Here is a 72,089-nt window from a genome sequence, read left to right on the forward strand (position 1 = left end):
TTTGATGATTTTAGCGACATTATTCATCGAAATTGGTTCAAATTTGCTATTTGAAGTTCGTAATGGATACTACAGCCTACGACAGAAAATTATCAGTGCCCGTCCACGTCTTCGTATAGGCCCCGTATATCAGTACCTCCTAATATGCGGTATTTGGATGATTTTAGTGACATTATTCACCGGAGTACTTTCAAATTTCGTATTTGGAGTTCGAAATGGGAACTACAGCCTGTGACAGAAAATTGTCTGTGCAGGTCCACGTCGTTGTATAGCCCCCATATAACGTTACCTCCCGATATTCAGTATTTTGATGATTTTAGTGACATTATTCACCGGAATTGTTTCAAATTCGGTATTTGAAGTTAGCAATAGATACTACTGCCTATGAAAGAAAATTGTCTGTGCAAGTCCAAGTCTTCGTATAGCTCCCATATAACAGTACCTCCCGATATTCGGTATTTTGATGATTTTAGCTACATTATTCACCGATTTTTTTTTCAAGTTTCGTATTTATATATTGAATTGGCTTATGACAAAAGTTGCCTATGTAGGTTCTTGTCTTCGTGTGTACCTGATGCAATAGTCCGATCTCTATCATATTTGTTACGGATCTTGTGGAAATATTGAGATGTGCCATGTGTAATTGAATTCGAATGTTACTTTCGCTTTTTATGAGCTTTATGGATATTCAAAATTTTGAGCCTTTGTGGGGGAGGTACCAGAAGGAGTGGTCTGAAAAAAATCTATTGTTATATCAGACCTTGGGTTAATAAAAATATTGTGATGTGTGTAATTTGAAGATCATCGGACTCTTATTTTATATTCTATAACAGTTAAAATTATTCAAAATGTTGTGGGAGGTACTTGATAGCGTGGACCGATGTTGTCCATTTTCACAACTGACCTAGCACAGATACAAACATAAGGATTTGCAAAGTTAGAACAAAATCGGATTATCCTTTGTCTCTCTGTGAAGTAAAATATTTTTTTTTTTTGGAAAATTATTTTGTATTTAATTAGGGACCTATAATACAATTTATATGCACTTTTTTAAAGGTTGACATTTTTTTTTAAAATTTATGGGACTCGGGGAAAAATTGTTATGAAAATTGTCTATAACATCTGACATTTACTTCCGGGGCTGGGAAATTTCTTTAGAACGTTACAGGTACCATCGGTTTCTGAAAAAAATTTAAAAACCGTAGTTAAGTATCTTAAGCTCAAATTCTTACAAATTCACCCAGGCCGAATTGGGGGTTTTCTTTATGTATTTTCTATGTATCGTCGAGTTACTTATTATATCTATCGTGTCATTCAATATTAGCCCCCAATTTAAGACTCACGTTTCTCCACGGCATATCCTCCCAGATATACATTCTCACCCACACATTCACAGCCATACCAATCTTGTTTTTTTTTGTTACCACAACTGTGATTTATTAATGTTCTCCAACTGAATTTGCATATTTTATCCTCAACTTGAGCATGTAAAACATATTCAAAATTTATAAATTTTTATATATGAAAAATTGTTTGTCGTGCATCGAAAAAAAAAACAAAATTTTCATTTTTGTGGGTTGTTGTTGGTGGTGGTGTTAGGAGATACTCTGTTGTACTACTGGTGGCGTTGCTGCTGCTGATTTTGCTGGGAAATCCCCTTGGTAACGTTAATTTGTCAACAATTTTCCAGTTTTTGACTACGTGTTGTCGTTGGAACGTGCTTCAAATTTTTTATCGATGATTTTTGGAAAAGAATAACAGAAAAAAAATATATCCAATACACAGCAACAATGGCAACAACACCAACAACTGCGACAATATAACCAAAATAAAATTCATAGAAAATCCCAATAACGTGGCTAAATGCCAAAAATTTTGTTATGATCACACACACACACACACACACAGAGAGACAAACACATACACACCCACACTCGCATTGGAAAATATTCCAAAATATGTATATTTTTTTGGGTGGGGTGGAGAGATGTGGGACTTTGAGGGCTTTGCTGGCAAAAATGCAAAATACCTGTGATCAGGCATGCAGCTCAAAGGTGCGAATCTAATTTTTGGCGTTTCCGGCATGCATTTATGATAAATTGTGGTGATATATATTTTTATTGTGGTTGTTGTTGCGATTTGAATGTGGGGCATTAGTCGATGTTTGAAGTGGCAATGTATGGAAAATTGTGGGGGAAAATAGGTTAAACTCAACTCTACTGAAATGGGGAATTTTCAATTTTAGACAGTTGAAATATGTTTCAATTGAGATATCTTCAATTCAGACTGGGCGGATAAGGGTTTCAATGAAGATCTTCTATTCAGGCTGGAGAAAAGGGTTTCCTTTTGGAAAAAATTAAATTTTATAGAAAGATTTGGATATTCCGCCGAGCCTATATCATTTTTTTATAGGCCTCAAGTTGCCTCAGGAGAAGTCTCTTTCATTAAAGGACCTCAGGAGTGGTCTCCTTCTTCTTCTTTAGAAGACCTCAAGAGAGGTCTCCATTAATGGAAAATCTCAAGTGAGCTCTTCTTCAATGAAAGACCTCAACAGAGATTTTCTTCTTCAAAGTACAGTGGTTTTAAATAAACTAGGAAAAGTATATTTGAAAATACTGGGCCTCTGAAGGGGCCTGGAAAATTTCTTAATATTTAAGGAGCTTTACAAAAAATATTGCTTAAAATACTGGGTTCCAGTAAAGTTTCCTGGCAAAATATTTTTTAAAATACTAGGGTCTTATGGTACTTGACAAATTATTTTTCAAAATATTGGGGTCTTAAAGTAGCTGGGAAAACTGTTTTTCAAAATAATAGGGACTGGAAGGTTCCTGGAAAAATAAGGGGATCTTATTGTAGCTTGCAAGAGCAGCCTTGGATTTTTTTTAAGTATTTTCTTCAAAATACTTAGGTATTTAAGGTACGGAAATTAATTCTTCAAAATATTGGACTATAAATGGTGTAAGAGTATTTTTCAAAATACTGGGGTCTGAAAAGTGTTTGGAACTACATTCATTTAAATACATGGTAAATATTGTTAAAAAATACTGGGATCTTTAAGGAGCTTGGATAAATAAAAGTCAAATTAGTGGGCTCTAATAGGGACTTGGATAATTATTTAGCAAAATATTGAGATCATAAAGGAGCTTAGAAAAATATTCTTTAAAATACTGGGGCGCTCAAAGGGAATTGGAGAATTATTCATTATTTATTAATTGAAATACCGGTATCCTAAAATGTTCTTCAAAATACAGAAGTCCTAAAGGAACCTAGAAAGTAATTCCTCTAAAAATACAGGGGTCCTGAAGTAGCTTCAAACAATATTCCTTAAAATACTGGGATCTTAAGGGAGCTTGAAAAAAATTCTTCAAAATACTGGGTTGAATATAATTAAATATATGAAGTCTTACAAGGACTTATTCAGCAAAGTACGGGGGTCCCAAAGATGATCGGGAAAAAAATCTTCAATATTTTGGTGTCTTCAATGTTTTTGAAAATATTTTTTTTTAAAATATAGGGGTCTAATGGGAGAAGGAAAATTATTTTTCCAAAACTGGGACCTTAAAGGCTCTCGAAAAAATATTTCTTAAAATCCTGGGCTTTTGAAGATCATGGAAAAGTATTCATAAAAATTCTGGGGCCTGAAATGTGCTTCAATAGGATTTTTTCGAAAATACTGGGACCATAAAGCAGCTTGCAAAAACATTCCTAAAAATATTAGGGTCTTCAAGCGGCTCGGAAAAATATCGTGTAAAATATTGGGATCTTAAAGATGTTTAATAAAATATTCTTCGAAATATAGGGGCATTAAAGGTGCTTTGATATTTTTTTCGTTAAAATACTTGGGTTTTGAGGTCTGTGGAAAAAAATCTTTAAAATACTGGGATCTTAAGTGGGACTTAAAATACTGGGATCTTAAAGATGTTTAATAAAATATTCTTCGAAATATAGGGGCATTAAAGGTGCTTTGATATTTTTTTCGTTAAAATACTTGGGTTTTGAGGTCTGTGAAAAAAAATCTTTAAAATACTGGGAACTTAAGTGGGCTGAAAAGTTTTTTATTTTAAATATTGCTGCCATAAAGCAGCATGCACAATCATTCCTTAAAATACAGGGGTCTTAAAGGAGCTTGGAAAAATATCCTGCAAAATACTGGGTTCTTAAAGATGTTTGAAGATATATTCCTTAAAATACTGCTGTCTTAAAGAGACTTAGAAAAATATCCTGCAAAATACTAATAAGAATAAAAGAATAAAATTGTCTTCAAAATACTTTTTTTTTGAAGAGGTTTGGAAAAATATCCTAGGAAATAATTAGGCCTTAAAAGAGATTTAACAAAATATTCTGCAAAATACTGGGATCTCTGAGAATAAATATACTTCAAAATATTGGACTAAAAGCTGCTTTGAAAAAAGATTCACCAAAATACTGATGGTTATAAAGGTGCTTGGAAAAATACAGGGGCCTTTAAGGCGCTCGGATAAATATTCTTTAAAATACTGGGGGCTTAAAGGTGCCTGGAAAAATATTCTGCAAAATACTGGAAAATTTGAAGAAATATACCTTAAAATAGTTGGCCTTAAAGAGGCTTGGAAAAATATTCCACAAAATACTAAGATCTTAAATGAATACAATTTTCTTCAAAATGTTGGGTTAGGAGGGATTTGGAAACATATCCTACGAAATACTGGGATCTTAAAAAATGTTTAACAAAGTAATCTTTCTTAAAATTCTGGGACCTAAAGTGTGTTTGAGATTTTTTTTTTCAAAATACTGGGGACATGAAACAGCTTGCAAAAACTTTCCTTAAAATACTGGGGTCTTAAAGAGACTTGGAAAAGTAGCCTGTAAAATACTGGGATTAGTCAGATGTTTGATGAAATATTCATTAAATTAACGGGGTTCTTAAAGAGGCTTAGCAAAATAGTCTGCAAAAAATCTGGATCTTAAAAGGAGAAATATTCTTCAAAATAATGGGGTTTAAAGGCGTTTGGAAAAATATTCTATGAAATACTGGGATCTTAAAAAATGTTTAACAAAGTAATCTTCCTTTAACTTCTGGGACCTAAAGTGTGTTTGAGATTTTTTTTTCAAAATACTGGGGACATGAAATAGCTTGCAAAAATTTTCCTTAAATACTGGGTCTTAAAGAGACTTGGAAAATTAGTCAGCAAAATACTGGGATAAGCAAGATGTTTGAAGAAATATTCATTAAAATAACGTGGTTCTTAAAGATACTTGAAAAAATAGTCTGAAAAAATTCCGGATCTTAAAAAAATATTCTTAAAATACTGGGGTCTTTAGGAAGCAGAATTGTTCAAAATACTGGGTATTAAAGGGGTAGGGAAAAATATACTTCGAAATACTAGGGTCTTAGAAGAGGTTTAACAACATTTTCTATTCTCTACAAAAATTCTTTAAAATACTGAGTCTTACCGGGTATGAAAAATATCCTACGAAATACTGGGGTCTTAGAAGATGTTTGTCAAAAATTATTCTTTAAAATACTGGGATCTCATAGTTAGATAAATGCTTGGATAAATATACTTCAAGATAAATCCGCTAGGAAAAATATTCGCAAAAATACTGGGGTTGTAAAGAGGCTTGAAAAAATTCGAGGGTCTTAAAGCTGCTTGCAAAGATATTCCTCGAAATTTCTGGGATCTAAGGTCGTGTTCCTTGAAAGGTTTCCAAAGAGGGTTTCTGTTCTATTTCGGATATATTTATGATAATTGTGGGGAATGCAGATCTCTTTGGATTCGATTCATTTCGAATCAATATTTCTCTGTCCTCTTTCCCATTTTTAAATTTTTTTAAATCACAATTTCCCTAGAAACTCTATATCTTCAAATTAATAATTTTGCCATGAAAACTTTATTCTCATCTCCAAAAAAAAAACTCTTTTTAAGGGTCTCACTAAAAGTTCTTTTTCATATTTCCAGTATTTGCTTGCCTTGTTATTTCTCGCATATCTCCACTTGCACAAAGACGAATATGACTTTTGCAAAAGTTAACCCCACCCTTGCCACCTGTCATGACGAACGATTTAAAAGAAAAAGTATCCGGAAATAGCAAAAACCCAGCCAGCTCATATGCTATTCGCCTACATCCATTTAAAGGCAAAATTTTTCCTTTTGACTTATTTCGGCAAAAGTTAAGACAGCTGGAAGTTCTTAGAGCTTTACTTTGGGTAAGTATGGTCGAGCGAAGAGAAGTCGCAGAGGCAGAGAAGAAGGGAATTGAAAACGTAAAATAAGTCAACGGAAATACAAATGAATGCCAAATAAGCAGCAGCAGCCGGGAGAGGAGGCAGCAAAGGCAACAAAGAAGGAGGCATGACAAAATGTTACCAGGACATTATGTACTTTCATTATTTCAATTAAAAGGATTTCTCCTTCAAGATGTTGGAACGCAAGCAACACACACCAACAATGAATGAACTAACATTTCGTTTGGCATTAAAGTTGAAAACTTTGCAGCAATCACACGCACGCACACACACACACGCTCTCACACACATACATACGTATGCCCACATTAAGCAAGGAAATACAAATGACAGTCATCGGGACTGGCAAACAGATAATATATCGTGACAAACCTAGAAAAGGCTTTTATCAGTTCGCCGAATGCTCAGGCGAAACGTAGTGATCTGAACTGAACTGAACTGTAACCGAGCTGAAGGAGAGACAAGAAACAGCTATGACAGCTAAGGGCGTCGGAGCGTATAAGTAACATTTAATTTCTACAAATAATTAAATATTACACATACGCTACAGTGCACACGACACGACATGCCATGCAACAACAATAATACCAAAAATGTAACAAATACACACACACACACACAGAGATAGATGGATGCCTGGCTGGATGGCTGGCTGCCTGCATGCCAGGCAAGGCAAGTGTATAAATAAGCACGAACACACACACATGCTTTACAACGGAAGTTGTGCAGTATTCTGTCAAAATGTACACTCTTGCTGCCATGACTGTTGCTGCTGCTGTCCTTACCTCTGCCACTGCTGCTGCCACTGCCTGGAAGCGGAAAAGGAAACAGCATGTGAAAACAATCTTAATTGGAATTTATTTCAGGATTTGTGCGAGTGGAACAAAACGAAACAGCACCAGAAGAAGGATTGCATTGTTGCATAAACGGAGCTAAAACAACAACAACGACGACAACAACAACACTTCGCCAACAATCTACCAAAGGACGTAACAGATTAATGCTGATCCAAAGCAAGAAGGCACACACACACACTCATACAGCACTCGCCAACGAAATATTCAACTTTGAGTTTTAACTGAAATAAGTAATGAATAAGGACATCTGGAGAATTAGTTAAGTAACCGGAGATCGCCTCCCCGCCAACCCCCTCCCCGGAGGTACTTTTGTGCAATAAAAAAATAAGAAGAAGTTTTTGCAGAAAAATTTTAATGAGAAAAGATGGAAATATTTGTCAGGGCATGGGATGTTTGTAGAGCAAAGTACATTTTCTGGGCGCGCAAAGGCGCTTGGAAAAATATTTTTTTTTTTAATATTGGGGTCTTGAGGTTCTTAGAGGTACTTAGTTAAATACTGGAGTCGTAAAAGTGTTTGGAAAAAAATAATTTAAATGCTGTAGTCCACAAGTAGCATAGAAAAATATTCCTCGAAATACAGGGACCTTAGAGGTGAAAAAATATTCTTAAAAAATACTTTTGTCTTAAGAAACTTTTAAATTTATTAATCTAAATACTAGAGTTCGTAAGGAGCTGAATTTTAGAGGAGCTTGGAAAAATATTACAAAAAATACTGGTAACTTCAATATGCCCTGAATTTTTTTTTTTTAAAATACTGGGATCTTAAAAGACTCTTAAATATTTTTTTTTTTAAATATTGAAGTCTTGAAGTCCTTAGAGTTAATTAGGAAAATATTTTGCTAAAAATACAAAAACATGGTGCAGTCCTAAAGTAGCTTGGAAAAATATTCGTCAAAATACTTAAATTTTAGAGATGATAGAATATATTCTCAAAAAATACAGGGTTTTTAAAATAGGCTTGTAAAATGATTATTCAAAATACTCGAGTTTTTAAGTATTTTGGAAAAAACGGGGATTTTAGAAGGGCTTGGAAAAATATTATAGAAATGCTGGGATCTTCAAGGTGCGTGGAAAATATTTAAAAAAATACTGGGAAAAAAATAAAAGAACCTGCAAAAACATTCAGAAAAGTATTGGTTTCCTAAAGGCGATAAGAAAAAATCCTAAAAATATTGTGGTCTAAGAATTACTGGACTCTGAAAGCTGCCGGAAAATTATTTTTCAAAATACTGGGGTCTTAAAAGAACTTGGAAAAACATTTTTCAAAATATTGAATTCTTAAGACGCTTTGAAAAATGCGGTGCCTTTGAACGAGCTTAATCGTAGGCCTTACAGGAGGTTGCAAAATATTCCTTAAAATATAGGGGTTTTTTAAAGTAATTGAGAAAAATATTCCTTAAAAAACTGGTATTGAAATGTGCTAAGAATAACTTGTTAAACAAAACACTGGAGTCTGAACGGAGCATGGGGAAATATTTTTGAAAATATTGGGCTCTAGATGGAGCTTGTATTTTTTGGGGGTATTAAACGATCATGGACTAATATTCAGAAAAAATGCGGTCTTGAAGGCGTTTGGAAAAATACGCCTGATGGTACAGGAGATTTAAAGGGGCTTGAAAAAATATTCTTGAAAATACTGGGGTCCTAAAAGTGTTTGAAAAAAAAAAAACAAATTAATGGGGTTCTAAAAAATCATGAATTCTGATTTAAAAAAAAAAAACTCTGAAGACCGAACGTTGCTTGAGGAAATATATTTGAAAATATTGGAGCATCGAAGGACATTTTTTCTTTTGGAATTTTTTTCTCCATAATACTGAGGCTTAAACGAGCTCGGGCTAATATTCAGCAAAATACAGAGGTCTGAAAGGCGCTCCGAAAAATTTTGCTGAGAGCACAGGGAGTGGCTTAGAAAAATTTTATTGACAATACTGGGATCCTAAAAGTGTTTGGGAAAAAAATAAAGGAGTTCTTAAGGATCAAGATAAAAAACACTTCAAAATACAGGTGTCGTAAATATGCTCGGAAAATATTCCTAAAAATACTGGGGTTTTAAAAGAAAACAAATTTTCGAAATACCGGATTCTTCTAAATATATTCTTCAAGATAATGGGATCCTAGAGGTTCTTAGAAAATATACCTCAAAATACTGGGTCTGGAAAATTTTTTATTAAATACAAGGTGTTTGGAAATTATACATCAAAATACTTGGGTTTTAGAGGAACATGGAAAAATATTGCTCAAAATACTGGGTTCCTAAAGGTGCTTGAAAAAGGTGTTGGAACCCATTTTCAACAATACTGGTGTCTTCAAGTGCTTGGAAATATATTCTTCTTTAGGGAGGCGGGAAAGAAAAAAGATATGTGGAAAATTTTCTTCCAATTACTGGGATCTGTAAAGGGCATTAGAAGAGTGTGCTTCAAAATGTTGGGAACTTAAGCGTGCTTGGAAAAGTATTTTTCGAAATACAGAGGTCCTCAAAGTGCTAAAAAAATACTCATTAAAAGACAGGGGCGTCAATTAAGTTTATAAGAATACTGAGGTCTTAAATTAGCTTCGAAAATAATGGGGTCTTAAGGAGTTTGGAAATAATACTGTAGTCCAAATGGGGCTCGAAAAAATATTATTATAAATACTTAATGTTGCTTAAAAAATCCTGCAGCCCTAATGATGTTTGAAAAAAAAAAAATTCTTCAAAATATTACCTCCTTGTATTGAAGCTACTTCGAAAAATAATTCCTTAAATTTGACTCTGAAGGTGTCGGAAAGAAGTTAGTAAAAAATCCACACTTGTGGCACTGAAGCTAATTCGAAAAATATTCTATAAAATCCAAACCTACTGTTCCTTTTGGTCCTTCAAAAAATATTCTGTGAAAATCCAAGATTATTGCTCCTTTCGTCCTTAAAAAAATATTCTTTAAAAAATTCACGTTTATTGCTCCTTTCGTCCTTGAAAAAATATTCTTTGAAAAATCCACGTTTATTATTCCTTTTGTCCTTGAAAAAATATTTTTTGAAAAAATCCTCGTTTATAGCTCCTTTCGTCCTTGAAAAATATTCTTTAAAAAATCGAAATTTATTGCTGCTTTTGTCCTTGAAAAAAATATTCTTTAAAAAATCGAAATTTATTGCTGCTTTTGTCCTTGAAAAAAATATTCTTTAAAAAATCCACGTTTATTGGTCCTTGAAAAAAATATTCTTTAAAAAATCCACGTTTATTGGTCCTTGAAAAAAATATACTTTAAAAAATCCACGTTTATTGGTCCTTGAAAAAAATATTCTTTAAAAAATCTACGTTTATTGGTCCTTGAAAAAAATATTCTTTAAAAAATCCACGTTTATTGGTGCTTGAAAAAAATATTCTTTAAAAAATCCACGTTTATTGGTCCTTGAAAAAAAATATACTTTAAAAAATCCACGTTTATTGGTCCTTGAAAAAAATATTCTTTAAAAAAACCACGTTTATTGGTCCTTGAAAAAAATATTCTTTAAAAAATCCACGTCTATTGGTCCTTGAAAAAATATATTCTTTAAAAATTCCACTTTTATTGGTCCTTGAAAAAAATATTCTTTAAAAATCCACGTTTATTGGTCCTTGAAAAAAATATTCTTTAAAAAATCCACGTTTATTGGTCCTTGAAAAAAATATTCTTTGAAAAATCCACGTTTATTGGTCCTTGAAAAAAATATTCTTTAAAAAATCCACGTTTATTGGTCCTTGAAAAAAATATTCTTTAAAAAATCCACGTTTATTGGTCCTTGAAAAAAATATTCTTTAAAAGATCCACGTTTATTGGTCCTTGAAAAAATATTCTTTAAAAAATCCACGTTTATTGTTCCTTGAAAAGACATTCTTTAAAAATGCCACGTTTATTGGTCCCTAAAAAATATTCTTTAAAAATCCACTTTTGTTGGTCCTTAAAAAAATATTCTTTAAAAATCCACTTTTGTTGGTCCTTAAAAAATATTCTTTAAAAAATCCACGATTATTGGTGCTTGAAAAAATATTCTTTGAAAAATCCACGTTTATTTGTCCTTGAAAAAATATTCTTTAAAAAATCCACGTTTATTGGTCCTTGAAAAAATATTCTTTGAAAAATCCACGTTTATTGGTCCTTGAAAAAATATTGCTTTAAAAAATCCATGTTTATTAGTCTGTTGGTCCATCATTTGTATGAAGGCCTTTTTGTCCTGTTTTAATATTTTTTTTGTATTATTACCACTTGTTTAAGTTTTCAAAAAAATTGAAAAATTTTTCATTTCCTCAACCAGATGATACAATCTGTTTTGAGAGAACTTTTTTCATTTTCATTCAAATTTGTTGTTGAAGTCATTTCCTTTTTTTGTTTGCCATTGGACAATGTCATTTGACATTGTCTTTGGGGACAAATGTAAATATGACAACATAAGAAAATTCAATGAACAAATTTGAGACAGTTACAAATTATTGTGGAAAAAATTTAATAAAAGAGAAAATTTCATAAATTTCTAATAACTTTTTGTGTGTGTGGAAAACCACAAAGGAAGTTATTGTAAATCGAAAGCAAAGAATATTTGGACAAATAATTGATGGAGTGGACAAGGAGAAATATAAGAAAGGAATATTGAGAAATATTAATATTAGAATTTTTATTTGATGTTCAGAATTGAGGATATGTCAAGTGTGAGAGATCACATTACAAAGCAAACAAAAAAAAAAAAAATAATGAAAAATAGAAGGAATTAAGCATGTCCAGGTTTATGACTGGAATAGTCCTTGAAAAAATATTTATTAAATATTTTCATTTAAATTAAATTTTCCTGTATTTCTATTTATTTTTCATTCACTTTTTCCATCTCTCTCACTCTCTTTGACCTCAGAACTGTAGATTTCAACACAATTTCCCATCCTTTATTTGATTTGCATGTGTCAGTCATATTCGTAATGAAATACATATCTGCATCATTGATGAATTCAATGGCTCTTAATCGATTTATATTCTACCAGTTAAGACAGAAGATTGTTGCTATGTGAAATGAAAATTAATTTTAATTAGAGGTGATGATATTAATACTCTGCACATATCCCTGGAAATCCATCTCTCTCCTCTCCTCTCTCTGGGAACACACAGGCCGTATAAGTGATGTACAACAATTATACACTACAATGGACTTTGAGTAAATTTATTCATGTAAATGGGTTATGGAAGCTATGAAATACCAGGGATTTACATGGAAAATGTGGGAATTAGAAATTATTGATTGATTGATTAATTGAGAATATAAATTTAATAAAGATTTTGAAATTGCTGTTAAACATGCCATCAATCTTTTGCAACTACATGAAGACTATTGGCCCATATTTCTATTCGCAAGAATTTCCATGGCAATTTTGCACATCCTTCATAATTTCTTCTTCTCAAATAGTTTTTCTTCGCAAAAAAAACGAAACTCTTCACAAGAATTTAAATCAATATCTTTGGCATGCTTCCTTTATTCGAGCGATAATAAAACTTATTCAGCTTGACATATTTCAGTTGATTGCAAACGTTTATGGTATTCTGATTCGTATTATTGGGGAGCGAGTAATTGCTATTTGAGCGAGAGAGAGAGAGCGAGGAGAACATGAATTTGTGCAATCTATTATCCAAAAGAGTGGAAATAATAACGGCATGGCTTGTGTTGGAATGCAATTATGCGTAGCTGGAAGCGATGAGATTTAATCTTTAGGAAATAATATGGAAGGACCAATAAACGTGGATTTTTTAAGGACCAATAAACGTGGATTTTTTAAATAATATTTTTAAGGGCAAAAGAACGTGGATTTTTAAAGAATACTTTTTCAAGGACACAAGGACAAAAAAACGTGGGTTTTTAAAGAATATTTTTTCAAGGATCAAATGACCAATAAACGTGGATTTCCTAAAGAATATTTTTTCAAGGACCAAAGGACAAATAAACGTGGATTTTCTAAAGAATATTTTTTCAAGGACGTTGATTTTTTAAAGAATATTTTTTCAAGGAGCAAAGGAGCAATAAACGTGGATTTTTAAAGAATATTTTTTCAAGGACTAAAGAACCAATAAACGTGGATTTTTAAAGAATATTTTTTCAAGGACTAAAGGACCAATAAACGTGGATTTTTAAAGAATATTTTTTCAAGGACTAAAGGACCAATAAACGTGTTTTTTTTAAAAATATTTTTTCAAGGTCTAAAGGACCAATAAACGTGGATTTTTAAAGAATATTTTTTCAAGGACTAAAGGACCAATAAACGTGGATTTTTAAAGAATATTTTTTCAAGGACTAAAGGACCAATAAACGTGGATTTTTAAAGAATATTTTTTCAAGGACTAAAGGACCAATAAACGTGGATTTTTAAAGAATATTTTTTCAAGGACTAAAGGACCAATAAACGTGGATTTTTAAAGAATATTTTTTCAAGGACTAAAGGACCAATAAACGTGGATTTTTAAAGAATATTTTTTCAAGGACTAAAGGACCAATAAACGTGGATTTTTAAAGAATATTTTTTCAAGGACTAAAGGACCAATAAACGTGGATTTTTAAAGAATATTTTTTCAAGGACTAAAGGACCAATAAACGTGGATTTTTAAAGAATATTTTTTCAAGGACTAAAGGACCAATAAACGTGGATTTTTAAAGAATATTTTTTCAAGGACTAAAGGACCAATAAACGTGGATTTTTAAAGAATATTTTTCAAGGAGCAAAGGAGCAATAAACGTGGATTTTTAAAGAATATTTTTTCAAGGACTAAAGGACCAATAAACGTGGATTTTTAAAAAAAATTTTTTCAAGGACTAAAGGAGCAATAAACGTGGATTTTTAAAGAATATTTTTTCAAGGACTAAAGGACCAATAAACGTGAATTTTTTAAGGAATATTTTTTCGAGGACCCAAGGACAAATAAACGTGGATTTTCAAAGAATATTTTTTCAAGGACCAAAGGACAAATAAACGTGGATTTTTAAAGAATATTTTTTCAAGGACTAAAGGACCAATAAACGTGAATTTTTTAAGGAATATTTTTTCGAGGACCCAAGGACAAATAAACGTGGATTTTCAAAGAATATTTTTTCAAGGACCAAAGGACAAATAAACGTGGATTTTTAAAGAATATTTTTTCAAGGACCAAAGGACAAATAAACGTGGATTTTTAAAGAATATTTTTTCAAAGACCAAAGGACAAATAAACGTGGATTTTTAAAGAATATTTTTTCAAAGACCAAAGGACAAATAAACGTTTTTCAAGGACCAAAGGATAAACGAACGTGGATTTTTTAAAGAATATTTTTTCAAGGACCAAAGGATAAACGAACGTGGATTTTTTAAAGAATATTTTTTCAAGGACCAAAGGATAAACGAACGTGGATTTTTTAAAGAATATTTTTTCAAGGACCAAAGGATAAACGAACGTGGATTTTTTTAAGAATATTTTTTCAAGGACCAAAGGATAAACGAACGTGGATTTTTTAAAGAATATTTTTTCAAGGACCAATAAACGTGGATTTTTTAAAGAATATTTTTTAAAGGACCAATAAACGTGGATTTTTAAAGAAAATTTTTTTAAGGACCAATAAACGTGGATTTTTTAAAGAATATTTTTTAAGGACTAAAAGAGGATTTTTTAGCCAAAAACGAGAATTTTTAAAGAATATTTTTTAAAGGACCAATAAACGTGGATTTTTAAAGAAAAATTTTTTAAGGACCAATAAACGTGGATTTTTTAAAGAATATTTTTTAAGGACTAAAAGAGGATTTTTTAGCCAAAAACGAGAATTTTTAAAGAATATTTTTTTAAGGACCAATAAACGTGGATTTTTAAAGAACATTTTTTTTAAGGACTAAAAGAGGATTTTTTAACCAAAAACGAGAATTTTTAAAGAACAGCCAAAAGACGTGCATTTTTAAAGAATGTTTTTTGAAGGACTAATAGAGGAACTTTTGAGCAATAAACGATGATTTATTTTTAAAGAATATTTTTCAAGGACCAATAGAAGAACTTTTGAGCAATAAACGTGGCTTTCTTAAAGAAAACTTTTTCAAGGACCAAAGGAGATATAAACGTGGATTTTTGAAATAATATTTTTTCAAGGATCCAAAGACTAATAAAACTGAATTTTTTAAGAATATTTTTTAAGGACTAAAAGAGGATTTTTTAACCAAAAGACGTGGATTTTTAAAGATTTTTTTTCAAGGACCTATAGAGCTACAATAGTGGAATTTTAAAGGATATTTTTTCAAGGACCGTAGTTCAAATAAACGTGGATTTTTTAAAAAATAGAGCTACAATAGTGGAATTTTAAAGGATATTTTTTCAAGGACCGTAGTTCAAATAAACGTGGATTTTTTAAAAAATATTTTTCATTTCGTTTTCAATAAACGCGGATTTTTTAAAGAATATTTTTCAAGGACCAAAATTCCAATAAACGTGGATTTTTTAAAGAATAATTTTCAACGACCAAAATTCCAATAAACGTGGTTTTTTAAAGAATATTATTTCTTTAAGATTTTTTTTAGAATTTCCCGCTAATGCCCCATCACCATCATCACCCATCCACTTCCTTTGACAAAATTAAATATGACCAATTAGCCAATTGCTTGACATTCTCGAAATAATTCTTTTGTGTTTGCCTTGTTAAGCAATTTTTATTAAAATGATGGATCATAAAAATATTGTCGATTAATTCAATTGTCATGGCAGTTAGACAAATTGGACCAGTTGCTCCATTAGCAGTCGCTGGTCATTTGATGTGGACACACACATGACAATATGGACAGTGGCATCCATACACACATACAAGGATGAGCGCCATAAATGCTTGGTAATGGCCCTGGCCCATCAAATCACAAGGAACACATCTTTCATATTTCCTAGTAAACACATCCACTTCCTCCCCCCCTCCAATATTTACCACAATTGATGGGGGAGTATGGGCAACATATTGCCACTAAAAATGTGGCAAGACTTTTTTTATTCCATATCCTTGCTAGTGTGAGTGTGTGTGTTAGTATTCTTCTCTGTGGTGGTGGTGGCAGTGATTATTCGCATGAGCGCCTTGAAATGTTAGGTCTATTAAAATATTGTACCATCGATTTTTATCATCCTTAAAAGCTTTGCGTTTGTCTTGGTGGTCGTTTTGGTTCTTCACACACACATCCACGGCTCTCTTCCTTCTCATCCTCCCTTGATTGATTTCTTGTGTTTATCTCCCAGTTTGTTTTTTTTCTGCTGATGCTAGAAACTACAAGTTGTTGTAAATAATGTTATTGTTGTCCACGTAATGGTGTCGCAGCGTTTGCTGTTCCTGACAATGATGATGAGAGAGAATTTTTCTTGAAGTTGGCATTTACTTCCATTTAATGGGACATATTTTATGAATGAGGGTTTGAGATTTTTATTTGTGCAATGATTTATCCGAAAACGTTTTTCCAAAATAGGGGAGAGGGGAGATTGAGATTTTCGGACATAAAAATGAAATGCAAGTTTGTAGTTAGAGAGAGATTTAGGGAAATACTCAAAATAAAAAATATATATTCCTTTTTCCTTGAAAAAATATTCTTTAAAAAATCCAGGTTTATTGGTGTGAGAGTTCTTGAAAAAATATTCTTTGAAAAATCTACTTAAATTGGTCTGAGGGTCCTTAAAAAAATATTATTTAAAAAATTCACTTTAATTTGTCTAAGGGTCCTTGAAAAAATATTCCTTAAAAAATCCATTTTAATTTGTCTAAGGGTCCTTTTGAAAAAATTAAAAAATCAACTTTAATTTTTCTGAGGGTCCTTGAAAAAATATTCTTTAAAAAATCGACGTCTATCGGGTCCTTGAAAAACTATTCTTTAAAAAATCCAAGTCTATTGGGTCCTTGAAAAATATTCTTTAAAAAATCCACGTCTATCGGGTCTTTGAAAAACTATTCTTTAAAAAATCCAAGCCTATTGGGTCCTTGAAAAAATATTCTTTAAAAAATCCACGTCTATTGGGTCCACGAAAGCGTTTATTCGTCCTTGAAAAAATATTCTTTAAAAAATCCACGTCTATCGGGTCTTTGAAAAACTATTCTTTAAAAAATCCAAGTCTATTGGGTCCTTGAAAAAATGTTCTTTAAAAAATCCACGTCTATTGGGTCCACGAAAGCGTTTATTCGTCCTTGAAAAAATATTCTTTAAAAAATCCACGTCTATCGGGTCTTTGAAAAACTATTCTTTAAAAAATCCAAGTCTATTGGGTCCTTGAAAAAATGTTCTTTAAAAAATCCACGTCTATTGGGTCCACGAAAGCGTTTATTCGTCCTTGAAAAAATATTCTTTAAAAAATTCACGTCTATTGGGTCCACGAAAGCGTTTATTCGTCCTTGAAAAAACATTCTTTAAAAAATCCACGTCTATTGGGTCCACGAAAGCGTTTATTCGTCCTTGAAAAAATATTATTTAAAAAATCCACGTCTATTGGTTCCTTGAAAAAACATTCTTTAAAAAATCCACGTCTATTGGGTCCACGAAAGCGTTTATTCGTCCTTGAAAAAATATTCTTTAAAAAATCCACGTCTATTGGTTCCTTGAAAAAACATTCTTTAAAAAATCCACGTCTATTGGGTCCATGAAAAAATATACTTTAAAAAATCCACGTTTATTGGTCTAAGGGTCCTTGAAAAAATATTCTTTAAAAAATCCACGTCTATTGGGTCCATGAAAAAATATACTTTAAAAAATCCACGTTTATTGGTCTGAGGGTCCTTGAAAAAATATTCTTTAAAAAATCCACGTTTATTGGTCTGAGAGTCCTTGAAAAATATTCTTTAAAAAATCCACGTTTATTGGGTCCTTGAAAAAATATTCTTTAAAAAAATCGACGTTTATTGGGCCCTTGAAAAATATTCTTAAAAAAATCCAGGTTTATTGAGTCCTTGAAAAAATATTCTTTAAAAAAACCGACGTTTATTGGGCCCTTGAAAAATATTCTTTAAAGAATCTACGTTTATTGAGGTCCTTGAAACAATATTCTTTTAAAAAATCGACCTTTATTGGGCCCTTGAAAAATATTCTTTAAAAAATCCACGTTTATTGAGTCCTTGAAAAAATATTCTTTAAAAAAATCGACGTTTATTGGGCCCTTGAAAAATATTCTTTAAAAAATCCACATTTATTGAGGTCCTTGAAAAAATATTCTTTAAAAAATTCACGTTTATTTGGTCCTTGAAAAAATATTCTTTAAAAAATCCACGTTTATTGGTTCAATAGTCCTTGAGTAAATATTTTTTAATTTTTCTACAAATTCATCTTAAGTTCTCAGAGCCAAAAATTGACAACTATTTTAAAATTATTTTAATGTTGCCATCATTTATCTACCACTTGCCCAATTAAAATAGCCAAAAGTGGGTACATATATGTTTGTGGGTACCATATCCTCTCCTCATACAAAGCATGATATCTGTGTGTGAACATTGACACATTCTTATCAGGAAATCTATCATAGCTGTCAGCAACATAAATAACTAGGATGTCTATGGCGTATCCACACCAAAGAAACCCCTGGAAAAATCCCCTTCAAAGAAAATTTCTTAGAAAACTTTTTTTGGTATATAAAACTTTATTTTACACAGCCGACCCATACATGACCCATATTAACCTCCAAAAAAATATCATTACCAACAAACGAAATTTTTCAACAATTTTATTTATAAAGATTTTTTGTTTATACTGCAGTTTTGTTTTATTTTATTGTTGTTTTTGTTGCTGATGTTTTCTGAAGATATTTTTGAGATTTTGTTTTTCTCAAGGCAAGCCTGGAGGATATTGACTGTCTGTGTGGCAATTAAATTGATGTTAACAGTCAATTGTATAATATTCTAACTATAAATAAAAGTTGATTGCTATCCTGCGATGTGGAGGGGGCGAAAACGGAAATCTTAGATGTTTTAAAGAATATTTTTTTAAGGATCAAAGGAGCAATAAACGTGGACTTTTTAAACAATATTTTTTCAAGGACAAATAAACGTGGATTTTTTAAAGAATATTTTTTCAAGGACAAATAAACGTGGATTTTTTAAAGAATATTTTTTCAAGGACAAATAAACGTGGATTTTTTAAAGAATATGTTTTCAAGGACAAATAAACGTGGATTTTTAAATAATATTTTTTCAAGGACAAATAAACGTGGATTTTTTAAATAATATTTTTTCAAGGACAAATAAACGTGGATTTTTTAAAGAATATTTTTTCAAGGACAGTGGATTTTTTAAAGAATATTTTTTCAAGGACAAATAAACGTGGATTTTTTAAAGAATATTTTTTCAAGGACAAATAAACGTGGATTTTTTAAAGAATATTTTTTCAAGGACAAATAAACGTGGATTTTTTAAAGAATATTTTTTCAGGGACAAATAAACGCGTGGATTTTTAAAGAATATTTTTTCAAGGACAAATAAACGTGGATTTTTTAAAGAATATTTTTTCAGGGACAAATAAACGTGGATTTTTTAAAAAATATTTTTTCAAGGACCACTTAACCTGGATTTTTTAAAGAATATTTTTTCCAGGGCCAAAGAAGCAATAACGTGTATTTTTTAAAGAATATTTTTTTCAAGGACCAAAATAACCTGGATTTTTTAAAGAATATTTTTTCAAGGGCCAAAGGACAAACAAACGTGGATTTTTTAAAGAGTAATTTTTCAAGGACCAAAGGACAAACAATGGATTTTTAAAGAGTATTGTTTCACGGATCTATGAACAAACAAACACGGATTTTTTAAAGAATACTTTTTCTAGGACCAAAGGAGCAATAAACGTGGATTTTTTAAAGAATATTTTTTTAAGGACTAACACAACAATAAAAGTGGATTTTTTAAAGAATACTTTCTCAAGGACCAATACACGTGGATATTAAAGAATATTCTCTTACCAAGATTATTTTTCAAGGACCAAGATAGCAATAAGCGTGTATATATTTGAAAGAATATTTTTTCAACAAAAGGAACAACAAACGTGAATTTTTTAAAGAATATTTTTCCAAGGACCTTTAGTCCAATTTAAGGATTTTTTTCCAAGGACCTTCAGACTAATAAGTATGAACTTTTAAAGATTTTTTTCCAAGGACCTTCAGTCGAATTAGCATGGATATTTAAGGAGTTTTTTTCAAGGACCTTTAGCCCAATAAGTATGGATTTTAAGGAATTATTTACCAAGAAACTTCAGTCCAATAAGTTTGGACTTTTAAGGAAATTTTTTTTCATGGACCTTCAGATCAATAAACGTGAAATTTTTATAGAAAAATTGCGATTGAATTTTTAAACCATATCTTAGGTCCTCAATATTGCCTAAATGGTTAATGTTTTTAATTTCCTCATCTTTATTTTACCATCTTTCACAAAACATTTTACCATTACTAATATGCCAAAGAGCGTATATGTGTGTGATTTTGTCTCCCCTAATACCCAAAACATGATGTCTTTGTGAACATTGACACATCCTTATCAGGAAATCTATCATAGCTGTCAGCAGCAAAAATAGCGATGGTGTCTATTGCGAGCCCCCTCCCCCTCACTGACCTTTGACCTTTTGTTGAATCCCAAGAAAAAGCCACCAGAAAAATAACTTAGAAAACTTTTTGGGCATCTTAAACTTTCTTTTACACAGTCGACCTATACATGACCCATATTAACCTCAAAATAGATTATAACAAACAAATGGAGATTTTCAACAAGTTTATTTAACAGCGATTTTTTGTTTATATTGCAGTTTTTTTATCTTATTGTTGTTTTTTTAGAATATGATGTTTTTGTATTTTTTTTTGTTTATTATATTTCTGAGCCTTCAGGATATTGACTGTCCACATGCCATTTAAATAGATGTTAACAGTCAATTGTATACTATTATAACTATGAATAATGTTGATTGTTATCCCGCGGCATGAAAACGGAGGGCGAGGAAAAGGAAATATTGGGCCAATTAACTTTGATTTTCAAAGAATAGTTCTTCCAGGACAACAGAAGTGGGTCCTACAAAAATTATTTTTTAAAGAAATATCAGGGCAATAACCGTGGATTTTTTAAATAATTTTTTCAAAGGACTATCAAGGCAATAGGCTATGATTTTTTAAATAATTTTGCAAAGGACTATTAAGGAAAAATTCGTGAAATTTTTGAATATTTTTTCAAAGGACTATTAAGGAAATATTCGTGAAAATGTTGAAGGTTTTTTTTTTCAAAGGACTATTAAGGAAATATTCGTGAAATTTTTGAACATTTTTCTCAAAGGACTAACAAGAAAATATTCGTGAAATTTTGGAATATTTTTTCAAAGGACAATAAGTTTGGATTTTTTTAATATTTTTTTTTTTCAAAGAACAACTTTCATCCTTGCTTTAAAAAATTTCAAATCAATTTTTCTAGCACTTCCTTGTCCAATTTGAATCCAAATTAAAAAGAAAATTAAACATAAAATTATTACCCTCTGTCACGTATGTTACGTTACGCTAACTCCTCTCTATTTAGTTTACCTGGCTTTATTGGCTTTCGACTAATATTTGTTTAAAAAAATTTGCAAAAACCAATTGGCAACGAAAAACCAATATCCAAATTCATTTATAAAATAAATAAAATGTTTAGCAATTGAAACGCAACAACAGCAAAAAACGAAGTTGCAGTTGTAAAGCGAGCGGAACGTAAATACACACACACACACACACACCGAGAGACCTATAACCAAATACAGATTTGAAAATTTATTTTAATTTTTAGAAAAAGATTAATTGCTGCGGCATTTTAAAAAGTAAATATTTGCCAATTGTTCACTGGTTTCATGGACATGGGAATTCACACACACACACACATACATGCATGCATATGAAACTCAGATGTCCATAGGAATAACAATATGTGTAAAGGGATGAAACCGTATGCATGTGTGAGAGTGTGTGCGTGGGAACAAAAGCCACCTATCGCCATGTAGTTTTAAGCCAATATCCAAATATGGAGGTTTCCAAATCTGCATATCGTATTAACGCCAGTTTGTTGAACTCAACTCTGACTAAAGTTTGTGAAGCGAAAAAAACAAATAAAAGGACAAGTGGACACCAGCAAAGGATTTAAATAAACACAGAGAACGCTTTTATAAAACAATCGGAAAAATTAATATTTAAAAATTAGATATTTTATGAATTTTGTGTTTACATATATAGAAATAAAGAAACTCCTCTCTAAAATTCGGAGCTCCTTGAATAGAATTTTCTTAAAAATCATTAAAAATATTCCTAAAAGAATCCAAGTTTTTTGTCTAAGGGCCCTAAAAAAAAATTCAAATTTACTTGTCCTTTAGTCCTTGACAAAATATTCTTTAAAAATCCTCGTTTATTGGTCCTTGAAAACATATTCTTTAAAAATCCACGCTTATTGGTCCTTGAAAACATATTCTTTAAAAAATCCACGTTTATTGGTCCTTTAGTCCTTGAAAAAATATTCTTTAAAAAATCCACGTTTATTGGTCCATGAAAAAATATTCTTCAAAAAATCCACGTTTATTGGTCCTTGAAAAAAAAATCTTTAAAAAATCCACGTTATTGGTCCTTGAAAAAAAATTCTTTAAAAAATACACGTTTATTGGTCCTTGAAAAAATATTCTTTAAATATCCACGTTTATTGGTCCTTGAAAAAATATTCTTTAAATATCCACGTTTATTGGTCCTTGAAAAAAACATTCTTTAAAAAATCCACGTTTATTGGTCTTTTTGTCCTTGAAAAAAATTTTTAAAAAATCCACGTTTATTGGTCCTTGAAAAATATTCTTTAAAAAATCCACGTTTATTGGTCCTTGAAAAAATATTCTTTAAATATCCACGTTTATTGGTCCTTGAAAAAATATTCTTTTAAAATCCACGTTTATTGGTCCTTGAAAAAAACATTCTTTAAAAAATCCACGTTTATTGGTCTTTTTGTCCTTGAAAAATTTTTTTTGAAAAGTGCCTTTGGTCCTTGAAAAAATTTTTTTTGAAAAGTGCCTTTGGTCCTTGAAAAAATTTTTTTTGAAAAGTGCCTTTGGTCCTTGAAAAATTATTCTTTAAAAAATCCACGTTTATTGGTCTTTTTGTCCTTGAAAAAAATTTTTTTGATTTTTATTCTTTAAAAATCCACGTTTATTTGTCCTTTGGTCCCTGAAAAAATATTCTTTAAAAAATCCACGTTTATTTGTCCTTTGGTCCTTGAAAAATTATTCTTTAAAAAATCCACGTTTATTTGTCCTTTGGTCCTTGAAAAATTATTCTTTAAAAAATCCACGTTTATTTGTCCTTTGGTCCTTGAAAAATTATTCTTTAAAAAATCCACGTTTACTTGTCCTTTGGTCCTTGAAAAATTATTCTTTAAAAAAATCCACGTTTATTGGTCCTTGAAAAAATATTCTTCAAAAAAATCCACATTTATTGGTCCTTGAAAAATTATTCTTTAAAAAAATCCACATTTATCGGTCCTTGAAAAATTATTCTTTAAAAAAATCCACGTTTATTGGTCCATGAAAAAATATTCTTTAAAAAATCCACGTTTATTGTTCCTTGAAAAAATATTCTTTAAAAAATCCACGTTTATTGGTCCTTGAAAAAATATTCTTTAAAAAATCCACGTTTATTGGTCCTTGAAAAAATATTCTTTAAAAAATCCACGTTTATTGTTCCTTGAAAAAATAATCTTTAAAAAATCCACGTTTATTGGTCCTTGAAAAAATAATCTTTAAAAAATCCACGTTTATTGGTCCTTGAAAAATTTTTCTTTAAAAAATCCACATTTATTGTTCCTTGAAAAATTTTTCTTTAAAAAATCCACATTTATTGTTCCTTGAAAAAAATACTCTTTAAAAAATCCACGTTTATTGGTCCTTGAAAAAATATTCTTAAAAAAATCCGCGTTTATTGATCCTTGAAAAAATATTCTTAAAAAAATCCACGTTTATTGATCCTTGAAAAAATATACTTTAAAAAATCCACGTTTATTGATCCTTGAAAAAATATTATTTTAAAAATCCACGTTTATTGGTCCTTGAAAAAAATATTCTTTAAAAAATCCACGTTTATTGGTCCTTGAAAAAAAAATATTCTTTAAAAAATCCACGTTTATTGGTCCTTGAAAAAATACTATTTAAAAAATCCACGTTTATTGGTCCTTGAAAAAATATTCTTTAAAAAATCCACGTTTATTGGTCTTTGAAAAAATATTCTTTAAAAAATCCACGTTTATTGGTCCTTGAAAAAAATATTCTTTAAAAAATCCACGTTTATTGGTCCTTGAAAAAATATTCTTTAAAAAATCCACGTTTATTGTTCCTTGAAAAAATATTCTTTAAAAAATCCACGTTTATTGGTCCTTGAAAAAATAATCTTTAAAAAATCCACGTTTATTGGTCTTTGAAAAAATTTTCTTTAAAAAATCCACATTTATTGGTCCTTGAAAAAAATACTCTTTAAAAAATCCACGTTTATTGGTCCTTGAAATAATATTCTTTAAAAAATCCTCGTTTATTGGTCCTTGGAAAAATATTCTTTAAAGATCCACGTTTATTGGTTCTTGAAAAAATATTCTTTAAAAATCCACGTTTATTGGTCCTTGAAAAAATATTCTTTAAAAAATCCACGTTTATTGATCCTTGAAAAAATATTCTTTAAAAAAATCCACGTTTATTGATCCTTGAAAAAATATTCTTTAAAAAATCCATGTTTATTTGTCCTTTGGTCCTTGAAAAAATATTCTTTACAAAATGTTATTTAAAAATCCTCAATTTTTCATTGTATATTACTCTTCAAATTCTTTGAAAAGTGCCACAAATCGTCTCGAAAGATGTTAGCCCCAAAGTATGCTACTCTTAGTCATTGACTTTATTTTTGCCCCCAAAAGTATGCCTTCAATTGACTGCATGTTTATTTCAGTACTTTAAGTAAACTTCATTTGACTTAGTTTCTAACTGACTCCACTTCCTCTCTTAACCCCCAGCCTCCTCTCTTGCTATTTACGCTCCCCTTTTACATTACTGGCCCATGTCAAGCTTTGAGCGAACCCTCGTTTATTTGCATTGCTTTCAAATTAAAATCAAACATTGACAGTTTTCATTTATTTCATTCAATTCGGTGCCAGAAATACATGCGAGGGTATGTGTATGTGTCTATGTATGTGTATCTATGCCTATGTGTGTGTGTGTGTGTGTGTCTACAAATGGCTGGTGGTGTGGGAAGCGCCATAAATCAATCAAAGTCGATTTGAAAATTGTAGCCGATTTCAATTTTGCAGCATGCGTTCTCAATGAGTTTTTATTGTATTGAAAAAAAAAAAAAAAAAAAAAATATTCGAAAAATAGAAAATATGGTTTTAGTTTTCAAACAAAACGGGTGTCGGTCGGTGTTCGATGCGGCGATGTCTTTCAAAGAAAAACCATTTCATCATTCATTCGTTTCGCTTACATCTGCTACTCTTTGGCAGCTATATGCGGTTTCACAAAGCGTTGTGAATAAAAGAAGGCAAAGAAATAGAAAAAAAAAAAAAAAACAGACGAGGAGAATTGAAATATTTTCGGGTGGCTGTAAAAATTGTTGCCAGACATTCGTTTCTATTTTGATTTGGTTGGCCCACCAAAAACAGATTTGTTCGTTGCTGCGCCCAGTTATCAATTTGTCAGTGTAAATTAAAAAAAATGAAAAGAAACGAACAAATGAATGAATTTTTTGACATAACTGTCAACATTCGCCATGTGGTTGCCGGCGGGCGGGCGCGCATTGGCTGAGTGCGAGGGTGGTTGGCTCTTTGACGCTTTGCATTCCTTTCTATATAAACTCAGTTTTTTTGCAGCTCCAACAAAAGTCGTCCGCTTTCTCTGTTGCCATCACTCCACTTTGTTGTTGTATTGAAAAATTCTATCTGACACATCATCTGTCATCTGATGGTGATCAAATAATGAAAATTTCACTGGCATGCTTTTTACTCGCCTAGGCAGGGCGGTTTAATGGCATATGAAAGATACGTATGTGTGTGTGACGGAATGAAATAGTTTCTGTTTTTCGTTTAACTGCAAAGAGAGATGGATTATTTTAGAAAAATACATAAATATTGAAGCATACTTTTAGGAGTGATTTAGATATTTTCATTACTGCCTATGCAAATAATCTTTAAAAAATCCATGCAGATTTGTCCTTTGATCCTTGAAAAATATATTCTTTAAAAAATCCTTTGGTCCTTGAAAAAATATTCTTTAAAAAATCCACGTTTAGTGGTCCTTGAAAAAATAGTCTTTAAAAAAATCCATGCTTATTTGTCCTTTGATCCTTGAAAAATATATTCTTTAAAAAATCCTTTGGTCCTTGAAAAAATATTCTTTAAAAAATCCACGTTTAGTGGTCCTTGAAAAATATTCTTTAAAAAAATCCATGCTTATTTGTCCTTTGATCCTTGAAAAATATATTCTTTAAAAAATCCTTTGGTCCTTGAAAATATATTCTTTAAAAAATCCACGTTTAGTGGTCCTTGAAAAATATTTTTTAAAAAAATCCATGCTTATTTGTCCTTTGATCCTTGAAAAAAATATTCTTTAAAAAATCCTTTGGTCCTTGAAAAAATATTCTTTAAAAAATCCATGCTTTTTGTCCTTTGATCCTTGAAAAATATATTCTTTAAAAAATCCTTTGGTCCCTGAAAATATATTCTTTAAAAAATCCACGTTTATTTGTCTTTTGGTCCTTGAAAATATATTCTTTTTTTCGTTCAACTGCAAAGAGAGATGGATTATTTTAGAAAAATATATAAATATTGAAGTATACTTTTAGGAGTGATTGAAATATTTTCTTTACTGCCTAAGCAAATATATTAAAATCAATAAATGATTTATTGGGTAGGGGAAGAAGAATATAAAAAAATCTAGGTTGTTATATTAGATAGCAATGTATGTCCAGATATCAAGGAAGAGCAACTCCCACGAATGTGGATTTTTAAAGAATTTAGATTTCAAGGACCCATAAATGTGGATTTTTCGAAAAATACTTTTCAAGGATAAACGTGGGTATTTATACCCTACAACACTATGTGTTGGGGGTATTATAAGTTTGATTGGGCCAAAAATTGTGTAACACCTCTAAATATTGGTTTTCCACATCCTATCTCGCCGAGCTGATCTAGCTATGTATGTCCGTCCTTATATCCGTCTGTCCATGTTTATTTTTAATCACTCTACAGATCGCAATTATGGCCCGATCTTCACGAAATTCAGAATGTAGGTGGGGCTAGGGCCAGAATAGAAGCCTATTGCTTTTGGAGATGATCGCATAATATTTAGTGGTTGAAATGGAACAAAAACTGAAAAATTTCCTGATTTTGAAGTTGCTCTACAGGTCGCAATTTTAGACGAATCGACACGCCTTCGACTCAGTGTTCCACAAGAGTCTTTAGCTTGGTGTTTCACAGGATCTACGGCACGTTGTTTATTGACTCGCTGTTTCACAGTAGTTTTTGGCAGGTCTTCCCACAGGAGCTCGGCTCATATTTCCACAAGAGTCTTTGGATCATTGTCCCACATGAGATTTCGCAGAAGTTTTCGGATAATTATTTCACAGGAGCTTCAGCTCCCGGTTTCACAGGAGTCCTTGGCAGGTTTTCCCATGGAAGCTTCGGCACGTTGTTTTGCACAGAAGTCTTTTTTTCATTGTTCCCCGGGAGCTTCGACTCTTTGTTACGCAGGAGATCGACTCATTGTTCCATAGGAGACTTTGGCTCATTGTTCCCCAGGAGCTTCGACTCATTGTTCCACAGAATCTTTGGCTAATTGTTCTACAGAAGCTTCGGTTCTTTGTTCCGCAGGAGCTTCGACTCGTTGTCTCACAGGAGTCTATGGCTCGTTGACCTACAGGAGCTTCGGCAAATTGTTCCACAAGATTTATTGACTCGCTGTTTCACAGGAGTATTTGGCAGTTTTTCCTACTGTAGCCCGGCTTATTGGTCCACAGGAGTCTTCGGATGCTTGTTCCACATGAGCTTTCACAGGAGTTATCGAATTATTTTACAGTAGCTTCGGCTCGCGGTTTCACAGGAGTCTTTGGCTCATTTTTCCCCGGGAGCTTCGACTCATTGTTCTACAGAAGCTTCGGCTCGTTGTTCCGCAGGAGCTTCGACTCATTGTTCCACAGGAGTCTTCGGATCAAGGTTACACATGAGCTTCCACAGATGTTTTGGATCATTATTTCACAGAAGCTTCGGCTCGCGGTTTCACAGAAGTCTTTGGCTCATTGTTTCCCAGGAGCTTCGACTCATTGTTCCACAGAATGTTTTGCTCATTGTTCTACAGAAGCTTTGGCTCGTTGTTCCGCAGGAGCTTCAACTCGTTGTCCCACAGGAGACTATGGCTCGTTATCTTACATTAGCTTCGGCAAATTGTTCCACAGGATTTATTGACTCGCTGTTTTACAGGAGTCCACATTGTTCCACAGGAGTTTTCGGATCAAGGTTACACAAGAGCTTCCACAGATTTTTTCGGATCATTATTTTACAGGAGCATCGGCTTGGGCTTGGTGTCCACAGGATCTTCGGGTCGCTGTTTTATAGGAGTCTTTGGCTCATCGTTTCACAGCAAATTCTGGCTCGTGGTTCCACAGAAGCTTCGGTATTATACACGACCCAAACAATAAGCTGCCGAACCCGAACGGATCCCAGCCCATTTTTAAAAGCCTAGATAGCTGCTACCGAACAGCAGTCAAAACCGAATTCCGAAGACGACAGGTACATCTCCTTCAGAGTATCTGAACGAGTCCCCAACCTGTCTCCGAAGACCAGAACATCAACATCCCAACCACTCACAACGTAAGCCCTCATTAGCTTCAACCCGTCAACAAGCGGCAACCATTAATGTAAGTTTCCTTTAACCTTGAAATGATCAACATTCCGAACATATCAACAGTGAGCTGTCGAACCCGAACGTGTCCCGATCCTTGAAATCAGCTGCTCCAGAACATACCTATCGTGACCTGTCGAACCCGAAAAACATAAGACGATCTAGGCATCTTCATCTGAATATCTCAACAGTGAACTGCCCTCCCCTAAAGATAATACCACGATTCCCCAAGCCATCTCCGAAGACCTGAAAATCAAATCTCAACCACCTACAACGTAAACTCTCATTATCTTCAACCTGTCAACAAACGACAGATATAAATCAAAGCTTTCGATCTACTTCAAATCGTTAACATTCCGAACATACTCACACTGAGTTTTTGAGCTCGAACGAGTCTCGATCCATCTCAGAAGGCCTGGACATCTGGTGGAGAACATACAGACAGTGAGCTACCGAACCCGAACGGATCTCGATGCATCTTAAAAGTCTAGACAGCTGCTCCCGAACGGACCTATCGTGAGTTGTCGAACTTGAACTACCTGAGACGACCTGGATATCTTCTTCCGAGTACATCTACAGAGTACTGCCGTCCTCTAATGATTTTACTAAGCCGTCTGCGAAGACCAGAACATCAACATCCCAACCACCTACAACCTAAAGCCTTATTATCTTCGACTTGTCTACAAGCGACGAACATAAATCAAAGTTTCCGATAACCTTAAAATCGTCAACATTCCAAACATATCAACAGTGAGCTGTAAAACCCGAACAAGTCCCTAATCAGCTGCTCACGTGAACTGACGAAAACGAACCGATACCGATCCGTTTTAGAAAGCCTATACAACTGCTCCCGAACATATCTATCGTGAGCTGTCGAACCCGAACCACCTGAGATGACCTGAACGTCTTCTTCCGAGTATCTCTACGAATATGAACGGATCCCGATTCATCTTAAAAAGCTTAGAATGCTGCTTTCGAACATATGTACCATGAGCTTTCGAACCCAAACCTGAACATTTTCTCCGAGTATCTCTACAGTGAACTGTCCTCCCCGAACGATTATACCACGAGTCCCCAACGCGTTTCGGAAGACCTGGACATCAACATCGCAACCACCTACAATGTAAACCTTGATTATCTTCAACCATCGACAATCGACGACCATTCATCAAAGTTCCCGATAACCTTCAAATCATCAATATTCCGAATATATCAATAGTGAGCTGTCGAACCCGAACGGATCCCGATTCAATTTAAAAAGCCTAGACCGAGAACTGACGAAACAGAGGTGATCGCAATCCACTTTAGAAAACTTATACAACTGCTCCCGAACATACCTATCGTGAGCTGTCGAACACGAACAACATGATATGCCCTAGACATCTTCTTCCGAGTATATCTACGAATCTCAACGGATTCCGCTCCATTTTAAAAAATCTAGACAGCTGCTTCCGAACATACGTACCGTGTGCTTTCGATCCTGAACGTGGACATTTTCTTCCGAGTGATCTACAGTGAATTACTCTCCCCGAACGATTATACCACGAGTCCCCAACGCGTTTCAGAAGACCTGGACGTCAACATCCCAGCCACCTACAACGTAAGCCTGGATTATTTTCAACCCGTCGACAAGCGACAAACATAAATCAAAGTTCCCGTTTATCTTAATATTCCGAACGTAACCATAGTGAGCTGTCGAATCCAAACTTTTCTCTATCCATAAGGGAAAGCCCAGTCAGCTGTTCCCGAACATACCTATCGTGAGCTGTCGAACCCAAACAACCTGAGATGACCTGGTATCTTCCGAGTATCTCTACAGTGAACTGACGAATCCGGACCGATCCGTATTCATCTTAGAAACCTAGACAGCTCCTCCCGAATATACCTACCACGAGCTGTCGTACATAAATAACCTAAGACGATTTGGACAACATCATCTGACTATCTCTACAGTGAACTGCCCTCCCCTAACGATTATACCACGAGTCCCCAAGACATCTTCGAAGACCTGAAAATCAGCATTCTAACCACCTACATAATAGGCCCAGATTATAAAATACTCGTCAGCCCGATGACCATTCTCTAAGGTTCTCGATTACCTTAAAATTTTCAAGATTTCGAAGGCCAACGTCACAACGTCAAGAACACAACCTTCCATTAGTTCCCGATTACCTTCAAATCGTACCAAACCGAAAGGCATCGTTACCCGAACATATGCATCATAATTCCTGATCTCTCGCACCAATGAACACCTGGCGACCATCGACATGTTCCCACTTACTTTTAAAAAGCCACCAACCCAAAGGCCAGCGTTAACCCAACATAAACATCATAATTCCTGACCTTCCTTACTTGTCAACTTCCAGTCACCCAGGAGTAAGCACCGTTCACCATCGAATCGTAGGCTAATCACACTTTTGTTCATCCATCAGAGTATATATAGAAAAGCATTCAAATGTTCGTCTATTCAAAGAGAAAATACTCATTAAATGGTCCTCCACAGATAGCAGAGGAATTATGTGGCGTATACACGTTGTCATTACTCATACGCACCCGTATATCCTAACATTGATAGATGCCTATTCAAATAGCTCTAGAAAGACACAATACCATTTAAGTGTCCTTCCAAATATGAAATACTTTTCAATTCAATTTCTATGGATAGGAAATCCGTCAGATGGTGTAGAGAATTCCACTCAAACGGATTTCTTAGTTTAGAAGACAATTCCAGTGATCTTCTATGGATGAAAGGGTTCTACGAAAAAAATATTGTTTACATGGCCGACCTTCCCTGGATAGAAGTCCAATGAAAAGTTCTTCCTTAGAAAAAAGTGAAATATAATGATGAATTTTTAATATGGGTCGTATACGTTCTGACAGCAAACATACGCTACCCTGCAATTCTATACTTTTTAGTGGGATAGAGGCTCTTTTTGAAGTCCTTTTAATCTGGAATTGTTAAAGAATATTAAGCGGTTCTGCATTCGGATGGACTTTTCCCAAAAAGAATTCCATTCAAACTGCATTCCTGCATTAAAAGACACTGATAACTTCTGCAGATTAATTCCCTTCTATAAAAGCAATACCTTTCAGGTATCCTTCTATAAAAGAAATATCATTTAGATATTCTTCTATGGATAGAAGGCAATTAAAATATTATTTTTTTTTTTTATAAATAAGACCAATAAATTCGACGTCTTTAGGTGGAGTCGTATACGTTCTGACACTAATCATACGTCTCCCTACACGTCGGAATTTTTATATTGGAGTAGTCAAGGGATTTGTAAGAATAAAGATAGGGTTTTGTTCAAAAATATAAACATTTTGAGATCGTGAACGATCCAAGCAAAGGGAGACATCTACTCTTCTTATTTCATAAGGGTCTTTATGGATACCCTGGGTACAATTGAGCTCACCTTAGCCGACAAAAAACAACATTACAATAGTTGTGTCCCTATGTGCGTATGACTTATGGCAATATGTATACGCCCCGATGCCCAATCAATTTATAGTTTTCTTTTCCTTTACGATGCCTGAAATTTAAAACAATAACAAATAAAGCTCCAAGCTAAAATATCATCGGAAAATACAAATAGTGTTTTTTTCCTCATCCTCCTCCTCCTCCCACCCGAGACATAATTACTAATTTCTGTTTGTACAGCCATTTACAAAAAGTGGCAACATTTCTCCATCAAAAGATTTTAATTTGTGGTCAGACATAATGGCACAGCGAAGCGAACAGAGATTCATTTTAGAAAAAAATTTCTGTTGCAGCGAAGCAACCCAGTCAAGCGGGTTCATCAACATTTGGGCAAACGGATTGCACCTACACACACCCGCCACTTAACCATATTTACACAGTGGCAACAAAATATTATTTCTTCTGTGTGGTGATAGTTAGTCAGTCAGCTGCAGCCTGGCCAGATGGATGGCTCGCTGGCTGGCTAGTTGGTTAGCTGAGTGCATAGTTTGTGTGTGTGTGTGTGTGTGCTCTCCAACTCTCTCGCTAATATGATGGACTGACTCCATTGTTTGTCCAAAGTTATGCTTAGAATTACTATTTATTTTAGGGAATTGTGGAGATTTACCCAACCATCCGTCCCCGTCCGTCCTGCCGTCCGTCCGATCGTCCGCCCAGCTTTCCCAGGCGGCAGTGTTGTTGACCCATTTCTGTTTTGCCACACTTCATGTTGACCATCTAATTTTTCCATCTTCCATTTCCAACCGTCCAACCTCTCTTGGCCTGGCCTGCCCTGCTGCCGCTCGTGACATTTGCTCATATCTAACAACTTGTGGCTTGTATGCTCGGAATTTTTGGGATATTTTGCTAAGAGCTGTTAGTTTTAGTTCGCTTAGTTGGTCGCTTTGTTTGCTGTGCCCGGCCAAGCGCAACAAAAAGGTCAACACAATGCTTTTTCATTCCGTCATCATCATCATCATCATCAACGGGGCCGGGTCAAAAGCTTGTTCCGCGTCTTCTGCATCTCCATCTTCTTTGCCGCTGCTTCCATTGTCTCCTCCTTGGCTAGGTGCGAAGGATGAAACGGCTTTGCGGTGGGGTTCCATGGTTTCGAATAACTCAAACATTTGGTTGGCAGTTTTATTGTTGATGCCCCCGGTAATGGTTTTGTACACACAGAGTGAGAGAGAGAGAGGGAGGACCGAGCGAAGTGCACTTCCTGGGTTGGCCGGTTGGCTGCTTGGTTACCTAGTAAATTATAAAATAATAATTAAAGTGGTTTTTAGTTTATTAAAACAAAACAAAAAACAACGAAACACAAAAAAAGGGAACAATGAGAAACCAGAGAATGCCAGAGGAAATTAGAATTTGAAGTTCATTAAACTGGACATAATTGACAGCTGGGGGGAGGACGCTTTATTCGAGGAATTTGCGGAGAATGGAAAATTTATGCTGATGAAAAAATGGGATATGGTAGATCCATATAAAGACGTTAATTCTCTGATCCTCTAAAGAAATAAAAAAAAATATTTTTCTTTGAATTTTAAGAAAAAATTGAAAAAAATTTAAAAAAAAATCCTTGGTTGTTGATCTACCGATATTTTGAAAATTACTTTCAATATCCACAATTTTTGGACAGCAGGTCCTTTGGCCTTTTAATTTTATTAAGATATCCACGACGATTCTTTGAGAAATAATGTAACGTGGTTTCATCGTCAGCTGGGGTAAGCTCGATCGCAGCCAGGGTCTCTATAATGGCCCACTAAACCCTAGGAAATTAAAAGAATAGAATTCTTCTCTTGGGGGTTCATTAAACTGGACATAATTGACAGCTGGGGGGGGGGGGGTGTACGCTTCATTAGAGAAATTTCCGGAGGATGGAAAATTTATGCTGATGGAAAATTTATGCTGATGAAAAAGTGGGATATTCAAGATCTAGACTTTAATTCTCTGATCCTCTAAAGAAATAATGAAAAACATTTTTCTTTCAATTTAAAAAAAAATAAATAAATAAAAAAAATCCTGATCCTCTAAAGAAATAAAAAAAAATATTTTTTCCTTCAATTTAAAAAAAATTTGAAAAAAAATTAAAAAAAAATCCTTGGTTGTTGTTCTGCCGGCATTTTGAAAATTTCTTTCAATATCCACAATTTTTGGACAGCTGGTCCTTTGGCCTTTTAATTTTATTGAGATATCCACGACTCTTCTTTGAGAAATAATGTAACGTGGTTTCCTCGTCGGCTGGGGTAACCTCAATCGCAGCCAGGGTCTCTATAATGACCCACTAAACCCTAGGAAATTAAAATAATAGAATTCTTCTCTTGGTGGTTCATTAAACTGGACATAATTGACAGCTGGGGGGGGGGGGGGGGGGGGTGTACGCTTCATTAGAGAAATTTGCGGAGGATGGAAAATTTATGCTGATGGAAAATTTATGCTGATGAAAAAGTGGGATATTCAAGATCTAGACTTTAATTCTCTGATCCTCTAAAGAAATAAAAAAAAAACATTTTTCTTTGAATTTAAAAAAAAAATAAATTAAAAAAAATCCTTGGTTGTTGTTCTGCCGATATTTTGAAAATTTCTTTCAATATCCACAATTTTTGGACAGCTGGTCCTTTGACCTTTTAATTTTACGACTCTTCTTTGAGAAATAACGTAACTTGGTTTTCTCGCCAGCTGGGCTAAGCTCGATCACAGCCAGGGTCTCTATAATGACCCAATAAACCCTAGGAAATTAAAAGAATTGAATCCTTTCCTGGGGGGTAAAAATACTAAATTACAATCTACTCGAGTTTGAATGCTTTAATGGGTACTGACTTCAGAGAACCTCGGGAATTCAGTATATAGCTGTTCAGATGATCGGGAATCCGATGTTTACGAAGTTCAGCAATGCCAGTGCTGAAATTTAGTGCCTTCACGATATGTAGCTAATCGGGAATTATGATATATGGACGTCGGGTGTCCTTGTCTTGGGGTTATAGACGATTGGAAGGTAATCGCGAACTCTAGTGAATAAATGGGTTGTAGACGATTTGAAAATAATCGGAAACTCTGCTGAATGGACGTGCGGTGTCCGGGGATTTCGATGATATCGGGAACTCTGGTAAATGGACGTCGGGTGTCCGGGGATTACGATGATGATCTTCAGGTTTTAGACGATTTGAAGGTAATCGGGAACTCTAGTGAATGAATGTCGGCAATCACGATGTTCGGGCTATGATCCGAGTATAATCGGGAATTGTGGGAAACGGTGGTCGGGGATAATGAGTTTATGTTGTAGATGATTTGAAGATAATAGGGAACTCTGATAAATGGACGTCGGGTGTCCGGGGATTTCGATGATGTTCGGGTTGTAGATGCTTTGAAGATAATCGGGAACTCTGATAAATGCACGTCGGGTGTCCGGAGATTACGATGATGATTTTCGAGTTGTAGACGACATGAAGATAATCGGAAACTCTGCTGAATGGACGTGTGGTGTCCGGGGATTTCGATGATGTTCGGGTTGTAGATGAATTGGTGTTTCACGATGATGATGCTCGGGTTGTTTTTGATTTTTCATGTTCGAGTCATAATCGGGAACTCCGGTCAGGGATCACGATGATGATGCTCGAGATATAGATGATTTTGCTGCTTGGGTTTCGATAGGGAACTCTGGTGGAAAGCGTTTGACTCACAGGTGTTCAGGTCGTGTACGAGGAATAGAAGACCTTATCGGTGCTCGGTGCTTTCAAAAACTATGATTTTTTTAACTTGGGGTCCTTGAAAAAATATTCTTTAAAAAATCCACGTTTATTGGTCCTTGAAAAAATATTCTTTAAAAAATCCACGTTTATTGGTCCTTGAAAAAATATTCTTTAAAAAATCCACGTTTATTGGTCCTTGAAAAAATATTCTTTAAAAAATCCACGTTTATTGGTCCTTGAAAAAATATTCTTTAAAAAATCCACGTTTATTGGTCCTTGAAAAAATATTCTTTAAAAAATCCACGTTTTTTTGTCCTTTGGTCCTTAAAAAATATTCCTTGAAAAATATTCTTAAATATCCTAAAAACTATAAGTGTTTTGGTCCGCATGTTCTAGACTTTCACTTAATTTTCTTAAATTTCTGTATTTTTTCAATTTCCACCTAACATCTGACCCAAAAATGTTTTTCTTCATTTTTTCCAAATAATTAAATTTCATTACTTGTTTTCTTTTATCTCCGTTTTAAGAGCCACTAAATGCCATCACTTGTGACACATTTTGTCTCGCCTGCATTATTGATTAGCAAACTTTGTTTGTTTTCAATTTTTTTTTTGCTTTTCATGAAAATCCATTACAGCAGCACCAAAAACAACAATAAGAAAAAAACTACATTGTAATGAGTCTAGAAAAACTTGCCTTTTTTCCAAAGAAACAACGACATGACCTCCCCCCCAGACAGCAAGAAACTTTTATTGTCTCAGGACACTTTCTTGTGTGGGAGCATTGGGTGGTGTCAAATAAAACTTGTTTTTAATGTCTTTGGGTTTTGTTTTTTCTTGTCTTTACAACTTGTCAACTTTAATTATTGGCAATAGAATGGAGAACATTGGAGTTTTTTTTTTTTTTGTATATCAAATGAAAAGAAAATTTGACCTTTGGAATCCATGATAGGGGTATAAGTGTTTTGGGTATTGCATTTAAGGATTTCAAATTAAGGAAGAAATTTAATAAAAAATTTTAATTCAGCAGAAATCTGTAGGATGTTGTTATTTGGATTGGAGTATTTAAATCTTTGCCAGCTGTTTAAAACAAGGTCAAAAGCCACAATTTTTACAATTCTTTTTTTAAATTCAATTGAATGAAAGCAAAAAATGTCGGAAATAGCATTAAACTTTAGAATAAGTTTAGATTTGTTCGAATTGGTCACCTTTGGCACGAATCATGGCCTTCAAACGGCCAATGAAACCGTCACACGCTGCCTGAATGTTGCTCTGCGGTATTTTGGCCTATACCCGGCTAAGCGCTTGCTTGAGGTGATCGACACTTGGGTATTTTTTCGTGGCAACCTTGCTTTCTAAAATACTCCAGAAACAATAGTCCAACGGGTTGGTATCCGGAGATTTTGGTGGCCATTGTGCGCTGGAAATGAATTTTGTAACCATTTTTGGGGGCTGGGGGCTGAGTGCGATGGTGATGAGTCCTGTTGGAATGTCCAAGGTCTGCGCCCAAAATGTTTGCGTGCCCAAGGATTTAATACACTCTCCAGAATATTTTCGCGATTATAATTGGCATTTATTCCCATACCACGGTCGATTATTATGAGCGGAGAGCGATCATCGGCTGTTATGGCAGCCCACACCATCACCATGGCCGGCACTTGAGTTCTGGTAGCCAACCGAAGGTGCACATTTTCAGCGGACCTCTTTGGCAAGTACACACGATCACTTTGTTTGTTTACAAACTGCTGGACAACGAATGTTTTCTCATCCGAGAAAACCAAATTCGGCAGTTCACCACTTTCGGCCAAGCGAATCAACTCTTTAGCTCTTAGCTAGGATTCTATGTTTTTTTTATTTATTTTTGGATTTTTTGAAAATTTCCAAATTCGTTCCAAATGGAGGAGGGTACTCAAAATTCGGCCCGAACAAACTTACTGCTTTTCAACATGTTTATTATACCCTCAGCCATATGGCTAGAGATAGAGTGTATCATTTGATACGGCCAAAACGTGCTTCATCGAAATAACACTTTAAGACCCAAGGTCTCTTTGGACCAAATCCGTTTTAGGACATTTGGAGTATCCGATTTGATTCAAACTTGGTACATCGTAATATTATTGTCAAATTCATATTGAGTTCGGAAATGGGCAATATCGGTCCACTCCTTCTGGTACCTCCCAAACAAAATGGCAATATTTTCAAGGAAAATGATTTACTCCGTAGAAAGAGAAGCGATAATCTGATTTCGCTCCAACTTTGCAAATCCTTAGATTTGCATCAGTGCTAAATCAGGTGCGGAAATAGACAATATCGGACCACTTTATCAAGTCCCCCTTCCAAAAAGTGTCAACATTTTAAATAAGTATAACTCTTATAAAATGTTATGTAAAAGTTCGATTACCCGGTCATATAACACATATCACAATATTGTTATTAACCCAAGGTCTGGTGTGAAGATGAAATCTATCGGTCCACTGGGGTAAACATTTTGTTTATCTATGAAGCCCATAAAACGCGAAATCAGCATTCGATTCCGTTCAGACTTGGCACATCCCAATATTTCCAACAACACAAGATTTGTTATAAAGTTGTTAGAGATCGGAACACACCTTCTGGTACCTCCCCCACATAGGGCTCAAAATTTTGAAAAACAAAACGCTCAAAGAAAGCAAAATATGCATCCAACTCTCTTCAAATTTCAAACATTAAAATATTTTTGCTGTTGTGATTCTACAGCCTATGAGAGAAAATTGTCTATGCAGGTTCACGTCTTCGTATAGCCACCATATAACTGTACCTCCCCATATTCGGTACTTTGTTGATTTTAGCGATACTTTTCACCGGAATTCTTTCAAATTGGGTATTTGAAGTTCGTAGTGGATACTACACCCTAAGACAGAAAATTATCTGTGCAGGTTCACGTCTTCGTATAGCCCCCATATAACGCTACCTCCCGATATTCGGTGTTTTGATGATTTTAGCGACATTATTTGCCGGAATTGTTTCAAATTTGGTATTTGAAGTTCGTAGTGGATACTACAGCCTATGACAGAAAATAATCTGTACAGGTTCACGTCTTCGTATAGCCCCCATTTAACGCTACCTCCCGATATTCGGTGTTTTGGTGATTTTTGCGACATTATTCACAGGAATTGTTTCAAATTACGTATTTAGAGTTCGTAATGAGAACTACAGTCAGTGACAGAAAATTATCTATACAGGTCCAGGTCTTCGTATAGGCCTCATACATCAGTACCTCCCTATATTCGGTATTTTGACGGTACCTCCCTATATACCATATTTTGGTGATTTTAGCTTCACCGTTTATTTCAAGTTTCGAATTTAAATATGGTAATATCTTATGAGAAAGAATGCCTATGTAGGTCCACGTCGTATAGACCCTAATATAACGGCTATGTTCGGTATTTTTAAAATTGTAACAGAATTTTTTAAGGATTTTTTATACCCTACAACACTATGTGTTGGGGGTATTATAAGTTTGATTGGGCCAGAATATATGTAACACCTCGAAATATTGGTTTCCCATATAGGAAAGTATATATGGATCTTCCTAATAATATTTAGCGGGTAAAATAGACTATATCTTTTGTGTTGAAAAAAATCAATTTTTTTTCATTAAACCGCGAATATTTTAAATCCCGGCGAAATCACAAAGCCATGACAAGGTTACTTCTGATCTTTATATTGATGTTAACATCCAACAAATCGGATATATAGCAAAATATGTGCGATATATATGCTTGAAAGGTCTCTTATATGTCGAGTACGGCTGAACCGATTTCGACAGTTCTCATTAATTCAGAATGGCCTCTTGGCAGGAAATAAAAAACGTCTAAAAAAATCGCATAAAAATATCTCTCTAAAGATGAAAATATTGGATTTGTAACATTTTCTCATATTTTTTCAAATTTGCCATATTTTTGGAATATTTTCATTTTGAATTAAATATTTGGTAACATTTCTACAGCTAACAAAACTAAGTAGTTAGGATATCAGGATATCATATACAGATCGCATTTATGGCCCGATCCTTATGAAATTTTGCATGGGGATAAGATGAGGGTCAGAATAGAAGCCTACTCTCTTTGGAGATAATCGCCATATATTTAGGGGTTGAAATGGACAAAAAAACTGCAAATTTGTCAGCAAGTCGTAATTATCGCCCGATCCTCACTCACATTTGAATGGAGGTTACCGGACATTGCAAAAACCAAATAGTTTTGGATGGCCATCCAAAAATATTTATTGTGTGAAATAGTTTGCCAACTTTTGTAGACAAAATACGAAAATGTCCATTCCAGTGACTCTTTGGAGAATTCACAAATACAAGAAAGACGCACTTCCGACTATTTCGTTAACGCTGATTTCGTTGAAGAATATAGTCAAATGTCTGTATCTCATATAGATGCGTTTCAGTCAAAAACCAAGAATAAATGTTAATCTTTTGTCACTTCTGAGAGATTATAGGTCATTGGAAATATTGGTTCCAGATCTAGGAAGACCATTTACGTGCAACATCTTCCAATAAATTGGAAATGACAAAATTAGTTAAAGTTTCTATTATTCGAAAATTAGAGAACGAAACCTGATGGGTTTATTTTATTATTTGTCACAATATCTTGTGGAATTCTTTCGAGTATCTCGTCCATATAAACTGTATCGTTTATTATAGTGTTGTAGGGTATTCAACGGTCGGCCCCGCTCGACTGTAGCCTTTGCTTACTTGTTTTTTATAAATTTTTGTCAAACCTGGATTTAAAGTTAAATAGTTTTTTATCAGTTTGGGATTTTTTAAAAATCTTTTTTTTCCAAAGCTTTTTCATCTTTCGTGGCTATTTGAATTTAATTTTCAAAATATTTATCTCCATATCTTCTTCTAGTCAGCTGCTTCCTTCAAGACTATTATCCCATTTGATAATCATTTCTTTTGTTTCCATGTCATCTGGCTTTGTGCATTTGTGTGTGTGTGAGAGAGTTTAATTTGATTTCATTTCCTTTGACGTAGGGAAAAGGGAAATTTCAATTTAAAATAAATTCAAATGCAACGAGAATTTCCATAAATGTTGTTTGGTTGTGTACTGATTTTTTTTCTCTTTCTCCACCACGGAGAAAAAGAGGTAGGAAATGTGAAGAAAATCACAAAAGAAAGAAAACCAAACGCTCTTTTCATAGACTTGGTGTTTACTTTTGGCTTTGGTTATATCATTGGGATTGTGGGTTTTTTTGCTGTTTCTTTCAGTTCCCCTTTAGATTGTGTTCTTGTGTGGGTTTCCATTTGTATGTCGCTGAGCCATTTAGAACCATGAATCGTCTTCCCATGGCTTCTGTTGATCCATAGTTTGTTTGAACTCAATAGTTTGCCTCGTCTAACCAAAAATACAAGTGCTTATATTTATCCAGAGTATCGTCGAAATATATTTAAATTTCCTCTCTCCTTTTGTGCTACTACTACTGCTGCTGTTGTTATTATTATTATAATTTTCCTTTTTATTTTCCAAATGGATTACATGGAAATTTATGTAGATTTTCTATCAATTTGGCCATGATTCTCGGATGCTGAGAACTTTTGCTTTTCGGTTGTGTAACTTGTGTTTGATAGTTTTGTCTTGAGGCAATTCGCTTGGTTGGCTGGTTGCAGGAAGGCTTTGGGGGCATAACAAGATCCTTGGCAAAAAATAATAAAAATAAAAATTCTACATTTTATAGCTGGCAGTAGTTTAAAGCTTACAAGTGGTTGGCTCCCATTGAAGCCATCAGCATCATCAACGTCATCATCATCCTCATATAGATGATAGTTATGAAATTTGTATGGAAAATATTTACAGATATAGGGTTATTGTGGGAAAGAAACATAAATAATCAAAAAAAAAAAAAAAAATTAAATAAATAAATAAATAAATAAATAAAAAAAATCCATTGAGGTACCACATGGCGTATAACTACTAAAAAGACGTATACGCCAATGCTAACTTAATTACAAGGAAATAATTTCTTCTTTGTTAAGTAATGTTCTATTTCCATTTCCAAAAGGGTATATTAAATTTGTCATTCCGTTTGTAACACATGAAATATACATTTTAGACCCCACATATTCTTGATCAGCATAAAGTTCTATGTCGATTTATCAATGTCCGTCCGTCTATTCGTCTGTCCGTCTGTGGAAAGCACTCTAGCTTCCGAATGAAATGAAGTAGGTTGATAAAATTTTACTCAAATGTGTATTATGTCTGCAGGACTTTTGGTATTGAAAATGGACCATGTAGGCCCACGTCTTCGTATAGCCCCCATATAACGGTACCTCCCGATATTCGGTTTTTTGAAGATTTTAGCGACATTTTTTATCGGAATTGTTTCAAATTTTGTATTTGAAGTTCGTAATGGATGCTACATCCTAAGACAGAAAATGAGCCATGTAGGTCCACGTCTTCGTATAGCCCCCATAGCTCCCAATATTGGGTATTTTGATGATTTTAGAGACATTATTTACCGGAACTATTTCAAATTTAGAATTTGAAGTTCGTACTGAATACTACAGCTTATGATAGAAAATTATCTGTGCAGGTCCACTTCTTCGTATAGCCCCCATTTAACGGTACCCCCCGATATTCGGTATTTTCATGATTTTAGAGACATTATTTACCGGAACTATTTCAAATTTGGTATATGAATTTCAAAACGAATACTACAGCCTATGACAGAAAATTGTCTGTGCAGGTCCAGGTTTTATAACCCCCGTCGTGCCTCCCTATATTCGGTATTTTGGTGATTTTAGCTACATTATTAACAGATTTTTTTTCAAGTTTCGCATTTGAATATTGTAAAAGCTTGTGACAAAAGTTGCCTATGCAGGTCCACGTCGTCGTATAGACCCTAATATACGGCTACATTCGCTATTTTTAATATTTTAACAGAATTTTTAACGGATTTTATTTTTTTTTTTAAATTGTTTAATTTGTACCAAATGGTGGAGGGTATTCAAAGTTCGGCCAGGCCGAACTTACAGCTTTTTTACTTGTTTCCTAATAGATTTAAGAACCACCAGTTAGTACAAAAAAATCTACTGAAATCATGTTTAGGTTAATTGCTATAACCATATGGCGTATAACGTACAGATGGACATAAAAAACTGCAACAAAGTCAAATGTTATAATTCGTATTTTTTTTTTTTCAAAATGTTATTGAATGAAAGCAAAACATATCGGAAATAGCATCAAATTTTAGAATATGTTTAGATTTGTTTGAATTGGTCACCTTTGACACGAATTATGGCCTTTAAAAGGCCAATGAAACCGTAACACACTGCCCGAATGTTGTTCTGCGGTATTTTGGCCCATTCCTGGCGAAGCGCTTGCTTGAGGTGATCGACACTTTGGTATTTTTTACTGTCAACCTTGCTTTCCCAAATATTCCAGACATAAAAGTCCAACGGATTGGTATCCGGAGATTTTGGTGGTCTTTCATTGTGTGCTGGAAATGAAGCGAGGAACCTCATTTTGTAAACATTATTGGGTGGTGGCGCGTGCTGAGTGCGATGGTGCTAAGTCCTGTCAGAATGTCCAAGGTCTGCGGGCAAAATGTTTACGTGCCCAAGGCTTTAATACACCCTCGATTAATACGAGCGGAGATACGAGCGACTATCGGCTGTTATGGCGGCCCGAGTGAGTTCTTGTGGCTTTAGTATGCCCTCTAGAATAGTTTCGCTTGCCCAAGGCTTTAATACACCCTCCAGAATATTTTCGCGATAATATTCGGCATTTATTCTGATGACACGGTCGATTAATACGAGCGGAGAGCGACCATCAGCTGTTATGGCGGCTCACACCATCACCATGGCAGGCGCTTAAGGTCTGGTGGCCAACCGGAGGTGCTCATTTTCAACTGACCTCTTTGGCAAGTAAATCCGATCATTTTGTCTGTTAACAAACCGCTGGACAACAAATGTTTTCTCATCGGAGAAAACCAAATTCGGCACTTCAACACTTTCTGCCAAGCGAAGCAATACAACAGCTCTTTCTAATATATTCTCTTTATGTAGCGGTGTAAGTTCTTGCAATTTTTGAAATGTCAATGGTTTACCCCGAGCTCGTTTTTCAATATTTGCCGAATGTAATATGGCGATATGTTCAGCTCACGAGCCATTTTTTGGCCACTGCGACACAGGTTTCGATCAAGTCGCTTCTTTACTTTTTGAAACATTTCTGCTGATGTTGCTGGTTTTCTTCGTTCATTTCCTTGACGTTGGGCTACGCTACCAGTAACGAGCGATGGTACGAGATTTATTCACATTTAAATGCTGAAGTGCTCTAACGATAGCCACTTGTGATTTTCCAGCCAAATGTAGAGAAATCACACTATCGCGCTTGAATTCCATCACGAATAAGTTTTTTTTTTTTTTTTTTTTTTTTTTTGGAAAATTCTCACCAAAATGCTTTTGTACGCTTGTAAACAATATAATGAGCTGTCACTGGAATAATTTTAACAGCTGTCGGACAAGTGTCTTAGAAATGAAAACAGTCTGAAGTTGGTTGCAGTTTATTTTTTCATCTCACTCTGTATACGCCATTGTTTCGAAATTGGAAGCAAAACATTTTCCTTTCGCCTACATGGATCCATTTTATGTATTCCATATCTTCAAAAAAATCTTAATTTCCCTTTCCGTAACCCCTTTTCTTTTTCCCCTCTCTAGATTTTCCTTACGCCACTTAAGCCTCTGCTATGCGTAATTCTACAATCATCTTGATATCATATATTCCTCTGCCATGCTTACGAAGGAAATTGCAAAAATTGAATGGAAGCATCGGCAATTGGATGGCCTCACAATGGCAAAAGATAAACGGAGAGAGGGGAAACTGCAAAACAGAAAACATTTTCATAACCGAGAAGAAAAAATTACGATTTTTATAGCTTTTTATTATTGAAATTGCCAATAATCTATAAAAATGATAATTCAAGCATTTATGCAGGCAGAGAGAAGGGAAGGACGAGAGACAAGATAGTAATAGTGCACTAGAGTTTGTCTAACGATAAAATATACATTTAGGAATTAGTGTAATTCAATTATCAATTGATATATATATATATATTCCATAACTTATCAAGGGAATAGAGTAAAAAGACAATTTGCAAAAAAAAAAAAAAAAAAAAACTCGAAAACAATTATAAGCAATAAATTTTTGGCAAAAATCCAAAATAGTTTTATTTCTTTCTGGGAACACAATAAATTGAAAAAAAAAAACCAAATTGCTATAAATCTCCAGTTTAAAGGATTCAATTTAAATACAGCAACACATAACTTGAGGTCCTATAATACCAAACATACCATGATGCGTATGATTGGTGACAATGCTAATACGCCAGAGTGTGAGAATTAAAAAAAATCAAAAAGGACAAACAAAACAGCAATCGTGGATGTTTATAGAATATTTTTAAAGGTTCTAGGGAGCAATAAACGTTTTTTTCAAGGACCAAAAAACGTGGATTTTTTAAAAGAATATTTTTTCAAGGACTAATAAACGTGGATTTTTAAAAAGAATATTTTTTCAAGGACCAATAAACGTGGATTTTTAAAAAGAATATTTTTCAAGGATTAATAAACGTGGATTTTTTAAAAGAATATTTTTTCAAGGACTAATAAACGTGGATTTTTTAAAAGAATATTTTTTCAAGGACCAATAAACCTGGATTTTTTAAAAGAATATTTTTTCAAGGACTAATAAACGTGGATTTTTTAAAAGAATATTTTTTCAAGGACCAATAAACCTGGATTTTTTAAAGAATATTTTTCAAGGATCCATATTTTTCTTCATATTTTTCTACATTTTTCAAGTTAATTTGTAGTCGTTTAGCATATATGCCTAGTGTTATTCTGCGGTTACTTTGTGCGTATGATTGATGTTGTTACTCATACGCAATTCATTATTTTTATTCCCGAGTTATTGAAATCAATCATTTACCCCAATTTCATTTGAGAATCTTCCACTTTCCACTTTTAAATCTTTTGCCATGGTGACCTCTTGTCGCTCCCATCTTTAAAAGATTTTGTCCTGCCATATGTTTGAACGTTCTTGTTTTCTTGATGGTCCCTTCGACTCAAGTATATCTCATAAATATTCAAATCAAGTGTTTTAAGGACTTTGGTGCTTAACACTTGTTTTTTTTTCTTCCATATATTTTTTCAAAGTCCCCAATAAAAAAAACATGCCAGAGTTTTGAGACAGGAGGCGTTGATTGCAAAGTCCTTCACCAGGGTACTTGTTTTGAAAAGTTTCTGATTCGAAGCTGTGTGAGAATAGGAATAAGCCAAAAAAAAAAGTGAAATATTATTTTAAGATGATTATGGTTTTTGGAATAGTTGGGAATTTAATAGAGGATTTGTGGCCAAGGGGAGAAAAATTCGGTGTGTGTATTAAGATATTTAGGCAAGTGTGAGATTTGCAGAACATATTTGAAGTGTCTTGATTTGGATATTTCACACAATATGGAATGTGTCTTCCATACCCTGTCCACTTATGCTTTTCTTTTTCTTTCTATCCTTCCCTTGTCATGGTTATTCCAAATATTGTCTTTATTTCGAAAACTATATTCTTTTTCCAATTCTCCCCCACATTTATCGTTTTGTGGTTAAAAAATATACCATTTTTATGCTTTGCCATAAAGCCTGTCTGCTTTGTTTTTTTGTAGTCCTCCTTGTAGTCCTCTTTTTTATTACATCCTTATTTTCTCTTTTCTTCTTTAGTCAATTGCTGTTTAGGCAATACCATTTGCCCTGTTGGTGTGCAAGAGTGTATTGGTGTGTGTGTGTGAGTGAGAGTGGATCTCTAGACATTTTGTGGTTTATAAAGAGAAATCTGGGTTAAGTATCGTTTAAATTTTGTACATGACATTATTGCTGTTGTTGCTGTTGCTATTCTTTTTATTGTCAGGGCATTTAACAGTGCATAGAAGAAATGGGGTATAAGGGTTGCCTAGCTTGATTTTTTAAAAATTTACGTTTATTAGAAAAAGGTCCTGGAAAAAATTCTTTAAAACCCACGCTTTGGTCCCTCAAACAATATTCTTTAAAAATCCAGGTTTATTTCAGATTTGGTCCTTGAAAAATTATTCTTTTAAAATCCACGTTTTTATGTCCTTTGGTCCTTGCACAAATATTCTTTAAAAATCCACATTTATTTGTCCTTTGGTCCTTGAAAAAATATTCTTTAGAAATTTTGTCGGAGGGTACCTGAAAAAATATTCTTTAAAAATCCACATTTATTTGTCCTTTGGTCCTTGAAAAAATATTCTTTAGAAATTTGTCTGAGGGTCCTTGAAAAAATATTCTTTAAAAATCCACATTTATTTGTCCTTTGGTCCTTGAAAAAATATTCTTTAGAAATTTTGTCTGAGGGTACCTGAAAAAATATTCTTTAAAAATCCACATTTATTTGTCCTTTGGTCCTTGAAAAAATATTCTTTAGAAATTTGTCTGAGGGTCCTTGAAAAAATATTCTTTAAAAATCCACGTTTACTTGTCTATGTGTCCTTGGAAAAATGTTCTTTAAAAATCCACATTTATTTGTGGGTCCTTTTAAAATATTCTTTAAAAATCCACCTTTCTTTGTCTGAGGGTCCTTGAAAAAATATTCTTTAAAAATCCACGTTTATTTGTCTGAGGGTCCTTGAAAAAATATTCTTTAAAAAATCCACATTTATTGGTCTGAGGATCCTTGAAAACATATTCTTTAAAAAATCAGCGTTTATTGCTCTTAGGGTCCTTGAAAAAATATTCATTAAAAAATCCACGTTTAGTGGTCTGAGGGTCCTTGAAAAAATATTCTTTAAAAAATCCACGTTTATTGGTCCTTGAAAAAATATTCTTTAAAAAATCCACGTTTATTGGTCCTTGAAAAAATATTCTTTAAAAAATCCACGTTTATTGGTCCTTGAAAAAATATTCTTTAAAAATCCACGTTTATTGGTCCTTGAAAAAATATTCTTTAAAAATCCACGTTTATTGGTCCTTGAAAAAATAATCTTTAAAAATCTACGTTTATTGGTCCTTGAAAAAATATTCTTTAAAAAATCCACGTTTATTGGTTCTTGAAAAAATATTCTTTAAAAAATCCACGTTTATAGGTCCTTGAAAAAAATATTCTTTTAAAAATCCACTTTTATTGGTCCTTGAAAAAATATTCTTTAAAAATCCACGTTTATTGGTCCTTGAAAAAATATTCTTTAAAAATCCCCGTTTATTGGTCCTTGAAAAAATATTCCTTAAAAATCCACGATTATTTGTCTCAGGGTCCTTGAAAAAATATTCTTTAAAAATCAAAGTTTATTTGTCTGTGGGTCCTTAAAAAATTCTCTACCAAAATTTTTGGTCAATTTTCCGGTACATTTTTTGGAATGAATTCAATATATGAAAAGTTGCGTCGGAAAAGTGGCAAAGAAAAAATATTTCTTAGTTAGCAAAACAGTTGATTGTAAAATATGTTTGGTTGTGTTAGTGTGTGTGTTCATTCGTGTGCAGCAAGGAAAGTCCTCGTCTAAAAAGGCCCTGTAGGCTTGCAAATGTGCATTTGGAATGAAAGTTTTCCTTTCGTTGTGTTGGTGTTTGTAGGACAAGTTTTGATTCCCCATCCTTACATCCCTCTCTCTTCCTCTGGTCCCCATTTTGACCCACTCCCAAAGTAGTGCGTCGTTGCCTTTTGTTGGCTTCTCTGTGGACTTCTTGGTTGGCTCTTTTGTCCTTCAATGGCAACGATATGGATGTCTAAGGAAGTGTATGTGTGCAAGTGTTTGTGTGTGTATTTTCTTTCCCTTTCAGTTAACTTTCATTGTACACTTATTTACATACATATATATGTGTTTGTGTACTTTTGTAAGTACATTTGTCCATGTATGTGTGTGAGTGTGTGTCTGTGTGCGTTGGGTATGTAAATTTCACATCATTTGTTTAAAAGCCAAACAATTTTCCTATTCTCCATTGAGTTATTTCCTTTACTTTCTATTCAAGAATTTTTCCTTTTCTTGTTGTTGTTGTTGCTGTTGGTCGGTTACAAATATGGGTGAGTACAACAACAACAATAAAACGAACAACAACTTTGATTGCCTTTGTATGTTTCATGGGAATGAAAAATGTGATTTAATACCATTTCAATAAACTAATCAAAGTCTTTTGAAAAACTCCATAGTTGCATACTTCCGACTACACTCTTCCTCTCCCTACCTACTCTCCTCTCCTTCTTGATGTTTTGTGTTCTTTGCTTGAGTAAATGTTATTGTGGCCCAATAGCAGATTTCATAGGTATGTGTGTGTGTGTGCGTAGCAGATTTTCCCATAACGATTTGCTTTGGTCCTTTGGGTGTCCTCTCCGTCCGTCCATCGATCCCATAGTATCCTTGGATTTTCATAATTACTATAAGTAGATGACTACAATGCTTGATTGTTTGCCGGGCATATGTTTACTTGTTTGTTGTAGTAGTCGTAGTTGTTGTTGTTGTTGCTGCTGCTTTTTGTATACGCCGAAGTGGTTTAACCACAAATTGGCTTTTGTTTTCCACACATCAGTTGAAGCAAATAATGCCTGGTTGCCGGCATTGTGTGTGACAGAGGATATTTTGTGGCATTTTAAAACGAGAGAGGGAGAGAGAGCGGCAGAGGAGAAATTATGAAAAATAATGGGTGAAAAATTTCACAAAATCTAATTAAATTTCAGATCTGTTCAATAATAATTGATGAGGGTGGACATGAGATGTAAATGAAAAGAGATTTAATGGAGAATTTATAAAAATGTAATCCTTAAAAGGAATTTTTTTAATGTTCAGATGATCTTTGGAAGACAAATACTTTAAAAATCCCTTTAGGAAGGAATTCTGGTCCTTGAAAATATATTCATTAAAAATTCACTAATTTGGTCCTTGAAAAATATTTTTTAAAAATCCACGTTTATTTATCTTTGGGTCCATGAAAAAATATTCTTTAAAATCTCCGTATATTCTTCCACTTTATTCTTTCTTAGATGCTTGAAAAAAATATTCCTGAAAAATCCACGTTTATTTGTCCTTTGATCCTTGAAAGAAAAATTCTTTAAAAATCCATGTTTATTTGTCCTTTGATCCTTGAAAAAATATTCTTTAAAAATCCACGTTTATTTGTCCTTTGATCCTTGAAAGAAAAATTCTTTAAAAATCCACGTTTATTTGTCCTTTGATCCTTGAAAGAAAAATTCTTTAAAAATCCATGTTTATTTGTCCTTTGATCCTTGAAAGAAAAATTCTTTAAAAATCCACGTTGATTTGTCCTTTGATCCTTGAAAGAAAAATTCTTTAAAAATCCACGTTTATTTGTCCTTTGATCCTTGAAAGAAAAATTCTTTAAAAATCCACGTTTATTTGTCCTTTGATCCTTGAAAGAAAAATTCTTTAAAAATCCACGTTTATTTGTCCTTTGATCCTTGAAAGAAAAATTCTTTAAAAATCCACGTTTATTTGTCCTTTGATCCTTGAAAGAAAAATTCTTTAAAAATCCACGTTTATTTGTCCTTTGATCCTTGAAAGAAAAATTCTTTAAAAATCCACGTTGATTTGTCCTTTGATCCTTGAAAAAATATTCTTTAAAAATCCACGTTTATTTGTCCTTTGATCCTTGAAAGAAAAATTCTTTAAAAATCCACGTTTATTTGTCCTTTGATCCTTGAAAGAAAAATTCTTTAAAAATCCATGTTTATTTGTCCTTTGATCCTTGAAAAAATATTCTTTCAAAATCCACGTTTATTTGTCCTTTGATCCTTGAAAGAAAAATTCTTTAAAAATCCACGTTTATTTGTCCTTTGATCCTTGAAAGAAAAATTCTTTAAAAATCCACGTTTATTTGTCCTTTGATCCTTGAAAGAAAAATTCTTTAAAAATCCACGTTTATTTGTCCTTTGATCCTTGAAAGAAAAATTCTTTAAAAATCCACGTTTATTTGTCCTTTGATCCTTGAAAGAAAAATTCTTTAAAAATCCACGTTTATTTGTCCTTTGATCCTTGAAAGAAAAATTCTTTAAAAATCCACGTTTATTTGTCCTTTGATCCTTGAAAGAAAAATTCTTTAAAAATCCACGTTTATTTGTCCTTTGATCCTTGAAAGAAAAATTCTTTAAAAATCCACGTTTATTTGTCCTTTGATCCTTGAAAGAAAAATTCTTTAAAAATCCACGTTTATTTGTCCTTTGATCCTTGAAAGAAAAATTCTTTAAAAATCCACGTTTATTTGTCCTTTGATCCTTGAAAGAAAAATTCTTTAAAAATCCACGTTTATTTGTCCTTTGATCCTTGAAAGAAAAATTCTTTAAAAATCCACGTTTATTTATCCTTTGATCCTTGAAAGAAAAATTCTTTAAAAATCCACGTTTATTTGTCCTTCGATCCTTGAAAGAAAAATTCTTTAAAAATCCACGTTTATTTGTCCTTTGATCCTTGAAAAAAAATTCTTTAAAAATCCATGTTTATTTGTCCTTTGATCCTTGAAAAAAAATTCTTTAAAAATCCACGTTTATTTGTCCTTTGATCCTTGAAAGAAAAATTCTTTAAAAATCCACGTTTATTTGTCCTTTGATCCTTGAAAGAAAAATTGTTTAAAAATCCACGTTTATTTGTCCTTTGATCCTTGAAAGAAAAATTCTTTAAAAATCCATGTTTATTTGTCCTTTGATCCTTGAAAAAATATTCTTTAAAAATCCACGTTGATTTGTCCTTTGATCCTTGAAAAAATATTCTTTAAAAATCCACGTTTATTTGTCCTTTGATCCTTGAAAGAAAAATTCTTTAAAAATCCACGTTTATTTGTCCTTTGATCCTTGAAAGAAAAATTCTTTAAAAATCCACGTTTATTTGTCCTTTGATCCTTGAAAGAAAAATTCTTTAAAAATCCACGTTGATTTGTCCTTTGATCCTTGAACGAAAAATCTTTAAAAAATCCACGTTAATTTGTTCTTGGGTCCTTGAAAAATATTCTTTAAAAATTCACTATTGTTTGTCCTTGAGTCCTTTAAAAAAATATTATTTAAAAATCCACTTTTATTTGTCCCTGGGTCCTTGAAAAAATATTATTTAAATATCCACGTTTATTGCTCCTTTAATTCTTAAAAATCCCCGTCTCTTGCTCCTTTGGTCCTTGAAAAGTTATTCCTTAAAAATTCACGTTTATAGGTCTGTTGGTGGTCAGGGATGTGGTTTCATTAGTTCTAAACTTTTTAGGACAAATTTCATTCCTTTTTTCCTGGTTTAATCTCTTTTGAATGTCCCACATTAAAACATAATTTTTGTAAACATCTCCCATGACCATCCGGGCGTATGTTGTATGCCATTATAACTACACCAAGACTCATACGCCCCAGTGCCCCAGCAGTTTAATTTATTACATGGCAGAGACAACATTTTAATAAACCATCTAATTTGTGAAAGAAGAATTTCAATAATCCTGACGCACCTCCCATCACATCCCCTCCACACCCCACCACCTCCCAAAAAATATGTGTTTATCTTATCTGTGACATGTGCACATTGATTTATGTCTAATAGAATTTATGTGTTAAATTTTGATACCACTTTATGCCTATTTCAATTTTCCTAAAAGGTCTCATTCGTCCTTCCTTCTCTTGCCCCCACTTTTCGGTTTTTGGGTCCGTTGTCACACTGATAATCCTTTCTTAGTCTCTAACACATATGACAGATATATTGGTAATGTAACGCCTTTCGAATAAATACCGAAAAACATGTTCATTCATGTCATTCATGTGACTGTGAGAAAAATCCGACCCATAAATCGCAAACGCAATGGCATCCATATAGACCATATAAAATAATAATAACCAATTCCAGCAGTGTCTGATATTTTTCGAACATAAACAATTCAATGATTTAGTAGCATGTCGTAGCTGGGAGCTAGATGAGTGTCACAGTCACAGTTCTGTGAGGGAGAAGTGGAGGGGAGAAAGCTCAAATGGCTGCTGCTGCTGCTTCTGCTACTCGTCGTTGTCATGCCAACGAAAATATATCAAAATGAAGTCTTTATCAAATAAATTTAATGAAATTTTATTTTGAACATTCGTTGTGTATTAAGTACATGTCTGTGTGTGGGTGTATGTGAGAGACTGTGTGTGTATGTGTGAGTGTGCATGTGTTGCTCCCTAACATGTTCCTGCATAAATTATATGTCATGTACATATCTAATGGAAATAAAACATTGTAACTAACTTAACTAAGTTGAAGGACGATTAACCCTGCGATGGGGGAAGGAGATGTCGAAGGACCTTTTTAATCGAAAATATTTGAAGAAAAAGTTCTGAAGGATTCAGGGGGAGATTTTCAGAGAATATTTTTGAGAGGATATTTTTGCAAGGATATTCGGAAGCTTTTAAGGATGAATTTTTAAAGGATATTCGGAAATATGTTTTCTGAAGGATATTCAGAACTATAAACAAGAAATTTTTAAGAATATTTTTCGAAGGATATTCGTGATTTTTACTTCGTTGCCCTTTTTTTAATATTTTCGGAAGGATATTCAGAGCTGTAGACATGGATTTTTTAAGAAAGATATTCAGAGCTATAAACAAGGATTTATTAAAAATGTTTTTTGAAGGATATTCGTGGATTTTTTAGAGAATATTTTCCAAAGGATATTCGTAGATTTTTAAAGAATATTTCCTGAAGGATATTCGTGGATTATTTATAGAATATTTTCTGAAGGATATTCGTGGAATTTTCAAGTGTATTTCCTGATGGATATTCGTGGATTTTTTAAAGAATATTTTCTGAAGGATATTCGTGGATTTTTTAAAGAATATTTTCTGAAGGATATTCGTGGATTTTTTAAAGAATATTTTCTGAAGGATATTCGTGGATTTTTTAAAGAATATTTTCGGAAGGATATTCGTAGATTTTTTAAAGAATATTTTTGAGGGATAATAACGGATTTGTTTTTCTTTTTGAAGGATATTCGTGAACTCTTAAAAATATTTTTTGAAGGATATTCAGTGCCATAAACGAGGATTTTTTTTTATTGATTTTCTTAAAGATTTTTAGAGCCTAAAGGAAGATTTTTTTAATTATTCTCTGAAGGATATCCAGGGTCATTTTAAAAAATTATTTTCTGAAGGATATTCAGGGCCATAAACGTGGATTTTTTAAAGGAATTTTCTGAAAGATATTCAGGGCTATAAACGTGGATTTTTGAAAGAAATTTTTTGAAGGATATTCAGGGCCCTACACGTGGATTTTTGAAAGAAATTTTTTGAAGGATATTCAGGGCCATAAACGTGGATTTTTTAAAGGAATTTTCTGAAGGATATTCAGGGCCATAAACGTGGATTTTTTAAAGGAATTTTCTGAAGGATATTCAGGGCCATAAACGTGGATTTTTTAAAGGAATTTTCTGAAGGATATTCAGGGCCATAAACGTGGATTTTTTAAAGGAATTTTCTGAAGGATATTCAGGGCCATAAACGTGGATTTTTTAAAGGAATTTTCTGAAGGATATTCAGGGCCATAAACGTCGATTTTTTAAAGGAATTTTCTGAAGGATATTCAGGGCCATAAACGTGGATTTTTTAAAGGAATTTTCTGAAGGATATTCAGGGCCATAAACGTCGATTTTTTAAAGGAATTTTCTGAAGGATATTCAGGGCCATAAACGTCGATTTTTTAAAGGAATTTTCTGAAGGATATTCAGGGCCATAAACGTGGATTTTTTAAAGGAATTTTCTGAAGGATATTCAGGGCCATACACGTGGATTTTTTAAAGGAATTTTCTGAAGGATATCCAGGGCCATAAACGTGAATATTTTAAAGGAATTTTCTGAAGGATATTCAGGGCCATAAACGTAGATTTTTATAAGGAATTTTCTGAAGGATATTCAGGGCCATAAACGTGGATTTTTATAAGGAATTTTCTGAAGGATATTCAGGGCCATGAATGTGGATTTTTTAAAGGAATTTTCCGAAGGATATTCAGGGCCATAAACGTGGATTTTTAAAGGAATTTTATTTTCTCAAGGAAAATTATTTTCTCAAGAATATTCAGGGCCATAAACGTGGATTTTTTTAAAAGTTATTTTCTTAAGGATATCCAGGGCCATAAACGTGGATTTTTTGAAAATGATTTTTTCACGATATCCAGGGCCATAAACGTGGATTTTTTAAAAATGATTTTCTCAAGGATATCCAAGGCCATAAACGAAGAGTTTTTTATTTTAAAAATTATTTTCTCAAGGACATCCAGGGCCATAAAATTGGATTTTTTAAAAATGATTTTTTCAAGGATATCCAGGGCCATAAACGTGGAATTTTGTGAAAATGATTTTTTCAAGGATATCCAGGGCCATAAACGTGGAATTTTGTGAAAATGATTTTTTCAAGGATATCCAAGGTCATAAGCGTGGATTTTTTAAAAATTATTTTCTCAAGGATATCCACAAACGTGGATTTTTTAAAAATTATTTTCTCAAGGATATCCACAAACGTGGATTTTTTAAAAATTATTTTCTCAAGGATATCCACAAACGTGGATTTTTTAAAAATGATTTTCTCAAGGATATCCATAAACATATATTTTTAAAACAATTTTTAAGGATATTCCGGGCCATAAACATGTATTTTTTAAATTATTTTTTCAAGGATATCCAGGGCCATAAACATGAATTTTTTAAATTATTTTTTCAAGGATATCCAGGGCCATAAACATGAATTTTTTAAATGATTGTTTAAAGGATATTCAGTGCTATAAATGTAGAATTTTTAAGATGATTATTAAAAATGATTTTCTCAAGGATATCCATAAACGTGGATTTTTTAAAAATGATTTTCTCAAGGATATCCATAAACGTGGATTTTTAAAAATTATTTTCTCAAGGATATCCACAAACGTGGATTTTTTAAAAATTATTTTCTCAAGAATATTCATGGCCATAAACGTGGATTTTTTAAAAATTATTTTCTCAAGAATATTCATGGCCATAAACGTGGATTTTTTAAAAATGATTTTCTCAAGAATATTCGTGGCCATAAACGTGGATTTTTTAAAAATTATTTTCTCAAGAATATTCATGGCCATAAACGTGGATTTTTTAAAAATGATTTTCTCAAGAATATTCATGGCCATAAACGTGGATTTTTTAAGGATATCCAGGGCCATAAACGTGGATTTTTTAAAAATGATTTTCTCAAGAATATTCGTGGCCATAAACGTGGATTTTTTAAAAATTATTTTCTCAAGAATATTCATGGCCATAAACGTGGATTTTTTAAAAATGATTTTCTCAAGAATATTCATGGCCATAAACGTGGATTTTTTAAGGATATCCAGGGCCATAAACGTGGATTTTTTAAAAATGATTTTCTCAAGAATATTCGTGGCCATAAACGTGGATTTTTTAAAAATTATTTTCTCAAGAATATTCATGGCCATAAACGTGGATTTTTTAAAAATGATTTTCTCAAGAATATTCATGGCCATAAACGTGGATTTTTTAAGGATATCCAGGGCCATAAACGTGGATTTTTTAAAAATGATTTTCTCAAGAATATTCGTGGCCATAAACGTGGATTTTTTAAAAATGATTTTCTCAAGAATATTCATGGCCATAAACGTGGATTTTTTAAAAATGATTTTCTCAAGAATATTCGTGGCCATAAACGTGGATTTTTTAAAAATTATTTTCTCAAGAATATTCATGGCCATAAACGTGGATTTTTTAAAAATGATTTGCTCAAGAATATTCATGGCCATAAACGTGGATTTTTTAAGGATATCCAGGGCCATAAACGTGGATTTTTTAAAAATTATTTTCTTAAGGATATAAACGTGGATTTTTTAAATTATTTTCTTAAGGATATAAATGTGGATTTTTAAATGATTTTCTGAAGGATATTCATAAAAGTGGATTTTTTAAATGATTTTCTCAAGGATATCCATAAACGTGTTTTTTTAAATGATTTCCTCAAGGATATCCAGGGCTATTAACATGGGTGTTTTTAACGAATTCTGAAGGAGAGTTTAGAGCTGCAAACGTGGATTTTTTACGAATTCTGAAGGATATTCAGAGCAGCAAACGTGGATATTTTTAATGATTTTTTCAAGGATATTCAGAGCAGCAAACGTGGATATTTTTAATGATTTTTTCAAGGATATTCAGAGCTAAAACATGGATTTTTTACGAATTCTGAAGGATATTCAGAGCAGCATACGTAGATATTTTTAATGATTTTTTCAAGGATATTCAGAGCTAAAACGTGGATTTTTTAATGATTTTTGCAGGATATTCAGCACCATTCTTTAAATGATTTTCTAAAGATCATTCAGATCTATTAACGCGACTTTTGAAAATTATTTTCAGAAGGATATTTAGATCTATAAATATGACCTTTTTACAAAGAATTTTTGAAGGACATTCCTATCTCTGCAAGGGTTAAAAAGCTCCACCAATGTTTCTGACAAAAGTTGGGCTTAGACAGCAAAATAAGTTATTTGCCAGGCGGATGGGCGTGTTTTGTTAGAGAATTCTTCGAAAAAGACCCGCATCCCAAGCACACACACTCATAAACATCATCTATTGTTAGTTGTATTGTTGTAATACACTGACATACATTATAGGCAGAATATGTTATGGCTTGTAGGTGATATATGTGACAGTGGCTAAATGATTATGTCAAAGAGGTCATAACAAATGCCTAGCATGAGGCGATAACTTCATTGGAAATTCATTTGTGTAGATTCTTTCGAAATGGGACAAAATTAATTCGGGGGAAAATGGAGGGATAAAAGGAAAGTTTAAGATAATTGATGTTTAGAGGAAATATACTTTCTGGAATGGAAGAATCGTATCCGAATTGGATTATAAAGAGAAGCTAAAATACAATAAGGGATTTTTTTTTTCGTTTTCAACGGCAAGTTATTCCATATTTTTTGCCTTTAGCTTGAATTCTCCCTCATTTTTTTCGGGATATTTTGGTTACAGTTTTCCTACCTTTTCTTAAGGCTAATTGTAGCTCTTGGTATACAACATTGCTGTCATAAAATGAATTTCATCCTCACTGATATCCACATACAAAATTCTTCCATGTCTGACATTAATATATGCATTTTCCCCTCCTCTATGCAAAATTCCTTCCTCTCCAAGCACTCTCAACATTTGAATATTTCCAAATGTTATTTATGGGAAATTTTTCATTTACTCATTATGATAAGATTATTATTTTTTTTTCAGAACAAAACAATTCGTGGGAATTTCACACTCAGCTACCGCAAATATCTTCTTATAATGTACACACACACACACACCTCAACAATGTGATATATTGCAAATCAACCTCTCCTCTGAAATAAATCCCGCAAAAACCGCCGATCTAAATGTTGAAAACATTAACTAATGAAGATAATTTTTTAGAGTAGATTTCATGGAATCCAAAATGTCAGACGCTTGACGAGAAGAAAAAAAAAAAAAAAACACAGTCGTAATGAAGCGCAATGAATCTTTCGTGGAAGTCAACAACCTTATTTGAAAACCTCACCGGATGAAGATAGACAGATGGGTTTGAGGTGAATTCCCATGGTAAATTACCATAAAATGTGGAAATATTTCCGAGACATGTCTTAATTTTGAGGCGATAAGAATGTGGAAATTGTGGCCAAAATATAGGTAATATGTGGAAGAAAAGCTTAAAGAATATCTAAGGGAATATATTGTAAATAGAAGGCCATAAAATGAATATTTTTAATTAGAGACCCCAAGGGGCTGCTATAGAAGATAATCCCGATTTAAGGGCGCATTTTCATCCGCAGAAGGCTTGAAAGGATTTTTTTGGCATTATAGGACCTAAGTGCCAATGGTGGAACTTTGGGTTTCTATTGTCCATAGAAGTCACTCTATTTTCCATAGAAATCCTTTATTGGTATATGTCCTCTTTTATGCTTTCCAGAGGGTTTCAGAAATAAAAATATTGATTTTTTTTTAAAGAATAGTTAGATTTTTTTTTTTAAATTTGAGAGTTTTAGTGAATATTTTTAGCACATTTTGATATTATCCTAAATAATGTCCGTGGAAATAATGTGAAATACTATTTTGGATTTTTTGAGGGATATTCAAAATATATTTCGAGCTTTAAACGTGGATATTTGAAAATATTTCCTTAAGGATAATCAGAGAAAAAAGTGGATATTTTATGAAGATTTACCGAAATATATTAGGATTTTAAAGATATTTCTCACAGAACATTCAGAGCTATAAACTTGGAAATATGTTGAATGATTTCTTAATAATATTTTGAATTTTTTAAGGAATATTTTCTGAAGCCTATCCACAAATACAGATTTTGTAACAATAATTTCTATAGGATATGTGGAGGTATTAACGAGGATGTTTCAACAACATTTTATGAGGGAGATATACGTAGATTTTTTAATTAGATTTTGGATTTTAGACCGGAATCTAAAATCTAAGACTTTTTAGGAATATTTTCGGAAGGATATTCAGACCTAAAAATTTGGATTTTTATATAATGCATTTTGAAGGATATTCTGGGCTGAAAATGGTATGTTTTCTCAGGAATATTTTGAGCTAAATACAATTTTTTAAGGAAACATTTCTGAAGGATTTTCAAAGTATTATAATTTTTATATTATCGGAAGGATAAAAAGGACATAAAACTTGGATTTTTATTTTTTTTTAATTTTTTTTTAAGAATAAATGTGAATTTGAGGGTCAATTTCTCAAGGATGTTCAGAGTGAAGACCGTGGGATTATTGAGAATATTTTCGAAAGAATATTCGGCGCTAAAAACAGAGTTTTTTAGATATCTACAAAATTCCCACATTAAAGAACGTGGTTTCTCTAGAGTATGTTCTAAAGGATATCACGAGCTATAAATGTGTATTTTTAAGGAATATGTCTGAAGGGACATTCTGAGCTATAAAAATGGATTTCTTAATAAATATATATCAAGGGACATTCTGAATTTTATACATGTTACTATTGTCCGTAGAAGATCTCATGATTTTTTATCATTACTGACATCGTCAATAGGCCATGCAGAGCTTCTTTCTTTAATAGGAATATTTAATGTCCCTACGGAGCTGGTATCATCCATAAAAGTCTTCAAATCGCTTTCATAGCAAATAGAGGAAATTAAAGCGCTATTTGTGCCCATGAAAGACCTTTAAGGACTTATCAATAGAAGAACTGAACAGGATTTTATAGTTCATTATATTCTTTTAAGGAATTTTTTTCCTGAAGACCTTAAAAGCCCTTTAATCCACAGAATACCTGAAAAGGCCTAATGAGAAGAAGAAGCTCCTGAAGGACTTTAAACCTCTCCAGCTGGCCTTTTATCATTAAAAAAAGACTTTAAAGGGCTTATATCATCAATATCAGGCTATACAAAGCTTATTTCTTTAATAGGTCTGTTTAATGTCCAAAGAGAGCCCTACAGAGCCTGTATCATCCTTAGAAAGCTTGAATTTACTTCTATTGCCAATAGAGAGCATACAAGGGATTCTTGTAACCATTAAAGATCTTAAAGGACATATCGTGTCCACAGAAGACCATAACAGGCAGCTATTGTCAATTAATAGTCTTTGTGGGTATTTATAGATCATAGAAGGCCTTAGAGGCTTCCATAGTCCATAGGAGACCTGGAAAGGCCTAATGGGTTTCTTTCATTCAGAGAAGGCCCTGAAGGGCTTTAATCGTTAAAAACTTGTAAAATATTCATTTTATTGCCATAGGTAGCCTAAAGGCTCATGACATTTTTTGAAGACCCCCTTCCTTCAGTGGTAGGCTATTAGGGACCTATTTTCCAAAGAATTTAATTTTCTTCTTTCATTAGTTGAAGCCTGTAGGGCTACCTTAGAGGGTTTTTATAGTCCATAGACAGCATTAAGATTCTTCCACCCCCTTGAAGACCATAAAAGTCATCTTCTTATACAGCATTTCATAATGAACCTCCCTAAATGAAGGCTCCACAGGGTTCTACGGCCAATGGGGCACATATTTTCGATAGAATTTAATTTTCTTGAATTTTTCTCAAATCGAAATGTCTTCAAAATTTATGGAGCGACTTTTTTTATTTAAAAAAAAATTCAGTATTGAATTGAATTCGTGTCAATTATGCCATGTTTCATAAAAAACCTGCACACACACACACATTCTCACACATATGCATGGGTGTTTTTATGTATGTGTATATTAGTATGTATTTTTATTAGTATGTATTCTTATGCTTCATTCAATTATTGCAATCCAATAATCCAGTTATTTTTTCTCAGCTCTAGTGGAGGTGTGTGTGTCTGTGTGTGCGAAAAGTGTCCTCGAAGTTTCTTCGTATTCCTGTTTTATTTTTTTTTTCTGTTAAAATTCATCTCTCGATACCTTTTCAATAATGTTAACATATCCTCGTCCTCATCAAGTGTAGTTCTGCCGTTTTTCCTTTTTTTAACGAGAAAATCACATTTTCAAGATATCTTAACAATAAGGAGGAGCAGAAGGAGAAGGAAAAAAACTTTTAATGATGCTCCTCAGCGTTGAGAAGTCGCAGCGCAACAGCAACAACAACACAAACAGCAATAATATAATCAAATCGATGTCATGGTATTTATTTTATGTGAAAAACTTTAATTGTATTGGAAAATTGAACGAGAAAATGGGACAAGTGTGGGGAAAAGAAAGAGGAGGAGGAGGAGAAGGATTTTATTTGCAGTGGAATTGGGTGGAAATATTCCTGGAAGATGGGAGATTTTTGGTGAGAAATCAGAACGAGTTATTCTTGAACGATTGGAAATTTTCGGTAAGAGATCTGGGCAAATTTTCTGGTTCCTAGAGTAGGTGATATCAGCCTGAATCGTGATTCCGTTGGTGCTACATTTCGGGCTTTGACCCAGAAATAATATCCTTACCTTGTTCGGTTCATGTCCTTGCTAAGTAAATATTTCTCCCATCAAGTGGTGTATCTGAACTTCCATATAATTGAAATGTTGTTTAAAATTCCGACTTCAATATTCTCCCTTAACAGCGCTGATGACAAATTATTCACCACCTGCCACCACCGGCTGGTACCATTTACCGCAGCATTTACCAACACTCCCCCACCCCCCTGAATGAATTAACTATTAGCTGCATAATTCTTAATAGGACATTTAATAGGCATTCATCCATTGCCGTTATGAATATTCATCATCAGCCCTCGCCTCTCCGCTCTCGGCGTACCCGCTTAAATTATCTCTTCAATTAACAATATTAACAATAATTTAAGCATTTTGTTATACAGCCAGACCTGCAATGTTGTTGTTAAGCGGTTTTGTTAATTAATACAAAACTCCACCTGCCAGCATTACGATTTTTGCAAAAAAAAAAAAAAAAAAAAAAAAAAAAAAAAAAAAACATGAAGGCAGAGAAAAAAGTAGGTGCAAAGTTTCAGGTATATCCGACTGGAGGAAGGGGCTACATTACAGAATTCAAAAAAAAAAAATTAATTAATTAAAAATAAAAAAGGGTATTCTTTGAATGATAAAACTCCTTCAGGCCTTTTATTGGCAATATGAGACCTTCAAGGCTTCTGTTGACAATATGGTCCCTTTGAGGGCTTCTCTAGATGATAGAAGTTATATGAGGGGTTTTTTGGTCTTTGGAAGTCGGCTGGGGCCTTCTATTGAGGATAAAAACTCTTTAAGGTCATATTTTGACTATAGAAGAGCTTAAAAGCCTTCCGTGAACAATGCGCCTTCTATGGACCAGATAAGTCCTGCAAGGCTTCTGTAGACTACTGAGAGTCTTTAGAACCTCTACTGATGGTAGACGCCTTTAAAAAAACTATTAAAAACCCTCTATCGACGTTAGAAGACCTTCCATGGGCAAACATTTTCCTTAAGGACCTTCAATAGACGATAGAAATTCTGAAAAATATTCCACGGACTGCACCCCTTCTTTGGATGGCACGAGCCCTTGAATACCTTCTATGGACCATAGACCCCCTTTAAAGTGTTCTATGAGCAATAGAAACATTTCAAGATATTTTTCGATTAAAAAAGCCCCCAAAAACTTTTAGTGGGAGATAGGGGCCATAAGCGGTTTTCTGTTCACGATATAAACCCTTAAAAACCTTCTACGGCCGGAAAAGTTCTTCAAGGCTCTCAATGATGTTATAAGCACTTAAAAACATTAAAAGGCCTTAAATGTCCTCTATGTACGTTAGAATCCCTTAAATTGGCTGAAAACGACATTCAATAGACGATAGAAATCCTTAGTGTTATACCATGAACTACACTTCTTCTATGGGCTATTGAAGCCCTCAAAGGCATTTTTGGGACGACATGAGCCCTTAAAGATATTCTATGGACGAAAGATCTTCTTTAAGACCTTTTATGGCGATAAAAATCTTTCAGGGCTTTCTGGATTATAGAAGCTGTCAAAAACTTTCAGTGGGAGACAGGGGCCGTAAAAGATTTTCTTGGACGATATAAACCCTTAAAAACCTTCTATGGGCCGGAAAAGTCCTTCAAGGCTCTCAATGATGTTATAAGCACTTAAAAGCATTAAAAAGCCTGGTCATTAGAATCCCTTAAATTGGCTGTAAAACGACTTTCAATAGACGAAAGAAATCCTTAGAGTTATTTCATGAATTATGCTTCTTCTATGGGCTATTGAAGCCCTCAAAGGCATTTTTGGGACGACATGAGCCCTTAAAGATATTCTATGGACGAAAGATCTTCTTTAAGACCTTTTAGGGCGATAAAAATCGTTAAGGGATTTTATGGATTTTCTGTGGAAGACAGGAGACATGAAAGACCGTCTATGGACGATAGAAACACCCTCTATGCCCCTAACACCCTCTATGCCCCGCTATGCCCCTAGAAATCTTCTATGGACAATAGAAGCAGTAAAAAATCTTAAAAGTCCTCCCTTCAATTGACTGAACAAGGACCATCAATAGACGATAGAAACACTTAAATGTATTCCATGGACAATATTCCTTCTTTGGCCTATTCAAGCCCGCAAAAGTCTTCTTGGACGGCACATGCCCTTAAAGCCCATACATAGATGATAAACGGCTCCAAGGCTTCTATGGACAATAGAAACCTTTCAGGACTTTTTTGAAGTATAGAGACACCTCAAACATTTAGTGTTAGACAGGAGAAATAAACAAACTTCTATGGACGATAGAAGCCCTTATGGACCTTCTATGGGTAATAGAAACACTTCATGGCCCGCAGTGGCTATATAAAACCCTAAGAACCTACCATGGGCAATAGAAGTCTTAAAAATCTTTAAGGGGCCTCCATAGATGTAAGAAGAACTTCAAATTCAAAAAAGGACCTTCAATAGACAATAGAAACCCTTTAAGTAAATCCATGCGCTGTACTCTTCTGTGGATTATGGAAGCTCTCTAAGGCCTTTTTTGGACGTTATGAGTCCTTAAATGCCATCTATGTAAGATAGACATCCATTGAGGCCTTCTATGGACGACAGGGACTGTTCCGGCATTTTTGGATTATGGAAGCCTCTAAAACATTCTGTGAAAGCCAGGAGCCATAAAATACATATTATAGACTATAGAAACCCTTAAGAGCCTCTATGGGCAATAGAATACCTTCGAGTTTCTCAATGGCTTTATAAACCCTTAAAAATCTATGATGGACAATAGACGCAGTAAAAACCCTTAAATATCCTCCATGGACGTTAGAAGCCCTTCAATAGCCTAAAAAAAGGACCTTCAATAGACGATGGAAACTCCTAAAGTTATTCCAAGTTATTTGGACGGTGCGAAACGTTGAAGACCTTCCATGAACGATAGACACTCTTTGAGGCCTTATATTATGGATTATAGAAGCTACTTTTATGGATTATAGAAGCCGATAGATACTCTTTAAGGCCTTCTATGGTTCCACTTTTTTAGATTATAAAAGCCCCTAAAAACTTTCCGTGAAACACAGAAGCCATTAACATATCTAACATAGACGATATACGCCCTTAAGGACTTTCTATGGGTAATAGACGTCCTTCTATGGACGAACGACCCTCAAAGACCTTCCATGTGTTTAATAAGTCCTTCAATTGGCAAAAAAATAACTTCAATGGACGATAGAAACCCTTAAAGTTATTCCATGGACTGTACCACTCTATGGATTATGGAAGCTCACAGAGACCTTTTTTGCACGGTGCGAAGCATTGAGGGTCTTTCATGGATAGAATCCTTTCAGTACTTTTTTGGATTATAGAAGCCCCTAAAAACTTTCTGTGAAAGTCACGAGCCATAAAATACATTTTATGGGCGATAGAAGATCTTAAGGGCCTTCTATGGAAAATAAAAGCTCTTCGAGGTCTTCCATAAGGCGATGTAAGTTCTTGAGATCTTTAAGAGCCTATAAGGACGATAGAAGCCCTTAGAAACCTTGTTTGGGTATAAATGACCTAAAAGCATTCTACGGCCAATGGAAGTCCTTAAAATCTTTATCGGACGATATTAGTATTTTTAGGCTGTCTGTGGATGATCCCTTTAAGGTCTTTGTGAATATGAAGGCCTTTAGGACTTCTAACAAAAGAAACACTAAAGGACACACACTACGTACCATGCAATCCCGTTAAGGTATTGCATGCGTGAGAGATGCCCTTCAAGGCTTCTGTAAATTAAAGAAGGCCTTAAGGACTTTCTCTGGACTAATTCTTTATAGTCTTCCAAGGACGATAGAAGCTCTAAAAGGCTCTTAGCGTCCTTCTTTGGATGGGGCACCCAAAGTTGGTGCACCCAAATTTTGTTTTCTACTGAAAATCTCTCTTAAAAGGAATTTAAGCCGTTAAGACGGAATCCGTTTGGGTCCTTCTGGGGAGCATGGAAGCCTTCTACGGAGTACAGAAAGGCTTTTCTGGCGATCTCTTAATTTTAGATATCCCTGAGGACTTTCTATTGACTATGCAATAGTTTTTACAGTTTTTTATTGTCAATGGAAGCCTTGTGAAACGCCACCCTTCTAATTTAACCCTTTAGACTTCCTGTTGAAGTCCTGAAGGCTCCAGTTTTTCTATAGACGTCCTCTAAAGTAGTTTTATTAAATACCTTCTAGGATCTTACCAATGGACCTCCACTGAAGTCTTCGAAATGTTAGTTATTTAATTTCTGTTAAGGAATTTTTTGACGACAGATAAAGACTACTATTGATGCCGTTTAAAATCCCCGCTTACTGTCCGTCAAGGCCTAAAATCGATAAAATTCTATTGAGCCCATCTGAGGACGCAAGAAGCCCTTAAATGCCTATGAAGGATATAAATTCTAAAATGATTTATTAAAATCCCCGCTTACTGTCCGTCAAGGCCTAAAGTCGATAAAGTCCTATTGAGCCCATCTGAGGACGCAAGAAGCCCTTAAAGGCCTATGAAGGATATAAATTCTAAAATGATTTATATGGACAATAGAAGTCCTTAAAGACTTATAGACATTCAAAGGTACATCCAAGGACAACAGAAGCTCTCTAAGGCTTTCGAAGGGCGTAAACGACATAAGTCCTTGAAGGCCTTCTATGAACGATATAAGCCCTTAATAAACCTTTACTCACATATTTTTCAGGTCATTAAGGTCTTCTGTAGTGGGTTTGAAGTCCCTTTAAGGTTTGTTAAATTTTACATATGCCATGGAAGGACAACGGGAGTCATTTAACGCCTTTTGTGGGGGATAAAGCTCCTAAGACCTTCTGTGGACAAGTGAATTCTTATGGGGCCTTCTATGGAAAATAAAATCGTTCATGACGATTGTTTAACTTAGATATCCTTGAGGTCTTTCCATTTCCAATAAAGAAGTTTTATGACTGTGTTTTGCCAATGGAAGCCCCTGTAGACAACCTTAAGACCCATTCACTCCATAAATGACCCATCAATGGATTTGACTGTATCATTTACCCGTTTTGCTGTAGTTAATCTTTTACACATTTGCACAAATTATTACACCCTCCACCCTCACCTCCGTTAAGACGGAATCTTTATGAGACCTTCTGGGGGTATAGTAAGGTTTTTATGGCGATCTCTTAATTTTTGATATCCCTGAGGACTTTCTATTGACTATGCAAGCGTTTTTAAAGTTTTTATTGTCAATGGAAGCCTTGTGGCATGACTTACTTCTAATTGAACCCTTTAGACTTCCTGTTGAAGTTCTGAAGGTTCCAGGTTTTCTATAGACGCTCTCTAAAGTTGTTTTATTAAATGCCTTCTAGGTTCTTACCAAAGGACCTCCACTGAAGTCTTCGAAATGTTAGCCGACAAGGACTACTATTGATGCCATTTAAAATCCCCGCTTACTGTCAAAGCCTAAATTCGATAAAATCCTATTGAGCTCCTCTGAGGACGACAGAAGCTTCTATTGTTCATGGAAGGCCTTAAAGACCTTAAAGGACATCTAAGGTTGATATAAACCCTCTAAGGCTTTCTAAGGACGATATAAACCGTTTAGGAACGCGTGCAAACGACATAAGTCCTTTAAGGCCTTCTATTGACGATATATGTAAGCTCTTATTGGACCTTACTTACATCTTTTTCAGCCCTTCAAGGTATTCTGTTGTGGGCTTGAAGCCCCTTTAAGGTTTGTTAAATTCTACAGATGTCATGCAAAGACAATAGGAGTACTTTAACAACTTTTGTGGGGGTTAAAGGTCCTAAGACCTTCTGTGGAGGATCGCATCCTTAGGGGCCTTCTATGGAAAATAAAATCTTTCATTAAGATTTTTTAACTTAAGATATCTTTGAGGTCCTTCCATTGCCAATAAAGGAGTTTTGTGACAGCGTTTTACCAATGGAAGCTCTTGTAGACCACCTAAAGACCCATTCACTCCATAAATGACCCATCAATGGATTTGGCTGTATCATTTACCCTTTTTGCTGTAGTTAATCTTTTACACATTTGTGCAAAATAATTTTCCCTCTACCCTCTCCTCCTGCCACTCCCTTCCCCCTCCAGCATCATCCATAATTTTATATAAACAGAAAATGTGCACATGTATTTCGTTATACTTTTTTTTTAATTATCAGCCAATTAATAATTTATTTTATTCCACATTGTTGGTATTGTTGTTGTTGGCACATTTTTTTGTTAAATACGCTAATGGCTTTATTCGTTGGCATTCCGAGGAATTCATTATTGCCAATCATAAGTTTATTTATGGGCTTATAGATGTATGGCGACCTGTGTGTGGGTGTGTGTGTTTGGATCTCTACCACTAAAAAACCTTTAATATTAATATCGGAAAAATTTACTATTTGTAAATGTGTGAGTGTGTGTATGTGTGTTCACATGTACATTTATTTATTTACCCAATAAAAGCATTTAATAAGCCATCGTTTGTTATGGTTTTCATTGGCATTCATTGAAACAAAAAACGATAGTTGCAGATGTATTGGTTAATCATATTAAAAGGGGGAGGGGTGGGGAGGAATATCTTTGTATGTGTGTCAGGGGTAATTGATGGTCTTTTCCATAATGAAAAGTTATTGATTACGGAAGAGTTTTTTTTTCTATGGAAATGACTTTTCCCCGAAGAAAGTTTAAGCGGTCGCACAATTAAGTCATTGAAGTCTTTAAGCAGAAGGATGTATATGCGCGTGTGTGTTCTTATTTGTATACCCTCCACCAAACATTGTATGGAGGGTATATAAAGATCGTCATTCCGTTTGTAACTCATCAAAATAATAATAATAATAATAATAATAATAATAATAATAATAATAATAATAATAATAATAATAATAATAATAGTAATAATAATAATAATAATAATAATAATAATAATAATAATAATAATATAATAATAATAATAATAATAATAATAATAATAATAATAATAATAATAATAATAATAATAATAATAATAATAATATAATAATAATAATAATAATAATAATAATAATAATAATAATAATAATAATAATAATAATAATAATAATAATAATAATAATAATAATAATATAATAATAATAATAATAATAATAATAATAATAATAATAATAATAATAATAATAATAATAATAATAATAATTATAATAATATACCTTGCAAAGTATACAGGGTGAGATAAAAAACTGCGGCCAACTTCAGACTGCTGTCATTTCTAAGCCACTCGTCCGACAGCTATTAAATTTATTCCAATGACAGCTCCTTGAGTTTTGCCTTATTAAGGCGAAGATCATATGTTTTATGATTTAATTTATATTGTTTACAAACGTACAAAAGCATATTGGTGAGAATTTTCCCGGAAAAAAGTTATACGTGATGGAATTCAAACCTCAACTGGCTATCGTTAGAGAAATCCAGCATTTAAATGTAATAATTTTTTTCTGTCTCGTAGCATCGCTCGTTACCGTGATACTGGTAGCGTAGCCCGACGTCGAGGAAATGGACGGAAGAAAACAGCAACATCAGCAGAAATGGTTCAAAAATGAAAGAAGCGACTTGATCGGAACCCGTGTCGCAGTGACCGAAAAATGGCTCGTAAGCTAAACATATCGCAATATTCCATTCGGCAAATGTTGAAAAATAAGCTCGGGGTAAAGCCATTGAAATTCGAAAAAGTTAAAGAACTTACACCGCAACAGAAAAAAACTAGACTCAAAAGAGATAAAGAGTTGCTTCGCTTGGCCGAAATTGATGAACTGCCGAATTTGGTTTTCTTCGATGGGAAAAATTCGTTGTCCAATCAAAATGATCGTGTTTACTTGCCAAAGAGATCAGCTGAAAATGTGCACCTTCGGTTGGCAACCAAAATTCAAGCGGCGGCCATGGTGATGGTGTGGATCACTTTCCGCTCGTATTAATCGACCGTGGCATCAGAATAAATGCCGAATATTATCGCGAAAATATTCTGGAGGGTGTATTAAAGCCTTGGGCACACAAACATTTTGGCCGCAGTCCTTGGACATTTCAACAGGACTCAGCACCATCGCACTCGGCACGTGCTACCCAATAATGTTTACAAAATGAGGTTCCTCACTTCATTTCCAGCGCACAATGGCCACCAAAATCTGCGGATACCAATCCGTTGGACTATTGTGTTTGGAGTATTTTGGAAAGCAAGGTTGGCACTAAAAATACCAAAGTGTCCATCACCTCAAGCAAGCGCTTTGCAGATCAGTTTTTTGTCTGCACACACAAGTCAAGTTCGAAGATGGGATATAGCGGCCGTCGCGACGGTATCATATAGCCCCCCATATAACGGTACCCCCTATATTCGGTATTTTGATGTAGCCAATTTTGTAATTAAATTTTGTAATGAAATTGTCAGAAAATCCCCAAAAGGTGTTCCCTCTGAGTACTTCTCTACATAGGTCCACGATATCGAATATTCCCCACGTATATCTTCCACGTTATCGTATATCCTCCCCATATTCCGTATTTTGAGTATTTTAGCCACATTTTTTAATAGAATTGTCTGAAAGTCTACAAAAAGAGTTTTCTGTGATTACTTTATGCCCTGAAAGAGAATTGTCTATATATCCCACGATATCGTATAGCCCCCATACAACAGCACCCCCTGATATTCGGTTTTATAATGATATTAGGAACATTATTCGCCGGATATGTTTCATATTTCGTATTTCGAATTCCTAATGGGTAACATAGCCTATTCTATAGTTGGTGACAGAAAATTGTCTATGCAGGTCCATGTATTTGTATAGCCGCCATATAACAGTACCTCCCGATATTCGGTATTTTGATGATTTTAGCGACATTATTCACCGGAATTGTTTAAAATTTGGTATTTGAAGTTCGTTATAGATACTACAGTCTATGACAGAAAATTGTCCGTGCAGGTCCACGTCTTCGTATAGCCTCCACATAATGACACCTCCGGATATTCGGTATTTTGATGATTTTAGCGACATTATTTACCGGAATTGTTTCAAATTTGGTATTTAAAGTTCGTAATGGCTATTACAGTCTTTGACAGAAAATTGTCTTTGCAGGTCCAGGTCTTCATATAGCCCCCATATAACGGTACCTCCCGATATTCGGTATTTTGAGGATATTACAAACATTATTAACCGGAGATGTTTCATATTTCGAATTCCTAATGGGTACTACAGCCTATGACAGAAAATTGTCTTTGCAGGTCCAGGTCTTCGTATAGCCCCATACAATGGTACCCCCGATATTCGGTATTTTGATGATATTAAGAATATTATTCACCGGAATTGTTTCATATTTCGTATTTGGAGTTCGTAATGGATATTACAGCCTATGACAGAAAATTGTTTATATAAGTACGGGTCTTCGTATAGCCCCTATATAGCGGTACCTCCCGATATTCGGTATTTTGAGGATATTAAGTTACAATATTCACCGGAATTGTTTGAAATTTCGAATTTGAAGTTCCTAATAGGCACTACGGCCTATGACAGAAAATTGTCTATGCAGGTTCTGGTCTTCATATAGCCCCCATATAAATGTACCTGTATTCGATATTTTGATGATTTTGGCGACATTATTCACCGGAATTGTTTGAAATTTGGCATTTGATGTTCGTTGTAGATAGAGCTTATGACAGAAAATTGTCTAAACAGGTCCATGTCTTCGTATAGGCCCCACGACACCTCCAGATATTCGGAATTTTGATGATTTTGGCGACATCATTCACCGAAGTTGTTTCAAATTTGGTATTTAAAGTTCGTAATGAGAACTACAATCTAAGCCAGAAAATTTTCTATGCAGATCCAGGTCTTCGTATGGGCCCCATATATCAGTACCTCCCCATATTCGGTATGAAATTTCATATTTGAAGTTCCTAATGGGTACTACAGCTTATGATAGTTTTCAAGTTTCTTATTTGAATCCTGTCATGGCCTATGACAAAACTTTCCTATGCAGGACCACGTCTTCGATATAACTGCTATATTTGGTATTTTTAAGATTTTTACAGAATTTTTAATTGATTTTATTATTTTTTTTTTTTAAATTTCCAATTTTGTTCCAAATGGTGGAGGGAATTCAAAGTTCGGACCGGCCGAACT

The sequence above is a fragment of the Musca domestica genome, unplaced genomic scaffold, assembly GCF_030504385.1.
Source record: "Musca domestica strain aabys unplaced genomic scaffold, Musca_domestica.polishedcontigs.V.1.1 37, whole genome shotgun sequence".
Lineage (NCBI taxonomy): Eukaryota > Metazoa > Arthropoda > Insecta > Diptera > Muscidae > Musca > Musca domestica.